The sequence below is a fragment of the Eschrichtius robustus genome, chromosome 2, assembly GCF_028021215.1.
Source record: "Eschrichtius robustus isolate mEscRob2 chromosome 2, mEscRob2.pri, whole genome shotgun sequence".
NCBI classification, from domain to species: Eukaryota; Metazoa; Chordata; class Mammalia; order Artiodactyla; family Eschrichtiidae; genus Eschrichtius; species Eschrichtius robustus.
In genome coordinates this window covers 162,602,197-162,673,458 of record NC_090825.1, presented here as the reverse complement: position 1 = coordinate 162,673,458, position 71,262 = coordinate 162,602,197, and the positions used below count along the sequence as shown (strand labels likewise).

General features: G+C 45.6%; 3 protein-coding genes across 6 annotated transcripts; 1 reads left to right on the top strand and 2 right to left on the bottom strand.

Annotated features, from left to right (window-relative positions):
- Positions 1-28,043: 28,043 nt before the first annotated feature.
- Positions 28,044-30,578, top strand: LOC137759006 (butyrophilin-like protein 10). The gene is made up of 3 exons (XM_068534936.1): positions 28,044-28,347; positions 29,058-29,339; positions 30,547-30,578. Exons 1-3 carry the CDS (start codon positions 28,044-28,046, stop codon positions 30,576-30,578), a joined length of 618 nt encoding a protein of 205 aa, XP_068391037.1.
- Positions 30,579-47,679: 17,101 nt separating this feature from the next.
- TRIM11 (tripartite motif containing 11) lies at positions 47,680-54,983 on the bottom strand. Of its 4 annotated transcripts, none has more exons than XM_068536560.1 (6): positions 54,315-54,983; positions 51,562-51,657; positions 51,002-51,232; positions 50,061-50,083; positions 49,874-49,974; positions 47,680-49,302 (listed from the first exon to the last, which is right to left on the bottom strand). In XM_068536560.1, exons 1-6 carry the CDS (start codon positions 54,720-54,722, stop codon positions 48,755-48,757), a joined length of 1,407 nt encoding a protein of 468 aa, XP_068392661.1. In that variant the 5' UTR covers positions 54,723-54,983; the 3' UTR covers positions 47,680-48,754. The 4 variants fall into 4 exon arrangements, with proteins under 4 accessions (XP_068392661.1, XP_068392662.1, XP_068392663.1 ...); XM_068536561.1 differs by having other exon boundaries at positions 51,002-51,229; XM_068536562.1 differs by lacking the exon at positions 51,562-51,657.
- A 1,133-nt stretch (positions 54,984-56,116) lies between these two features.
- TRIM17 (tripartite motif containing 17) lies at positions 56,117-61,043 on the bottom strand. The gene is given in 8 exon segments (XM_068534682.1): positions 56,117-56,301; positions 56,304-56,660; positions 56,989-57,089; positions 57,181-57,203; positions 58,586-58,655; positions 58,657-58,814; positions 59,331-59,426; positions 60,615-61,043. Coding segments are annotated over 8 exon segments (1,419 nt in total).
- Positions 61,044-71,262: the final 10,219 nt, after the last annotated feature.

Below are 71,262 nucleotides of genomic sequence, written 5' to 3'. Positions count from 1 at the left end.
ACCAGTGTTGCTAGGGCTAAGGGTGAAGCACATGACCACTCTCAGTAAACAGATAACCCAGATCAAGTCCATTCTCATTATATTGGCTTTAACCTTAGGCTAATCTCAATATTATGAGCCCCAAATTATACACATAATCATAGATATTGCTGGGGGAAAGAATGGTATTGAATGGACAAGGAACAAAAGCTTAACCGTAAATCTGAGCCTAGATCAGACATTTGGATTAAAGAGGAGCGTAATGAAATGAAGAAGGCTTTCACAAGAAGCCAAGTGCTACCTTGCACAAGATGAATGTATTCTTTTGAAGAAAGTGAAGTTTAATAAAATATTTTCCTTATTTTTATAATAATGTGAAATTGTTAGAGTATTTTATTTAATAAATGATATATATATTTATATAAGATCCTCGTACTTACTCTGGTGTATTTAAGTATGTATTCTATATGATAAAATAACATTCTGCTATTGTTTTACTAGTATTACGTTAGTGAAAGTGTCATTTTCCTCATCAGACTTCCCATAATCTATGAATGTTTTAAAAATATCTATGACTGGACATCGACAGGTTAAAGCGATCATGAGAATTTCAGGTGACAAGAGGAGGGAGGTTCAGTTGGGTTCAGTGGCAATAATTAGTAACATGAAAAACAAAGCTGGCAATGTCATTAATGGAAAATCCCTTTCTCACCATGATTTGTACATAAGACCTTTATGAAGAGTCAAATTCCAAAAAATTCATAAGATAAATATCAGATGCCACTGAATAAGTAAAATGCAACTGCTATTGCATGGCAATTGAGCTTAGTGTCAGGTGCACTTGGAAGCACAAAGATATTTATAATTTTAAGGTATTAATTCTCAGCTCTCTTAGGGAAAATCATAGAAAGGGAAAGTATCACTGCAAAAGAGACAGGAAAACACTGGAAGGTCTTGATCACAAATCAAGACAAATTTGGTAAACCCTAAAAGTCCTATCAGGCAGTGGTTTTTTTTTTTTTTCAGACAGTAACATCTCGTTTTATGACATCATGATTTTTAAAAGTTGTAAATATTATAAGTAGACTAAAGTATCTACAAACAAAAGAACAAAGACATGTGACTAAATCATTCTGAATTTGTCTAGATAACTTATATTTCAAAGGTAAAAATTCACCTAAGTACATACAGTAAGTAAAATTGAGAAAAATTAGAAATATTTTGAAAAATCAAATGCAGTTCCAATTAAAACACAATGTCACAAAATTGTAAAGCTACTTTCAAAAATCTATGAATTTAATGCCTGATAAGATTCATGAAATTGATCTTTTCATTTGGAAAAAATCCATTATATTTATTTATGATTAACTAAGATATGAGACTGAAATTACGAGAAGAGAATTCTTCTGACACTTCATTTGGTAAATCCTGTCTCATCCCACCACTCACCTGAGTCTTGAGCTCTCTCGGTAAATAAACCTGAGAAAAAGACACCAAGCAGAGTCTTTGGAGTGAGTCCATGTGTGAGAAGAGGCACCCAAGGTCTGATTATAAGGAAGGGAAGTCTTCAGTTCATCTCCCCACAGGCTCATAACTGTCATGTCACCTGTAGAAGCTGGAAAGCCCTGATCTTGGGATTGTTAGACATGGAAGCCACCAAAGGGAAAACTGAACGTACCTTATTGCTGGAAAACAACAGAAAAGAAGCAGCTGGGTTCCAAATGTTTCCCTGTGTGAGCTCATTTTCCTAGGTCACCTTGCCCTAATGAATTGTAGTGTCTCAGTTCTTGTCAACACAAAAGCCTAACAATAGCTCTAAATTCAAAACAAGTAGAACACTTATGTCAGAGCCCCCAACATACCTCTGTGGGTTCAAGTGATTTCTGCTGGTCTTCACCAGTATTCTCCTTTGGTCTCTATTTTAGGTCATAACTAAACTAGAAGCTCCTTTGTGAGAATTAGGAAAATGTCCTCTCAGCCTGACCTACAAGGTGAAGAATTTGTCCTCCAGAGAACACAGCTCTCGGCAAGAGCACCTGGGAAGGGGAGAAGAAGGCAGGATGCTTTTCACTCCCCCACGTACTTTTCCAGGTGCATTCAGAGAGGATGGAAAGGACACTGCCATTCTAAAAGCACTGAAGTTTGGGATGTACAATGTCTGTCCTCAGATATCTTGCTTTGCTGTGAAGTGTCAGGTTCTCCTGGGGGTGTGTTCTGTCTCAGTCTACTCTGCTGCTTGTACTCACAGGGCTGTTTTATTTCACATGCTCAATATTAGGGCACCACCCTTTAGCAACAGGTAATACTTTTTCTGTAGCACCATCCTTGTTGTAACTAACCTTGCTACATTTTTGGCCCTCTTTCTTAATCAAGCTTCATTTTATACTAATTTGGTGACTTTCATTCCTCTGAAATTATGAATACTAGCACAGGGCGCCAGTTCTCAGCCTGTTTGAATTCAACCTGGTCTATTTCTCACAAATCATTTTTGCTTCTCTAATAAACAAGTTCGTCATTTGGCTTCAGTCAGGAACGCCTACCCCACAGGCTTCTACAGTCTAAAATTACACTTATTCCTGCCATCAACAACCTAGGCCCATCTGTCGTTAGCCACCATCACTATGACTTTTTTGTTCAACTCACATGGATGTTTTAGGTCTGGAATTGTTGCCATCTTTGAAGCTTTTTAGCTTCTTCTTCTTAAACTTTTGTGTAATACTAAGGAAAAAACTTTCAACCAAGTAACCTGTACCCTGAAAACTATGAAAAATAAAGGCAAAGACGTTCCAGATAAACAAAAACTGAGCTAATTTGTTGTTAGCCATCTTACATACTAAAGAAAGTTCTTCAGTCTGAAAGCCAGTGACCCCAGATAGAATGCACAAAAAAGACAGAGTACCAGTAAAGGTACTTTTGTAATTATAAGAGACAATATGAATGCATATTTTTGTCCTTTCTTATTTTAATTAATTTTTAAATCAACTGTATAGAATGTGTATATAATTGCACTGTTGGCCCTATAAGTATAGAAATGCAATGTGTTTCCCAGCAAATGCAAAAAGAGGTGGATGGGAACAAAGCTTTTCGGGGCTCAGAAAATTGCTCTAGATTATAACTTGAATCCATAGGAAAAAAAATGAAGGGAATATGTTATGGGAAATAATGTTAATATAAAAAACTGTAAATATATGTTGCTACATGTAAGTTTCATGGTAATCCCAAAGCAAAAACATATAGTAGCAACACAAAAGTGAAAGAGAAAGCAATCCAAGCATACCACTAAAAACATCATCAAATCAAAAAATTCAATTTTTTCTGGGTGTAGTATTTCTGGTTAGCCATTTTTTTTCTTTCAGTATTTTGAATATTTCATCCCACTTCTTTCTGGCCTGCAATGTTTCTGCTAAGAAATCCACCAATATTCTTATGGGGATTCCCTTGTATGTGACATATCCCTTTTCTCTTGTGCTTCCCAAATTGTCTGTCTTGAACTTCTGAAGATTTGATTATAATGCATCTTTGTAGATTTCCTTGCGTTTATCTTATTAGAACCTGTTGGGAATCCTGGATCTGGATGTCTATTCCCTTTGCCAATTTTTGGCCATGACTTCTTTAAGTATGCTTGCTGCCCTTTTCTCTTTTTGTTTTTTTCTGGGACCCTCATAATGTCTGGTTTTTTGGAATCTAAGTCACTTAAGCTTTTTTCACACTTTTTCATTCTTTTTGCTCCTCTGACAAGACAATCCCGTCAACCTCTCTTCCAGTTCCCTGATCATTTTATCTGCTTGATTTAGTCTACTCTTGAACCCTTTTACCCCTCTATTCTATTTTTCAGTTCAGTTATTGTATTCTTCAGCTTCATGGTTTCTGTTTGGTACATTTATAGTATATATTTGCTATCTCTTTATTGAAATTCTCATGTTGTTCATGCATTGTTTTCCTGACAACACTGAACATCTTTACGGAAATTAATTTCTCTGTCACGTAAATCATATATGTTTGCTTCATTAGAATTGGTCCCTGGAGATTTATCTTATTCCTTTGTTTAGAACATGTTTTCTTGCCTCTTCATTTTCCTTAACTCGGTGTGTCCTGCAATGTGTGTCCTTAACTCAGTGTGTCCTTAACTCAGGATATGTGCATTAGACAAAACAGCCGCCTCTCCCAGTCTTCACAAAATGCCCTCATACAGGAGAAGTCCCTCAACAATCATCCTTACCAGAGATTTTGGAAAACTCTCATCCTTTCTAGTCCAAACCACTGTCTTTTTTCTTAGCAGTCCCCAGTCATCTATGGTATGCTGAGTTCCATCAGCACTCTGAGATACGTAAAAGAGAATCCAGTTCCTTGGGCAGCCATGGGAAATTTTGGAAATTTGTACAAGTAGTCCCACTCTTTCCCTCCCAGGGAGAATTTGGGAACTGAGGGTTTTCTCAGGGTCAAGTGGTGCTACACCAGGACATCTTAGACTGTTCAGGCTGCTGTGACAAAATACCATGGACTAGGTGGCTTATAAGCAACAGAAATTTAGTTCTCACGGTTCTAGAGGTTGAAAAGTACAAGATAAAGGCATCAGGTGACTTGGTGTCTGATGAGCACTCACTTCTTGGTTCATGGATGGCTGTCTTTTTGCAGTGTCTTCATATGGTAGAAGGGGTAAAGGGTTTCTCTGGGGCCTCTTTTATCCTAGTCATGAGGGCTCAACCCTTATGATCTAATTATCGTCCAAACCCACCATGTCAAATACCAACACATTGGGAATTAGGCTTCAACATATGAATTTGTGGGAGAGACACATTCAGTCTATAGTATGGGGGTAGAGCTTGTCAGGAGAGGGTGTTTCCTTTTTCCTTACTGGCATTGATGTGACTGGTTCCACACTCAGCCAAGATGCAAAAGCCTCTTAACTATTTTCTGGATTTTTCATAAAGTAAATTGATTTGTGTATTGTTGACTTGGTGTGCTTGCGGGGAAAAAGATATTCTATTGATTCCTTTTCTGGTTTCTTGCTCACGTCACTAGACTACAAAATTTCTTAAATTCTTTATTTAAAGTTATCATGGAAAATTTTAAATCTTAACAATGATAAGGATAATTACATAATTAACCCTGTCAAAAGCACCCATTACAAGGCTTCAGCGATTCTCATTATTCTGCTTTTCATTTTCAACTATCAACTCTGATTATCCTGGTGGCATATTAAATATAAGATATAAAATGCTTTTGTTTGTAGGAAATTTAGTACTTTAGTACCTTTAGTATCTTGTGGATGAAGAGAAGAATTAATGAAAATATCATTATCACACATAATAAAATACTGTACACATATTTTACAACATCATATAAAACCCAGTTAGAGATTAACCAAGATGGCGGAGTAGAAGGACGTGCCCTCACTCCCTCTTGCGAGAGCACCAGAATCACAACTGGCTGCTGGACAGTCATTGACAGGAAGACACTGGAACTCACCAAGGAGGATACCCCACGTCCAAGGACAGAGGAGAAGCCACAGTGAGATGGTAGGAGGGGCGCAATCAGAGTAAAATCAAATCCCATAACTGCTGGGTGGGTGACTCACAGACTGGCGAACACTTATACCACAGAAGTCCACCCACTGGAGTGAAGGTTCTGAGCACCACGTCAGGCTTCCCAACCTGGGGGTCCGGCAAAGGGAGGAGGAATTCCTAGAGAATCAGACTTTGAAGCCTAGTGGGAATTGATTGCAGGACTTTGACAGGACTGGGGGAAACAGAGACCCCACTCTTGGAGGGCACACACAAAGTAATGTGTGCATCGGGACCCAGGGGAAGGAGCAGTGACCCTGGGGGAGACTGAACCAGACCTACCTGCTGGTGTTGGGGGGCCTCCTGCAGAGGCGAGTAGTGGCTCTGTTTCACCGTGGGGATAAGGACACTGGCAGCAGAGGTTCTGGGAAGTTCTCCTTGGCGTGAGCCCTCCCAGAGTCTGCCATTAACCCCACCAAAGAGCACGGGTAGGCTCCAGTGTTGGGTTGCCTCAGGCAAAACAACCAACAGGGAGGGAACCCAGCCCCACCCATCAACAGTCAAGTGGATTAAGGTTTTACTGAGCTCTGACCGCCACAGCAACAGTCAGCTCTACCCACCACCAGAGCCTCCCATCAAGCCTCTTAGATGGCCTCAACCACCAGAGGGCAGACAACAGAAGCAAGAAAAACTATAATCCTGCAGCCTGTGGACCAAAAACCACAGTTACAGAAAGATAGAGAAGATGAAAAGGCAGAGGGCTATGTACCAGATGAAGGAACAAGAAAAAACCCCAGAAAAACAACTAAATGAAGTGGAGATAGGCAACCTTCCAGAAAAAGAATTCAGAATAATGATAGTGAAGATGATCCAGGACCCCGGAATAAGAATGGAGGCAAAGATTGGGAAGATGCAAGAAATGATTAACAAAGACCTAGAAGAATTAAAGAACAAACAAACAGAGATGACCAATACAATAACTGAAATGAAAACTACACTAGAAGGAATCAATAGCAGAATAACTGAGGCAGAAGAACGGATAAGTGACCTGGAAGACAGAATGGTGGAATTCACTGCTGCGGAACAGACTAAAGAAAACAGAATGAAAAGAAATGAAGACAGCCTAAGAGACCTCTGGGACAACATTAAACGCAACAACATTCGCATTATAGGGGTCCCAGAAGGAGAAGAGAGAGAGAAAGGACCAGAGAAAATATTTGAAGAGATTATAGTCGAAAACTTCCCTAACATGGGAAAGGAAATAGCCACCCAAGTCCAGGAAGCGCAGAGAGTCCCATACAGGATAAACCCAAGGAGAAACACGCCGAGACACATAGTAATCAAAGTGGCAAAAATTAAAGACAAAGAAAAATTATTGAAAGCAGCAAGGGAAAAACGACAAATAACATACAAGGGAACTCCCATAAGGTTAACAGCTGATTTCTCAGCAGAAACTCTGCAAGCCAGAAGGGAGTGGCATGATATACTTAAAGTGATGAAAGGGAAGAACCTACAACCAAGATTACTCTACCCGGCAAGGATCTCATTTAGATTTGATGGAGAAATCAAAAGCTTTACAGACAAGCAAAAGCTAAGAGAATTCAGCACCACCAAACCAGCTCTACAACAAATGCTAAAGGAACTTCTCTAAGTGGGAAACACAAGAGAAGAAAATGACCTACAAAAACAAACCCAAAACGATTAAGAAAATGGTCATAGGAACATACATATCGATAATTACCTTAAACGTGAATGGATTAAATGCCCCAACCAAAAGACATAGACTGGCTGAATGGATACAAAAACAAGACCCATATATATGCTGTCTACAAGAGACCCACTTTAGACCTAGGGACACATACAGACTGAAAGTGAGGGGATGGAAAAAGATATTCCATGCAAATGGAAATCAAAAGAAAGCTGGAGTAGCTATACTCATATCAGATAAAATAGACTTTAAAATAAAGAATGTTACAAGAGACAAGGAAGGACACTACATAATGATTCCAGGGATCAATCCAAGAAGAAGATATAACAATTATAAATATGTATGCACCCAACATAGGAGCACCTCAATACATTAGGCAACTGCTAACAGCTATAAAAGAGGAAATCGACAGTAACACAATAATAGTGGGGGACTTTAGCACCTCACTTACACCAATGGACAGATCATCCAAAATGAAAATAAATAAGGGAACAGAAGCTTTAAATGACACAATAGACCAGATAGATTTAATTGATATATATAGGACATTCCATCCAAAAACAGCAGATTACACGTTCTTCTCAGGTGCGCACGGAACATTCTCCAGGATAGATGACATCTTGGGTCACAAATCAAGCCTCAGTAAATTTAAGAAAATTGAAATCATATCAAGCATCTTTTCTGACCACAACGCTATGAGATTAGAAATGAATTACAGGGAAAAAAACGTAAAAAGGACAAACACATGGAGGCTAAACAATACGTTACTAAATAACCAAGAGATCCCTGAAGAAATCAAAGAGGAAATAAAAAAATACCTAGAGACAAATGACAATGAAAACACGACGACCCAAAACCTATGGGATGCAGCAAAAGCGGTTCTAAGAGGGAAGTTTATAGCTATACAAGCCTACCTCAAGAAACAAGAAAAATCTCAAGGAAACAATCTAACCTTACACCTAAAGAAACTAGAGAAAGAAGAACAAACAAAACCCAAAGTTAGCAGAAGGAAAGAAATCATAAAGATCAGAGCAGAAATAAATGAAATAGAAACAAAGAAAACAATAGCAAAGATCAATAAAACTAAAAGTTGGTTCTTTGAGAAGATAAACAAAATTGATAAGCCATTAGCCAGACTCATCAAGAAAAAGAGGGAGAGGACTCAAATCAATAAAATCAGAAATGAAAAAGGAGAAGTTACAACAGACACCGCAGAAATACAAAGCATCCTAAGAGACTACTACAAGCAACTTTATGCCAATTAAATGGACAACCTGGAAGAAATGGACAAATTCTTAGAAAGGTATAACCTTCTAAGACTGAATCAGGAAGAAACAGAAAATATGAACAGACCAATCACAAGTAATGAAATTGAAACTGTGATTAAAAATCTTCCAACAAACAAAAGTCCAGGACCAGATGGCTTCACAGGTGAATTCGATCAAACATTTAGAGAAGAGCTAACACCCATCCTTCTCAAACTCTTCCAAAAAATTGCAGAGGAAGGAACACTCCCAAACTCATTCTATGAGGCCACCATCACCCTGATACCAAAACCAGACAAAGACACTACAAAAAAAGAAAATTACAGACCAATATCACTGATGAATATAGATGCAAAAATCCTCAACAAAATACTAGCAAACAGAATCCAACAACACGTTAAAAGGATCATACACCACGATCAAGTGGGATTTATCCCAGGGATGCAAGGATTCTTCAATATACGCAAATCAATCAATGTGATACACCATATTAACAAATTGAAGAATAAAAACCATATGATCATCTCAATAGATGCAGAAAAAGCTTTTGACAAAATTCAATACCCATTTCTGATAAAAACTCTCCAGAAAGTGGGCATAGAGGGAACCTACCTCAACATAATAAAGGCCATATATGACAAACCCACAGCAAACATCATTCTCAATGGTGAAAAACTGAAAGCATTTCCTCTAAGATCAGGAACGAGACAAGGATGTCCACTCTCACCACTATTATTCAACATAGTTCTGGAAGTCCTAGCCACGGCAATCAGAGAAGAAAAAGAAATAAAAGGAATACAAATCGGAAAAGAAGAAGTAAAACTGTCACTGTTTGCGGATGACATGATACTATACATAGAGAATCCTAAAACTGCCACCAGAAAACTGCTAGAGCTAATTAATGAATATGGTAAAGTTGCAGGATACAAAATCAATGCACAGAAATCTCTTGCATGCCTATACACTAATGATGAAAAATCTGAAAGAGAAATTATGGAAACACTCCCATTTACCATTGCAACAAAAAGAATAAAATACCTAGGAATAAACCTACTTAGGGAGACAAAAGACCTGTATGCAGAAAACTATAAGACACTGATGAAAGAAATTAAAGATGATACCAACAGATGGAGAGATATACCATGTTCTTGGATTGGAAGAATCAACATTGTGAAAATGAGTATACTACCCAAAGCAATCTACAGATTCAATGCAATCCCTATCAAATTACCAATGGCATTTTTTACGGAGCTGGAACAAATCATCTTAAAATTTGTATGGAGACACAAAAGACCCCGAATAGCCAAAGCAGTCTTGAGGCAAAAAAAATGGAGCCGGAGGAATCAGACTCCCTGACTTCAGACTATACTACAAAGCTACAGTAATCAAGACAATATGGTACTGGCACAAAAACAGAAACATAGATCAATGGAACAAGATAGAAAGCCCAGAGATTAACCCACGCACCTATGGTCAACTAATCTATGACAAAGGAGGCAAAGATATACGATGGAGAAAAGACAGTCTCTTCAATAAGTGGTGCTGGGAAAACTGGACAGCTACATGTAAAAGAATGAAATTAGAATACTCCCTAACACCATACACAAAAATAAACTCAAAATGGATTCGAGACCTAAATCTAAGACTGGACACTATAAAACTCTTAGAGGAAAACATAGGAAGAACACTCTTTTTTTTTTTTTTTTTTTTTTTTTTTTTTTTTTAGAACACTCTTTGACATAAATCACAGCAAGATCTTTTTTGATCCACCTCCTAGAGTAATGGAAATAAAAACAAAAATAAACAAGTGAGACCTAATGAAACTTCAAAGCTTTTGCACAGCAAAGGAAACCATAAACAAGACGAAAAGACAACCCTCAGAATGGGAGAAAATATCTTCAAACGAATCAACGGACAAAGGATTAATCTCCAAAATATATAAACAGCTCATTCAGCTCAATATCAAAGAAACAAACACCCCAATCCAAAAATGGGCAGAAGACCTAAATAGACATTTCTCCAAAGAAGACATACAGACGGCCACGAAGCACATGAAAAGATGCTCAACATCACTAATTATTAGAGAAATGCAAATCAAAACTACAATGAGGTATCACCTCACTCCTGTTAGAATGGGCATCATCAGAAAATCTACAAACAACAAATGCTGGAGAGGGTGTGGAGAAAAGGGAACCCTCTTGCACTGTTGGCGGGAATGTAAATTGATACAGCCACTATGGAGAACAATATGGAGGTTCCTTAAAAAACTAAAAATAGAATTACCATATGACCCAGCAATCCCACTACTGGGCATATACCCAGAGAAAACCGTAATTCAAAAAGACACATGCACCCGAATGTTCATTGCAGCACTATTTACAATAGCCAGGTCATGGAAGCAACCTAAATGCCCACCAGCAGACGAATGGATAAAGAAGTTGTGGTACATATATACAATGGAATATTACTCAGCCATAAAAAGGAACGAAATTGAGTCATTTGTTGAGACGTGGATGGATCTAGAGACTGTCACACAGAGTGAAGTAAGTCAGAAAGAGAAAAACAAATATCGTATATTAATGCATGTATGCGGAACCTAGAAAAATGGTACAGATGAGCCAGTTTGCAGGGCAGAAGTTGAGACACAGATGTAGAGACTGGACATATGGACACCAAGGGGGGAAAACTGCGGTGAGGTGGGGATGGTGGTGTGCTGAATTGGGCGATTGGGATTGACATGTATACACTGATGTGTATAAAACTGATGCCTAAAAAGAACCTGCAGTATAAAAAAACAAACAAAACAACTAATACTAAACTTTCATTGGGTTATTTGTATGGAAATACGTTAATATAAATGTTTCAGGCATTACATGAAATTTCTAAAAATCTTATATTTGTATCTGTATGGAAATATGTATGGAAATATGTTAATATAAATGTTTCAGACATTACATGAAATTTCTAAAAATCTTATATTTGTATTTGTATGGAAATATGTATGGAAATATGTTCATATAAATGTTTCAGACATTAAAAAAAAAAAAACCCAGTTAGATAGTGTTTTATGCTTGAAACTCTTGAGTTCTACAATAAACAGATATTTCACATGATATAACATTTTAGGTATAATATTTACCTGGAGAATCAAAAGTGACAATGAATGAATATATTTAATGATGTATAAATGGCCATAGACTAGGTTTGGTAGGGAAAATGTGAAATAAACTAGATATTCCCAACCCATTTATTGTGAAAACAAACACAAGGGAGGAAGAAAAGACATGCAATTTTAAGGGTAACTGATAAAAAGTCCAGATGAAAATAATATTCAGGGTTCACAGAAGAACAGAGCTTTCAGCATCTAATTAAAGTTTTCTGCCCATTGGACACGGCATAGCAAAGCTATAATGAGGGAGAGAGAAAGCCATATATGTAATGAGAGTCCTTTAGGCAGTGAAAACCTCAGATTTGAAAAATCTCAAGAAGCAGAAAATTGTACTCTAGGACTTGATGATTTACGTACACTTTTCATGTAACAAAGAATCCCCAGATTAATGAGAAGAAGAAGACACAACCTATTGGAAAATGGAGGGAAATAGTAATTTATAGAAACAAGATGACTCTTCATTTGGCTGAGCAGAAATTGGAACAAAACGTACATGGAATATTTAACTCCCATGAAAAGGTCCCCAAGATGCTTACCAAAACCCCACACTTTTGGTTTGAAATTGACCACTCTTAGCCCTGGAACCTCAAAGCATTCCACCCGTGGACCCTAATAAAGGCATGGGCCCCAGGTGCTGCCATGCTCTCCCTGCCTGCACCCTTCCTTAACCTCCCTGCATGTATCCTCAAGGTGAGCCACGTATTTCCACCAGGACCTGTGAGTAATAAACTTCACTATTTCAGTTCCCTAATGGTGTTTTCTTGAACCCTGCCTGGCCAGCTGACACCCTGGGGGCTCTAATTAACAAATGTTAATTTAACAAAGTCACAACACTTTGCTTCCAAATCTTCTATATAAAAAACCCTTCTCCCCTAGTTTTTGTTGGTAGAGTGCTCCAACCACTTCCAATTTAGCACAGCCCAATTGGGATGGATGTATTCTCAAAAAAACGCTTGAAAACTTTAACATGCCTCAGTTTGTCTTTTAACACACTCTATACTGAAATTTATTTAATTAGTTCCTTTTCATTGTGTCTTCAAATTTCGTCCATTTTTTTTTCTCACATAAAGAATCCTCTCGTGAAGACACAGACTCCCTATAATTGGGGACCTGGCACCTGTGGTCTGCCTTCCTGAGGTCAACCACCTGTCTAGCCGTCTTCCTGGTGCACGATTCAGACTTGCTGATTTAGCACACGGAAAAGGAAACAGAGCTGCTGATATGGAAGGCACCTGAGAGCTTAAACCCGGGATCCACATGCCTTCTTCAGTTTCTCTTTCTCCTGAACTCCCGGTTTACAGTATGGCAAATTTTCTTGTTTCTATTCACCCCCATTATTTTCTTAATTTGCTTTGAGAGACAGGGATCTCGTCCACTGGTAGCTCTAGATACACATTCTTAACTCTTCATAAACCACCCAAGCAATCCACAATCACTTTTCTTCTCAATCTACAGTTCTGCAACAGTTAGTGCAAGTCCTCTTTGTTCAGTTTGGAATCGCACATGTTCTTTGGACCAATTGCAGTGTCCAGGGGAAAGGGGGAACCCTTGTTGGCTGAGCCGGTGGACATCTTCGGGCGGGTTGCTCTGATTGGTTCCTCCAGGCAACCCTGTGATTTGTCTCAACTTCAGGTCAGGAAGAACCTGGGGCTAGATACAGTGTATTAATGAAAGAAAGAGGGCAAAGGGGCAGGGGAGGTAGGGGAAGGAAGGGAGGGAGGGAAGGAGAGAAAGGAAATTAATGAAATACAAGAAAGAATACACAAAATGCATCTCATAAGGTTAAAACTTTCAATATTTTGCTATTTTTTCTGCATGTTTGTATTTTTATGAATTGGCTTTGTTCATAATTTTAAAAGAAAGAATAGAAAAACCCATAAAAATGAACTCTATAAAGATGCACCTGCTGCAGGGAACATCTTTTTAAAGCACTCTTAGTAGAGCCACCTCAACCTTTTGGTTTATGATTGGTTGATGCCCTGTAGGAGGACTATCCAATCAGAGTGGATCCTTCCTTCTCGTCCAATCAGAACGAGGCTTTCAGGAGTCCTCATTTGAATATAGCAACTATAAATAGGCCACTCCTGCCCGGCTCTGCCACTCTCTCTTCCGCAGGGTTGGGCTTGTTTGCGTTTTCCTTTTGGCGTTCTGTTAGGTCCAAAAGATAGAGTGCCGCTCCAGCACTGAGGAGAGGAACAGGAGAAGCACAGTGGCAGCAGCAGGAAGGGCTGCCCCACAGGTGCATGAGGTGTTGGAGCAGGTTCCCCATGTTGAGAAGTTTCCTAGGTCCAAGTGTTTCCCCGTCTCCCGAGGTCTGGTGCCTTGGAAGTCCCCTTGTTAATGTCTGTGAACACGTGGCATGGGGGCCACAGGCAACCACAAACCCTGGACAGTGTCCTCTGGAAGGCAGGAAGAATACCTTGTGACATGTGTGTGTGTATTTTCCTTGAACTGCTGCTGGTTGTAAGGGTCCCTCTTGCAGGTGCTGTCTAGTTGTCTCAGCTAGTTCTGTTGGGGACAGGGGTCTCAGTCCTGGTTGAGAGGAAGGAGGTTTCACTGGCTCCTCGTTGTTCTAGGAGCACTAGATACATTCCCCTTGGATCCTGCTGGGCCTGGGAGCCACCTTGTTCTGTCAGAGGGTCTCTGGTCAATCTCGGGAGGAATGAGCCTATTTGGCTGCCTTGTGTTCATAGATTGTGGGAAACACCTGATGCGTCTCGTTTTGCAGTTAAGTGGGAGAGCTAAGGCACCCCGCTACTTTTCCTTTTCACTGCCTTTCAGAGTTCTGCTTTGAGTAGTTCTTATGTTATTTCCAGGGTTTGTAGTTGTGCTTGGTAGAGAGGAGCAAGGAAAACGTGTCCTACTCTGACTTGTCCAGACTGGAAGTTCCTACTCCCCGTCTTTTTTGTTGATTCAGGAGTCTTCTCACATCCTAAACTAAGTTATCTAAGTTGGATTTGAAGTTTCCTCCAACAAGGCAGTAATAAAATTTACTTCCGGGCTTCCCTGGTGGCACAGTGGTTGGGAGTCTGCCTGCCAATGCAGGGGACACGGGTTCGAGCCCTGGTCTGGGAAGATCCCACATGCTGTGGAGCAACTAGGCCCGTGAGCCACAAATTACTGAGCCTGCACGTCTGGAGCCTGTGCTCCTCAACAAGAGGGGCCGCGATAGTGAGAGGCCCGCGCACCGCGATGAAGAGTGGCCGCCGCTCGCCGCAACTAGAGAAAGCCCTCGCACAGAAACGAAGACCCAACACAGCCATAAATAAATAATTTTTTTAAAAAAACTTACTTCCTATAACTTTTGGTTGCATGATCCAACCAAACTCACCACCCTTGATCATTCACTGCTACATGACCCCCATGCAGCAAAATCACACAAGTTACAGGATGCTAGAAAAAACAGGCAAGCTGCTGCCTTCCATCCAAATAGAGTAACATTAGCACATCACTCACATGCCCCCATCACTTTTTATCTGACATAAAAATTAGGGCTCCTCAAATAGATCTCCACTCTCTTTGCTGCTACTTATGTACTATATAAAAAGTTGTATTCTCAATTCCCATCTTCTGATTCTCTTTCAGCCATTCAGATTTCTTGGCTTCTTGGTTGGAGCCTGGCTTCCTTCGTCAACAACTGTGTTCTCTCCACCTATTGTTCAACCTGATGGATTTTTTCCCACAACCTCTAACACTGTGATATGTATTATTTTCCCAACTTTCAACAAATGTTAGGAAATTTTTAAATATCACAACACTTAGTTTAACTTCCTAAATTTTTAGAAAGGACTGAAATTTAGGCCTGCATTATTGTTTTTACAGAAACCAATCTTAGAGAGATTTTAGATTATTAGAAAGGTATGAACGATGTAGGGAAACAGAAGGAGAAATAGAAAAAAAATAAAAATTAAAAACAAAAATTAAAAGTTGTTGCTATCAGTTTCTCTATACTGCTTGTCAGTCTGTGTCTGGATCTTGATTTCCATATCAGTCAGTAGGTAACCACTATCTGCTTCCTGGTGTTACATAGTAGATTGTATTTTCTCATCTATAGTGGTAGAAAGCAGGTCAGTGTTTTCCTGAAGACCAGCAGAAGGCACAGGAGAGAAATGACAAAGGGAGGCAAGGGAAATTGGGGGATGATAGATATATTCATTATGTTGACACTTTCACTGGTTATATGTATGTATAAAACCATTTTAAAGCCCCCAAACAAAACATATCAAGTAGTTTATTTAAAAAATGAAAACTACATAGGGACCTCAAATTTTCATATTATAATAAAGTAGAAGACCTCAATGACATCTTGATAAAATGTTTCCCAGGTATAGCTTCATATACAGTATGGAGTGAACAAGAAGAGACAAAAACCAAAACCAGCATTCTAAGGGCAGTCAGTGAAAGCCCGATCAGGAAAGACCACCAGGGCCAAAGTCAGATTTAGTGATTCCATGCAGTGAGGGAAGGCATCCAGACAAAAGGGGGAAGGGAATCATCATTTGTAAGTTGTACGTTCCCATTGACGGATTCTGAGGATGGTCCAGGGAAGCAAAGGACAGTTCTGGATTAATGGTGTGTCTGGGGTAAGATTAAGAGAAGCAGGAGTTAACCAAAAATTGGATGTGGTCATGAGGCAAGGGTGGTTTAGCAATTGTATATTCCAGGCATTGCATGGTATAGTAAAGGAGATCTGAAACATCAATGATATAAAACAGGAGTCATTAAAAGGTGGGGTGGGGGACTTCCCTGGGGGTGCAGTGGTTAAGAAACCACCTGCCAATGCAGGGGACACGGGTTCAATCCCTGGTCTGGGAAGATCCCACATGCCACGGAGCACCTAAGCCCGTGGGCCCAACTACTGAGCCCGCGCCACAACTACTGAATCCTGCACACCCTAGAGCCCATGCTCCGCAACAAGAGAAGACGCTGCAATGAGAAGCCCGCGCACCACAACGAAGAGTAGCACCCTCTCACCGCAACTAGAGAAAGCCCACGCACAGCAATGAAAACCCAAGGCAACCAAAAAAAAAAAAAAAAAAAAAGGCGGGGTGGGGGATATTTTGGCATTTCACAGCTGCTGCATGGCCTTGGGCTAAACAGTGTTACTCATTAACTTTGCGGCTAGACGTATCTGTATCTGTCCTCCCCATATGTTATCAGCAGAGATGACTTGTGTCTGTTTTTATTTTACAGTCCTTGTTGATTTATACACTTTTATGTCTGACACCAATGCAGCCTTAAGAGGAAGGCAAAGGGTCAGCTGATCAGGGAGGAAAGATGTGCTGTATTACGGTTTCAGGGAAAGTAGAGAAGGCATTGGGCTGGAGCAAGGCAGGATGTTGGAACTGAGAGTCTTGGATACAGCCAGAAACTTCAAGGGGCCATACAATCATTAAAATTATAGATTGGAGGGAAAAAAATGCCCATTCACTCAGGAGACAAAAAGATGGCTTACTTTGCCCTAGTTACTGCCTTGTGTCTCCCCAAAGATAACATTACACTGCACATATTTTGTTTTGTGGCTGAAATTAGCCTCACTCAGTTCCTCTGAGAAGTCACAGGACAGGACTGCTATCCCCCTTGTGCTGGTCCAGCCATAGAGGTTGCTTTGTGTCATAGAAGTCCCAGAAGGAGAGGAGATTGTGCCTTAGTAAAAAAATATATATATATTTCAACTAACAATCGCTGAAAACATCCCAAATGTGGCACTGTTTCCTGTGGTTATTTCTTTGCTTTGCATCTCCTTCTTAGAGAATTTTAGGCAAAATTTCTGGTCAACCTTAGGGAAATAGCATAAATTAAGAGGAAGAGAAAACAAGCCTGATTTAGGAGAAAAGGAAATTGCAAGTGTGACATGAGCAGCCTATTTATATAACCTGTATTCAAATTAGGACTCCTAGAACACTTAATTCTGATTAGATAAGAAGGGACTATCTCCTGAATGCCAACCTTGATTGAAAAATCTTCCTACCTGGCATCAGTCAATCAAAAAACAAAAGATTGTGCTGGCTCTACCTTGAGTACTTTGAAAAGCCTGTCTCTTACAGCACATACATTTCTGTAGAGTTCAGTTTTAGCTATTCAAAGTTTTTTTTTTTATCATGACTTAGAACAAGGCATAGAAATAGACGCATGCAGAAAAACAGTTGAGCAAAGTATGAAAACAGTATAAATCTTTTGAGATGTTATGAACTCAATTACTATTGCAAATCAGTCTACATATTTCAGTGGGTTCTTTTCTCTGAATGTTCTCCTATTTATTTATTTTTTCCTCTCTTCTGGCCTTTCTCTCTCCTTCTTTCCTTTTTTTTTAAACATATTTATTCAAGTATAATTGCTTTACAACATTGTGTTAGTTTCTGCTGTATAAGAAAGTGAATCATCTATATGTATACATATAACCCTATAACCCCTCCCTCTTGCGTCTCCCTCCCACCCTCCCTATCCCACCACTTTAGGTGGTCACAAAGAGTTTTTATCATGGATGATGTTGGATTATGAGAAATATTTTTCTTGGTATCTTGATGCATTTATTTTCTTTTTTCTTTTTTTCTACTTATATTGTGTGTTATATCAATTGGTTTGGGGATGTTAAACCAATCTCGTATTCCTGGGATAAACCCCACTTACATGTATACACACATACACCCATTACCCCACTCAAAATAAAGAACATTTCCATCACCCCAAATTTTCCCTCATGCCCCTTGAATCCTTACACCCCATGGACAAACACTGTTTTGATTTCTGCCACCAAGTTTAGTTTTGCCATTTCTTGAAATTCATATAAATGAAACCATACATTATGCCTTCCTTTGTATCTGGCTTCTTTAAGTCAACAGTGTTTTTTAGATCAATCTATGTTATTATTATGTGTATCAGTATTTTGTTTTTGTTGTTGCTGACAAATATTCTGTGGTAAAAACAAGTGACAAGACACTCATTTATTCTCCTGATTACAGACACCTGGTCTGTGTGCCATTTTAGCCTTCTATAAACATTCTTTCATAAGTGTTTTTCTCGACATATGCTGTAATTTCCTTTTTATAAAATTTTATTGGAGTATAGTTGATTTACAATGTTAGGTTAGTTTCAGGTGTACAGCAAAGTGGTTCAGTTATACAAATACATATATTCATTCTTTTTCAGATTCTTTTCTCATACAGGTTATCACAGAATATTGAGTAGAGTTCCCTGTGCTATAGAGTTGGTCCCTGTTGGTTATCTATCTTATTCAATATATATAGTAGTGTGTGTGTATTCATCCCAAGCTTCTGATTTATCCCTCTCCCCCACCATGTTTCCCCTTTGGCAACCATAAGTTTGTTTTCAATAACTGTAAGTCTGTTTCTATTTTGTAAATCAGTTCATTTGTTTCCTTTCTTTTTTAAATTAGATTCCACATATGAGTGATATCATATGATATTTGTCTTTCTCTGTCTCACTTACTTCACTTAGTATGATAATCTATATGTCAGTCCATGTTACTGTAAATGGCATTATTTCATTCTTTTTATGGCTAAGTAATATTCCATTGTATTTATATATGTACCACATCTTCTTTATCCATTTTTCTGTTGATGGACATTTAGGTTGCTTCCATGTCTTGGCTATTGTAAATAGTGCTGCAGTGAACATTGGGGTGCATGTATCCTTTCAAATTATGGTTTTCCCCGGGTATATGCCCAGGAGTGGGACTGCTGGATCATATGGTAGTTCTATTTTTAGTTTTTTAAGGAACCTCCATACTCTTCTCTATAGTGGTTGTACTAATTTACATTCCCACCAACAGTGTGGAAGAGTTCCCTTTCCTCAACACCCACTCCAGAATTTATTGTTTGTAGACTTTTTGATGATGTCCATTCTGACCAGTACGAGGTGGTACCTCATTGTAGTTTTGATTTGCATTTCTTTAATAATTAGTGATGCTGAGCATTTTTTCATCTGCTTTTTGGCCATCTGTATATCTTCTTTGGAGAAATGTCTAGTTAGATCTGCTTATTTTTTTATTGGGTTGTTTTCTTGACATAGAGCTGCATGAGCTGTTTGTAAATTTTGGAGATTAATCCTTTGTTGATCACTTTGTTTGCAAACATTTTCTCCATTCTGTGGGTTTTCTTTTTGTGTTGTTTATGGTTTCCTTTGCTGTGCAGAAGCTTTTAACTTTAATTAGGTCCCATTTGTTTATTTTTATTTTTAATTTCATTACTCTAGGAGGTGGATCAAAAAAAGATATTACTGTGATTTATGTCAAAGAGTGGTCTGCCTATGTTTTCCTCTAAGAGTTTTATAGTATCTGGTCTTACATTTAGGTCTTTGATTCATTTCGAGTTTATTTTTGTATTTTGTGTTAGAGAGTGTTCTAATTTCATTCTTTTACACATTGCTGTCTAGTTTTCCCAGCACCAATTATTAAAGAGACTGTCTTTTCTCCACTGTATATTCTTGCTTCTATGCTTGTAGATTAATTAACCATAGGTGCCTGAGTTTATTTCTGCACTTTCTATCCAGTTCCATTGATCTATATTTCTGTTTTTGTGCCAGTACCATACTGTTTTGATGACTCTAGCTTTGTAGTGTAGTCTGAAGTCAGGGAGCCTGATTCCTCCAGCTCCGTTTTTCTTTATCAAGATTGCTTTGGCACTTTGGGGTCTTTTGTGCTTCCATACCAATTGTATAATTTTTTGTTCCAGTTCTGTGGAAAATGCCAATGGTAATTTGATAGGGATTGCACTGAATCTGAAGATTGCTTTGGGTAGTATAGTCATTTTCAAAACATTGAATCTTCCAATCCAAGAACATGGTATATCTCTCCATCTGTTTGTGTCATCTTTGATTTCTTTCATCAGTACCTTATAATTTTTTGAGTACAGGTCTTTTGCCTCCTTAGATAGGCTTATTCCTAGATATTTTATTCTTTTTGATAAGATGGTAAGTGGGATTGTTTCCTTGACTTCTCTTTCTCATCTTTTGTTTTTAGTGTATAGGAATGCAAGAGATTTCTGTGTATTAATTTTGTATCCTGCAACTTTACCAAATTCATTGATGAACTCTAGTAGTTTTCTGGTAGCATCTTTAGGGTTTTCTAATTTGGATTCCTTTACTTCTTTTTACTTCTTTTACTTCTTTTCCAATTTGGATTCCTTTTATTTCTTTTTCTTCTCTGATTGCTGTGGCTAGGACTTCCAAAACTATGTTGAATAAAGGTAGTGAGAGTGGATATCTTTGTGTTGTTCCTCATCTTAGAGGAAATGTTTTCAGTTTTTCACCATTGAGAATGATGTTTGCTGTGGGTTTGTTGTATATTGCCTTTATTATGTTGAGGTAAGTTCCCTCTCAGCCCAGTTTAATGAGAGGTTTTTCTTTTATCATAAACGGGTGTTGAATTTTGTCAAAAACTTTTTCTGCATCTATTGACATTATCATATGGTTTTTATCCTTCAGTTTGTTAATATGGTGTATCGCATTGATTTATTTGAATATACTGAAGAATCCTTGTATTCCTGGGATAAACCCCACTTGATCATGGTGTATGATCCTTCTAATGTGCTGTTGGATTCTGTTTGCTAGTATTTTGTTGAGGATTTTTGCATCTATGTTCATCGGTATAATTATTTTTGATCTTCAATTGTATTCAGTGATTTTTTTTTCTATTTCCTTTTATTTTTCCACTAATAATTTAGAACATTTACATTTTTTTCTGTATATTAGTTAGTTCATTAAAATTTTTAATATACAGAAATACCTTTGCTTTCTCCTGGATGAATTTTAAATTAGTTCCTTGAATTTATCATCCAGTTCACAAATTCTCTCTTCATCATATTTAAATTCATTGCTTAAGCTTTCTATTAAGTTTTTAACTCAATGATAATAGTTTTCATTCCTTAAAGTTCTATTTCATATTCATATATTTGTTATATTTTTAAATTTAGAGTTTCAATATCTTGCTTCAATCACTTTATATTTGTTTTTCCCTTTAGTTTATTAGGTATTGTACTTTTCAGAGTGTATGTTATCAGTTCTGTTTTTGCCAGTTCTCTTTTTTTTTTTTTTTTTGCCAGTTCTCTTTTATGGTGGTTATTTTCCTAAATTTTCTCCTGTTTTATTGATATATACATTGACATGTACATTGTGTTGGCTTTAGTTGTGCAACATAATGATTTCATATATGTATACATTGTGAAATGATCACTAAAATAAATTTAGTTAACATGCATCACCACATGTAGTTACAATTTTTTTCTTGTGATGAGAACTTTTAACATCTATTCTTCAGCAAATTTCGATTATATGGTACCATATTGTTAACTATAGTCACCATGTTGTACATTACATCCACAGGATTTATTTATCTTAAAACTGAAAGTTTGTATCTTTTGAACACCTCACATCTTTTTAAATGAATCTTTAACAGGTCCTATTTCCCCTGCTCTGTCGAACTACCCTGAGTTCTGAATTGTGGTGTGTCCTTTCTAGAAGTTTTTGTTTGCTTGTGTTGGAGCCACTAACTTTTTCTTAGCGCAGGATTTTAGGTGATAGAGAGATATATATCAATAGATACATAGATAGATATATGGATAGATAGATAGATAACAGACAGATGGCATATATATATATATATATATGTATATATATATATATATATATATATGTATATATATATATATATATATATATACATATATATATATATGTATATTCAGAAAGAGAGAGAGAGATGTAGATAGAGGTAGACTATTGACATTTGATTCAGAACTTCTGGTGAGTATAAATTCTGAGCCTTTACCTATGGTTTTGGACACAACTGGGGTTTTTATTTCTCATGGGAGACTTTCTTATTTTCTACCCAAAGCTCCAAATTAATACCAAACTTCCTTCCTATGTCTCAAAGGAATAGGAAAACGTTTTTTCTGGTTACCTTTTCATAGGGTGAACAGTCCATTCATGGTCTAAGATTTATATAGGTTCCTATTTCCAGCTTTCTGCCTTTCATTCATTGTCCCCTATAAAGATTAAAATATATATATGTTAAATTGGCTTCATATTTTTTATTGTATCTGAGTCTGGATTAATGATAAGATCATTGTTTTTGTCTCTAAAAAAATCTGAAGTAAATTTTGTTTTCAAATATATAGGGCACATATCTTGACCGAAAGAAGCAAAAGTACTTGAAATTCAATTGGATTTGACCATTTGGTGACTCAGTTTGAGTTAAAAGTTGTCATAGTGTTTTATGTAAAGCTCTGTGTGAGACTGCAGGGATCTGCAATGTTAATGCTACTCACACCATGAGGGATTTACAGGGGCCCCATTGAATTAGACAAGTTATTTTGGGTGCATGCCAAATGGTTCTAATAAGAAGACCTAATGCAGAGTGGAGGAAAGAAGAAAGAAATTTACTTCTCTCTCCTCTGACAACCCAGCGTGAGTAACCCAGGCCTGGTACTCTCATTTCCAATATGTGACTACCTCTGGGTCCAAGGCAGCCACTCTGGTTCTTGGCATCTCATGGGGTAAGAGAGAAAATGTCAGGACTCATCAAAAACATCAGTGTAAGTCGAAAGACATTGGAAAAATACCTTCAATATGCTCAGAACAAAATAGTAGGAATGTGGCAGAGATTGGCTCGTTTTGTCTCCCACCTGGATATACAATCAGGCAACCTGCCTTGCCTTCAAAAGCGGGCTGTCTGAGGTCAGGCCAGCTGATGTGAGCTAAGGTTAGAATGCATGCTGCAAACATTCCTCAGACCTGGCCCTCAAAGTGTCCCACATAAGCAACAAGGCCCTACTGTATAGCACAGGGAACTATATTCAATATCCTGTAATAAACCATAATGGAAAAAAATATTAAAAAGCATATATATATATATGTGTATAGCTGAGTCATTTTGCTGTACAGCAGAAATTAACACAACACTGTAAATCAATTATACTACAATAAAAAAAAGTGTCCCACGTATGTCCCCTTCCTCTTCTGAAATTGACTGTCGCAATGGTTGTGCAGCAACTCCATGAATATATGAAAAACCGTTGAAGGGTATGCACTGAGTGAATTCTGTGGCATGTGAGCTGTATATCAATAAAGCTGTTAGGGGAAGGAGGAGGAGGGAGAGGAGGGGAAGGAGGAGGGAGAGGAGGGGAAGGAGGAGGAGGGAGAGGAGGGGAAGGAGTAGAAGAAGCATGGGAAGGAGGAGGAGGAAGAATGTAAGCTCCTGAGGAAAGAGGTGATTTATTCACTAGTGCATCTAAGGGAACCAAAGCCTGACACAAAGGTGTTTTCAATGACTAACTACTGGGTATGAAATGACCCAACCCCATTTATTTCACTGATTAAAGCTCTTTTTCTGCCCCAAACATGTCACTACCTCCTTCTCCTGTCATCCACAAAACACCTGGCCCGCATCTCCCTCTCCTGTTGAACTCCCCCTCATCCTAAAGGACCCAGGCTTGACAGATCTGGTTCTAAGGAGGACCTTCCATCTGCACTTACACAACACTTTACCCAATATCGAGAGAAAAGGACATCTTCCAGCAAAGAATGGGAGACTTGGGAGACTATGAGGAGGTGATCAATCCTGTAAGCCAGGGGTGCCCAACCCCCAGGCCGCGGACCGGTACCTGTCTCGGGCCTGTTAGGAACCAGGTTGCACAGCAGGAGGTGAGCAGCGGGCAAGCGAGCGAAGCTTCATCTGCCGCTCCCCATCGCTCGTATTACCGCCTGAACCATCCCACCCCACCCCCGTCTGTGGAAAAATTTTCTTCCACGAAACCGGCCCCTGGTGGCAAAAAGGTTGGGGACCGCTGCTGTAAGCTATCCCTTGCAGCCTGGACAGGGTGATATGGATATGAAAAGTGTAAAGCCTCAAGGAGTTAATTTGCGGTCAGAGAGTTGACCACATATCCCTGATTTTAGCAGACAACATTCTGAATGCTTAGAGGATTTGAAAACACTGTGAATAGTCCCAAGGGATGGGAAGCAGGAGGCTTGTTTGGGGAGGTAGGAGAGAGGGTGGAGAGATGGAAGAGAGAGTGATCTGTCCTCCAAGTTTCCCAGGGACTTGGTCCATCTGTAGGACAGAGAGCAGGGCTGTAGGAGACCCTTGCTGAGCTGTTTTCAGGAGGGCTTTGGGAGAAGAGAGCATAATCAAGCTTGCTCAGGGTCCAGGGGTGAAGCTGTAACCAGGCCCAGTGCAGATGGAGGTGGGAGAACCCAAGCCAGCTTGGTCCACACAGAAACTCTTTCCTGGTTTCAAAACCCCAGGAGAAACTGGGTAAAGGGCTGGTGGAGTGACACACACATTCCTGCAGGGGGCGACAAAAGGCCGGAAAATCCCACTTTTAATAAAATTGATGTGACTTCACTTCTACTTTTTTTAAACAATTCCATCTGCAAAGAGGTAGGCACAGCTCTCCTTTATTTTTCATTTTCTTATTTTTTTTCTTTTCTTTTTTCCTTTTCTTATTTCCTTTTTATCTTTCTTTTTTCATTTCTCTCTTTTTATCCCAATTAAGGTGAAACACATAAAATTAACCCTATTAAAGTGAACAATCCAATGACATTTAGTACATTCACAATGTTGTGTAACCACCACCTCTATCTCGTTCCAAAACGTTTTCATCACCCTAAAACGCAACCTCTAAACCAATAAAAGTTACACTCATTCCCTCCCCTTTCCCCAGTGCATGACAGCCACCAACCTGCTTTCTGTCTCTTTGGATTTACCTCCTCTGGACATTTTATATACAGGAAACCTACAATATGTGGCCTCTTGTGTCTGTTTCCCACGTCCCCCTCTCCCCACTTTCAGGGAGCCCATCCCAACCTCAATTTAAATGTTGCACCGGAGGTTGGGTGAACGCCTTTTGTCGTTCTTGCTACCTAGATTAAAGGCTCCAGGCCATGCAGGAGCCAATGCCCAGTAAAGACCACTCATCCAAGTGACAGCCTGTTGATCTAGAGGACAGATCACTCTCTCTGCTGGTGTGGAGCCCCACACCTCCTCCATGTCAACTTTCTAATCATGGTTAAAGGTTATTGCTCCTCAAAATCTCACAGCACTTTGTCCTTCTCCTAGGCAAGCACTACATCCTGCTTCTATCCTAGTTGGCTAATCTTAGGTGCTCTCTCTAGATGGTTAAAGCCACAGTCCTCCTTTCCAACTCATAAGTACACCAAGCTGAGTTTTAGGTGATGTCATTATCTGGTTAAAGCAATGCACAGGAAGATGAAAATGAGTAGCAGACATAATCCTTCATGTTTACATATAATACGAGGAAACACTTGCTTACCGAAAGCTCACTCCCAGTGGAGGAATGCACGGGAGGGTTTGGGGTTGGATTTTTGCCAGCATCAGCCTCTATGTGAGCACTGGATTAGCAAGGGAAGGACACAAACCTTCAGTCTGTTACATTCTGCCTCACCTCCAAGAAGGCCATGCAGCCCTTCTCTGTAGCTCTTTTCCCACCAAAACCCTTCGGGAAGATGTGTATACTTTTGACTCAACAAGAAAGAAGAATAGACGGGAACACAGTTGGGCCAAGCATCTTACTCAGGTATAGGGGAATCAAGTGAGTGTTCTGGGCCTGGCCCGAGTCAGGATCCCAGCGAGGACAGACTGCCATGACCACGGGGATGAAAAAGGGGTTGCCTGAGCTTCTGCACAGGAGTCTAGAGGGAAATGTCAGAATTTGGCAACTTTCAACCTGATCATAAAAAACTTTCACGAAGGAACCAGGCCCAGCTTGGGAGGACTGGTGGTCTTTTGATAATGGAGAAACTTTATCTGAATGCCCCAGCTTCTGCCCTTGGCCTGGATCCTAGCACTTCATTTCCACGTCTCCTCCTTGGGGTTCCTGGTGCTGGCCCCGACAGCCATCCTTCCATCGGCCATATCACTTGGTCTCCTTCTCTCCCCTTATCTCCTGCTACCAGGATCTTGCTCTTCAGCCCCCAATGTGGTCAGTTCTATTGACCACACCCATTAAGAAGCCCTTGAATTTGGGGTGTTTTTTCTATTGCAACTGCCAAAAAAGATAGTTGGTTATTTTTGCAAAATGTAATAGGAGGATTCTACAGGAACTGGGAAACTCAGCTGCTTACACCGGATTTCTAGGCACACTTCTCATATCACCACCTGCAGACGGAAGGGAAGTACCATAGGATGAGAGCATTTGACAACAAAACTCCGTATTTGTTCACAAAAATTCCAGTCCTGAGAGGCCAGCAGACATGTTTCAGAACACTTGCTCTCTAAACTGAGTTCACAATAAACAATGAAGCTTACAGGGCTTCCCTGGTGGCGCAGTGGTTGAGAATCTGCCTGCCACTGTGTTTCATGATAGAACATGACTAGAGATTGGGCAAAAATTTTACGTGAATAGTTGAGGAAAAGAAACCCATTCACACTGCAGGATGTCTCCTCAGAGTTCTGTAGATGGATGATAACAGAGAAACACTATTCACAAGTAGATGGACACAAGAGTAGATTGTAGTTCTTGTCTTCCTATCTCTAGGATTCAAAACTTATTAGGGAGTAGGAATGGCAGAGATGGTTAAAAATGACCTTTCTCTTCTGACGTCATTTTTCCTTTGCTCTTCTTAGCCTCCTGGTGGTGCCTTGTCTCTTACCAAGACAAAAAGAGAGAGACAGAGACAGAGAGATAATGAGGGAGATAGAGACAGATGGACAGAGAGACACATACAAAGAAATTAATTTGGTCCCCGCCTTGTATCCGATGTTCAGAGCATGGGTCTCTTTGTCCCCAGCAGGGACGGCAGAGACACGTGGTCAAGACACCTTCCTACCCAGCTGCCCCATCATCTTCGTTCTTCTGCAGTTCCTGTCCAGTGCCATCCCCGGAAATGGTATGAGAGCTTTCCCTTCACCATGTTAAAAAATGCCCAGTGTTGGGCTTCCCTGGTGGCGCAGTGGTTGAGAATCTGCCTGCCAATGCAGGGGACACGGGTTCGAGCCCTGGTCTGGGAAGATCCCACATGCCGCGGAGTGACTAGGCTCGTGAGCCACAACTACTGAGCCTGCACGTCTGGAGCCTGTGCTCCGCAACAAGAGAGGCCGCAATAGTGAGAGGCCCGCGCACCGCGATGAAGAGTGGCCCCCGCTTGCCGCAGCTAGAGAAAGCCCTCGCACAGAAACGAAGACCCAACACAGCCAAAAATAAATAAATAAATTTATATTAAAAAAAAATGCCCAGTGTAAGGAGAGGAACTCCAGAGGGGAGCAGAGCTGACGCCTTCCCACAGCAGCTCAGGATCCAAAGATTCCTCTAAGAGGAGCAGGGGTGCGGGTGGGAGAGCCATTGGTCTCCTTGCACTTGGCCTAACCAGTTCTATTGGATCTGTCCCTACAAGGGAAAGCTGATTTCAAGGTCTTTGGGCCTGGCAAGCCTGTTCAGGTCATGGTGGGGGAAGATGCGGAGCTACCATGCTACCTGTCTCCCGACATCAGTGCTGAGGACATGGAGCTGCGGTGGTACACGGACCAGCCCACTGAAGCTGTGCATGTGCATAGGAAAGGGGAGGACGTGCAGCAAGAGCACTTGGAGCTGTATCGGGGAAGGACAACCTTTGTGAGGGACCATATGGCCCAGAGCCAAGCAGCTGTGATAATACATAATGTCACGACTTTTGATAATGGGACATTCCACTGCCAGTTCAACAGCACCATGTCTGAGGAGGCTATGCTCTGGCTGAGGGTGGCAGGTAAGTTCAGCTGGTGGGGCCTCTGGTCTCCCTGGGAGCTTCATCCCCAAATTTAGTCCAGGCTCCAGCTCATCCCTCTTGTAACCCAAAGTTCCTAAGCCTGAGAACTTTCCACAACATGTGCTTTAAAGCAAACCCACTTTTCAGGTGCTTTGCACAAGGGCAGTTTCTCGGGAAACGTGATTCTGTTTTTGTGCTTTTGTTTCCTAATTTTCCTTCCCTTCCTTACCCTATTGACCTGGAAAAGTGGGGACAGAGGGAGGATGGGAGAGAGATAGAGAGCCAGACACAGAGAGAGACAGAGATACATAGAGATATCGAGAAACAGACAGAGAGACAGAGACAGAGAAACAGACAGAAAGATAGAGGCAGAAACAGACAGAAAGTTAGAGGCAAAAACAGAAAGAGGGAAAAAGAGACAGAGAGAGAGATTGAAAGAAAGAGACAGAAACAATGAGACACAGAGAGGGTCAGAGAGAGGGACAGACCAAAAGATAAAGAGGTGCTAATTTTTCAATATCTTCCTGAAAATTTTGGGTTTTTTTTTTTCTGGGAATATATTCCAACATTTTTGGAATATATCAATAAATATTACACAGGGTAGGTAGTCTGTGAAAAACTCCGAACACCTATTGGAAATTCTCAATATTTTAATTTTTCTAATGGAAGCAGCGGCAACTGCAGATTGGAGCCGATGTCTTTTCCCGAAGGGCTGGGCATGGAGCCCATAATTAGAGTGCAAGTTGACCAGGATGAAGGTGACTGGGCAGAGTGCACCTCGGCAGCCTGGTACGCAGAGCCACAGGTGGAGTGGAGAGACTTCAGGGGACATACTCTACCTTCTGTGATCAATCTCTCAGCCTCACCAACGACTGGCCTCTGGACTGTGGTGTCCAACGTGACTCTCCAGTATGGGGCTGTGAAGGGCCTCTCCTGCCCCATCTTTAACCCTCTCCTCCTGGAGAAGAAGGTGGACAAGATCGACCTGCCAGGTGAGTGTTCAGTTCTGGCCTTTAAAGTTCTGAGTGCAGGCCCTTATGGCCCCGGATGCCAGGACATTAGGAGGGAGCCTAGAGGCTTATAGCAAGAGTGGCTAGGGTAGCAGAGCTCTGTCCACGGCCTGATGGAGGTGGGAGGGGTGGGGTCAAGGGAGACACACAGTTTTGGGTGCTGAATACTGAAGCAGAACAAAGATGGGGTGCAAAGTGTGACCCCAGGTGAGCTCTGCCTCTAGAGGAAAGAGAAACATTCATTACATATAAACTTTCAAGTGTTTTTTAATAGCCTTTATCTTTAGAGAAGTTTTAGGTTCACAGCAAAATTGAGAGGGAAGATACAAAGAGTTCCCCATATACCCCCTGCCCCCATACATACACAGCCTCCCCCATTATCAACATCCCCCATCAGAATGGTACATTTGTTGTAACTGATGAACCTATATTGACACATCATCATCACCCAGAGTCCATCGTTTACATTAGGGTTCACTCTTGGTGTTGTGTCTTCTATGGGCTGGAACAAATGTATAATACGTGGATCCACCATCACAGTATCACACAGAAGAGTTTCACTGTCCTGAAAACCCTCTGTGTCCACCTATTATCCCCACCGACCAACTCCTGGCAACCAGGGATCATTTTTTGTCTACGTAGTTTTGCCTTTTCCAGAATGTCATACAGTTGGAATCATACAGTATGTAGCCTTTTGAATGGCTTCTTTCACTTAGTAATATGCATTTATGGTTTTTCCATATCTTTTCACAGCTTGAAAGCCCATTTCTTTTTAATGCTGAATAATATTCTATGGTCTGGATGTAGCACAGTTTATTTATCCAATCACCCACTGAAAGACATCTCAATGACTTTCAAGTTTGTGTGCATAATTTTTTTATTTCTAAGTAATTTCAAACTTACAGAAATTTGAAAGAATAATACACAGAATTCTGTGCACTCTTCACTCAGATTCACCAAATGTTTAACATTCTGCCACTTTTTTTTACCTTTCTCTCTGTCTTCTATCTCTCTTCTGTGCATCTGTCTAGCTCTATCTATATAAATGCACACATATGTTTCTCATAAGCATTTCAGAGTAGTTTGTAAACATCATGGCCCTAGACCCATGAACCCTGTAGCATCTATATCCTGAGAACAAAGAAGCTCTTTCACCCTGATATTCTTGACTCCCTGGAAACCCCTTCAGCTCCCCACGCAGAGTTCCAGACCATGGTGTAAAAAATAGCTGTGCCTCTGATCCTGGTTGCAGTGGGGCTTGCAACAGCTGGAATCATCTGTATCTTACGGCATCGACAAGGGGAAACGTATAGAGAGTGGCTGGAAGGAGAGGGGGCATGTGGGGCAGAGGTGCAGGGATGGTGAGCCAGGAAGAATGGGGACCCTCCATTCCACAGTGCGCAGGGACCCCCAGGGTGTGCAAACCAGGGACACTCACATGAAGCCCTGTGTTAAGGCTTTCCTTTGGGTGTCCTCAATTACAGTAGAAATGGAATGACCTGTGGCAGCCCCAGCTCTGGGATTGCCCAATTACTCTATGTACAGTGAAAACCCTCTGTCTCTGAGGGATTCCAGGTTATTCTTCACCAGGTGATTTTGGGAAGGTTGGTGGGTCTCCCTCAGGGAAACAGACGTATCTGAGCTTGAACATGACTGTCCATCAGTTGGGGGTGATGAAACCATTCTGAAAGCCTGATGGAGTGATCAAACGCAGCAGTGTGTCTGGCACATGGAGGGAGTTTGTGCTTATTGTTAGGATTATCATCAATATTGATTGTTCCACTCAACCGTTCACTCCATTCTCTGCCTCTTATGTCATTTCAGGAGCTGGGGACTTGCCTGTAGATGTCAGGCCCCTATTTTGGGAGCAGAGTAGAGACCATCCCTTGGCTGGTTGTAAAGCCTGCATTATGACTTAGAAGTTTGAAGGGAAGTCTTGGGTCAACAAGCTACGCTCTTACAGTTTTCCCTAGGAATAAGACGACCTCTGTTATTGTTTTATTGGGCACTAAAAAACGTGTATTTGTTCTTCTTTTACAGAGAGATGTTAAGAAGAGCTTGGTAAGTCCTGTTTTGACTTAGCTTCCCCTAACATGAGCTTTGGCCCCACTTGATAAGCTGAACCCCACAGTTTCACATCTTTTTGTTTTATTGCAAGCTATAGAGAGGACAACCTTATCTATGGCGAGGACCATTCTTGGAGCCTTTGAGCCTCTGCCCTCCAAGCCATCTCAAGTCCTATCCCTGACCCACTCACCAAAAGCAAAGGGAGCCAGAAGCACTAACCTGATTTAATGGAGGAAGGGTGAAAGGGCAGGGGTGCTTGTCTCGGGAAAATAGGAAAGGGCAGAAAGGGCCTTTCTTCAATGACATATGGATCCTGGCTTCTCTCTCACAAACACTTGTTTATGATGGAAATAAGTGTGGGAAGTTCAGAGTTACTCAAGAGCATGTTGAGAGGGGGTGAACAAAGGCTACCACGAGGCAAATCCAGATTGTTTCTGGCTTCAGCCTGCATCCTGATGCTCTTTCCTCTGTGTGTGTGCATGTATGTGCCTAATTGTGTGCATGTGTGTTCTTGTGTGTAGCGTGTATACATGCATGTGTATGCATGTCTGGATGCATGTGCGCATGAGCATAAGTGTGGGCATTTATGTGTATGTGTGTGCGTGCATGTTTGCCTGTGTGCACGTGCATGTATTTGTACCTGTGTTGTGTGCGCACATTTATGTTTGCGTGTATATGTGTGTATATGTGTATGCATATGTGTGTGCCCATGTGAGTGCATGTTGAATATTCATGTGTGTGTGCGTTCCTTTCTATTCCCAGGTGCAGAAATGCTACGTTAAATACTGGTGAGTGGCAACCACATTCTTGTAAAAGTCAAGTTTTAGCTGCCCCAAGAGCCCTTAGCTCCTTCTCTTTCATTTTCTGAGGCCCTGGGAGAGCTTATGGAAGTGAGAGTCCTGCCTGTGAGAGATGCCAGACACTCAGCTTTTCTGAGACAGGGCACCAGGGGAACACTGTTGCCATGGACAGTGGGGAAAACAGTGACTTTCCACCTCAGGAACTATCTCGTTAGGTGGGAGGCGTGGGGTGGAGAGGGGGGAGTCTGCCTGTGGAAAGGGAACCCCCAGGGCCAGGAAAGGGCAAGAGATGGAGCAAGTGAGAGGACTTGTGGAAAATGGGGAGACCTCATCCAAATACAGCCACCTGTCAAAGAAGGAAAAGACAGAGAGAACTCATTCATTTGTTCATTCATTCATTCATTCATTTAAAATAGTGACTGAGTACCTCATGTGCCAGCAACCAGGTATTTATTAGTGAGGAAAATGGTTTCCTCCCATCTTCCTAGGGTGTAGAATGTAGGTGGGCATGCAAGTGATAATCCAGTGAAGTTTTTGAGCTAAAACTAGAATAAACGGGGATAAATATTATAGAATTGAAGTGGATACAACAATGAAGTTGGCCACATAGGATCAGCAGACCCTGCTGGAGGATGGTGCCATCTAAACAGGGGGCTGGGTGATGGGGAGACTGCAGCCATGTGGGAAGTAGGAGCGGACCCTGCCCCACCGTGGGGAGAGGGGAGGGCTGTGATGAGTGAGAGCTGGGAGTGTGGGTGAGACGCCAGCAGAGCCGGGAAGGTGAGTGGCTCCCTATCATGCAGAGCCTGGAAGACCATTGTAGGGAGTCCAGATTTGTGTGAGGTGCAGTGCAAGATGACTGGGGGGTTTTAAGCAGGGGAGATACATTGATGGATGAAGCGCGTGAGAACAGACATAAGATGGGTCCTGGAGCTAAAAGAAGCAGAGTTGAGAAGGCGTAAGAAAAGGGAGGGATCAAGCTGATCCTCAGCTGTGTAAGTAACTGGGTCACAGCATCTCAATCTACTGAAAAGAGAGAGGCTTGGGGAGAAACAAGACAGATTTAGGCCAAAAAAGTGAAAACTGTCTTGGACATCTTAAGATGGAAATATTTTCAGACATCCAATTGGAGACGTCAAAATAAATCATGAGGTGTACTAGTCTAGAGTTCCCAGCAGAAATTTGGACTGAAGATAGGAATTGGAGTTCACTGCATATATCTGGTGTTTAAAATAATGAAAGTGAATAACATTTGGGAAGCCACCATGCCATCTACTCAATTTATCTTTTAAGCCTAAAAGCATTCTTCTTTAAAGAATGCCTACAAATTTCTTTTAAAAAGAAATAAGATTTAGGAAAGAAGAAAAAAAAGGAAATATACAGGACAAAGAAGATCCAGATCTAGTCTTGGAGAACCCCAATATTTTAAAGTCTGGATGAGCAGGATGACTCCCATCAGAGAAGAAAAAAACAAAAAGAAAAACAAAAAACAAAACAAAACAAAACAAACAAACAAACAAACAAAAAACCGAACAGAGTTGTGTGAGGGACCAGAAAATACTTCTCCACGAAAATCAAGAGATAAAATGCGTTGAGGGAATGGCCAGCTGAGAAGTAGAGTGACATGAGGACAGAGAAATGACCTTGAAAAAATTGGCAAGTGTGGTAAATGAAGGGAGATGCTGACCATAGAGACAACTGTGTAGAAATTTTTAACATTATTCCTATTAGGCTGAGCTAAAAATTGGAGAGTGGGAAATCAAGGAAAGTTTTTGTTTTGGTTTGGTTTGGTTTGAATTCAAGGCAAAAGGTAATAGGGCACATTTGTTGCCTAAAAGGAATGATCCACTGTGATGAGAGATGAAGGCTGCAGGGAAGAAGGAAATGAGCAAAGAGAACAATTTGCAGAGGAAATTGTCTACAGCTGTGGGTGGGTTGAGACACAGGTCTGAGCTGTGCAGAGAGGAATAAGAATAGTGTGAATAGTGTGAGATAGGAGTCTAGCGGGATTGCACATCCTCCTCTGTTAGATCCCCAGAGGCTCCTGCAGCTTTTGATTTTGTCCTAAAGGACATCACTGAGAATGGTTGCTAGAGAAGGGTTATAACGATCCATGAGCAAAGAACCTGCACCAACCAAGAAGAGAAGAAAAGTAAAAATGGTGGAGGGATGAACGGACGGATGTAAGATGCATTAGAGCTGGTGACATCGATGTCAGGAACTGGTAACCAGGGGATCAAAGGATTCGTCCTCAGGGATATTGACGTTGTCAAAGATGCTTGATGAGGATACAAAATGGCAACACTTTGGGGACGGTGTGGCAGTTAATCATAAATTTAAAAGTTCAGTTACCCCGGACCCATGACTTTAATTCCTAGGCATACAATAGAGAACATATGCCCACAGAAAGACCCGGACAAGAATGTTCTTAGCAGCCTTGTTCATAATTGCTAAAACTAAGCACAGTCCATTGTCCATCCAGTGTTGCCCATAAGAAGAACAGCGGAATGCTTTTTAGCAATTTAGAAATAATAACAATAGCAAACTAATCAGAAAAGGCCGAAAGGGGAAGAGTTGGCAAAATTTGAGTAGGATCTGGGATTGTGATGTGGTTATTGAATAGTTTTGTATGAATGTTAATTTTCTGGTTTGATCCTTTTACTGTGGTTATGAAAGATGTTGTCCTATGCATATTCTTTATGCTATTTTGCAACTTCTTTGTAAGTCTGGAACTATTTTTTAATGTGAATTTTTTTAATGATGAGAAGATTTGGAATAGTTGAGCTAGGCTAATTGGCCAGCCAGGGAGTCGTTGTTTGATCATAATGGAGATGCAAGGTGGGTGAGCTCCATCCCCATAGCCTGGACTCTACGGGGAAGGGGTTTGGGTGGAGGAGACCAGGGAGAATGTGCGAAGCAGAATTGAGAATTTTGAGGGAAAACAGACAAATAGACTTTGCTAGAAATCTAACAGGAACAGGGTATCACTTTAAGAAGGAGGAAAGGAGATGTTTGGGGAGAAATCTGGGGTTTTGATAGTAGAACATGGATTCTATCAAGCCGATGGGATGGGAGTTCAGGAAACATGAATTACTAAGAAATCCCAGTGGAGACCCAAGCAAACAACAGCATAGGGGCTTTAGAATGGACAGACAGGGCTGTGGCTCTAGTGCTGGTGCCAGGATGAAAACACGGCTTCCAGAACAGCTGGGCACTCAGCTGGTCCCCAAATGCCCTCCCCGCCTCTCTTAGGGAGCCCAGGTATAGACAGACCTTCCACCCAGTTTACCTACTGGGTGCCTGAGAGTGTAACTGAGCAGGACCATATGGGGTCTTTACGGGACAGATTCCCACCCCCCCACCACCCTGAGTCCCCTGCCTGTCTCTTGTTTGTAGAAAACCTTTAGCTTCCTAGGCCTTCCCTGAGTTCCAAAGAATAAATTTAATCAGAGAAGTGAGAAAATGCAGAAACAAAAGAAAATAGGCAAACAAGACAAAATAATCATAGTTTAGCCATTAAACAAAGTCAAGGACACTTAGTTCCCCCTCAAGGGTTATAAATAATATTCTGAGCCATATCCTTGGAATTGTTTTGCAAATACTGAAACCTCCACCAGGTAGAAGTTAACTCCATGATGACCAGACCATAGCCACCATATAATCCTCTCCATCTTGCACAGTTCCAAGAACTGGCCTCAGGAAATGGGAACAAACCGACCCTGGAGTTAAAGATTAACTATACTTAAAACAATCAAGGTGACACTGACCAGACCACCACATGACCAAATTCAAGATGATTGTTTGAGCTGACTGTGCTGTTCTCCACCCCCTTTGCATGTATACCCCTGAAATGTCCCCCTTCAAAATTCTTGCTCCCTGATTGACAGTGGAGAGTTCATTTTTTTGGGACATGAGACCACCTTCTCCCTCAGATTGTCAGCTTCCTCAATAAAGATATATTTCCTTTTACCCAACACTTGTCTCTCAGTATTGGATTCTTGAGCCATGAGCAGCTGAACCTGAGTTCGGTAACAAGAGCATCAAGAGGGACAGTGGGGCAGAGCTCCAGATGGGAGAGGAGTGGTCTGTTTGGGAAAATATTTGTCTCAGCACTGGGGGCTGTTAAGATCTCTCTCTGGGTTTCCCCAACAGGATTCCTTAATGTTTGATGCCACAGCTGTCCAACAGTACCTGCATCAGTGCACATGCGGTACCATCTGGTGTCCTCCCATATCTTCCTGTGTCTGCCCAAGTCATCCCGTGACCTCCCAGGTACACTTGTGTCCTCTCAGGTCCTCCAGTGTCTTCCTATGTCTCTGTCTCTCTCACTGTCGCTCTCTCCCTCTCTTTCTCTCTGTAGCTCTCTGAATCTGTATCTTTGTCTATCTCTGTGTCTCTCTCTGTCTCTCTATTACTGTCTCTTACTGTCACTCCCTCTCTCTCTCTCACACACACACACACACACACACTGGGAACTGGAACACTGGGCAATGAGCAGACCATGCAATGCACATGCCGTGTCTCCTCATTCCTAGGAATAAGACCCAAGCTCCCACCTGGAGTTGCCTTGCCTGCTCTGGGATGTGCTGTTTGCATGGGGTCCCTGGAAGAAAACAGAGACAGCAAAAAATATTCCCAGAGTGACTGTGGCTCCACCTACCCCAGAGAACCCCAGGTCCCCTCCGTGTGGAAGTGTGGGTCAGGGGTTCAAACCACTAAACCTGACCCTCTTCTCTTTCATTCCTGGACCCTGACACCACAAACTCACCCTGTCTGAGGATGGAAAGAGTACCACAGAGCTGCTCTTTGAGCAGGAACTGCCCAATAACCCCAGCAGATTTGACCAAGACCCTTGTATGCTGGACTGGGAGCAGTTCCCTTCCAGGAGATAGTACCGGGAGGTCCAGGTGGAGTGCAAGAAAGCCTGGAACGTGGGCATGTGTCTGAAGAGCTTAGGATGGAAGGGAATAGTCCCCAAGTTCCCCCAACATGGACTCTGGGCCTCAGAGTTGTATAAGAAGGTGTCCTGGGCCCTCATCTTCCTGAATGTTCACCTCTACCCTTCAGAGCTCCTGTGTCAGGTGGGCGATCTCCTGGACTGTGAGTTGGGCAAGATCTCCTTCCACAGAGTGGCTGGCACATTCCTCATCTGCATGTCCTCTGGACTCTTTCTCAGCCCCACTGTGGCTGCTTCTACTGGTCTGGACACAGGACCCCAGCCCCCTAACCATCTGATCAGGACACTGGTCCCAACAGGACTTGGACTCTCCCTGGGATCAAGGACAGCATGAGGACAGGAAGTCTCCTCTGAGGGGGCCCCCATTCTCCCCAGCCCAGCCCAGCTCTGTGGGAAACACATCCCATCTCCTAAATCCCAGCTGGGCCATGCACAAGGATGCAACTTTGTATATTATCCTTCTTATCTTCCTTTTTCTCCTCTGCAAAATGATGACAATATGTTATGAGCTGAATTTTGTCCCCTGCCAAAATTCATATGTTGGAGCCCTAACCTCCAGAACCTCAGAATGTGACTGTATTTAGAGAGAGAGACCTTAAAGTGGTTATTAAGGTAAAATGAAGTCCCCAGGGTGGGCACTAATCCAATGTGACCGAAGTCCTTAAAAGAAGAGGAGATTGGGACACAGACACACACAGAGGGATGGCCATGTGAGGACACAGGGAGAAGATGGCCATCTACACACCAAGCAGAGAGGCATCACAAGGAACCGACCCTGCTGACACCTTTATCTCACTTCCAGCTTCCAGAACTAAGAAAATAAAATTTTCTTGTTTAAGCCTCCCAGTCTGTGGTATTTGTTATAAAGCCTGAGCTGACTGATACATCATATTATTATACACCATTGGGTGATTTTGTGAAATGTGCTTGGGGACATATAGAAAACATTGAGCTCAGTGCCAGACATGTAGTAGTTGTTCAGTAAATGCCAGCCTTCCTCCTCTTGCTCCTCCACCTTCTCACAACCACCCAGACATCTGACCTACCTCTCTTCCTCCCTCACCATGACAGGCTAGCACAGGGCCAGGTGGGCCAAAGATTCCAGGGCTCCCAGTCTTGCCCTTTGCGTCAGTCAGGGTCCTGTTGGGGCAGAGACCACACCAGCAGTTTCAAGAGAGACTACACTGGAATTGAAGAGCTCAGAAGAGAAGGCGAGAACACGGAGATATGGCAGCGCTCATGCTGCCAGAAGCCACTTCCACCCCTGTGTCAGGGGTCAGAGGGGAGATGGGAGGAAGAGCATGGGAGCTTTAGAGGACACTGCTCAGAGGCCTGTGTGGCTGGTTCCACAGAGTGCTGAGAATATGCAAACTGGTGTCCAGAACTGTGAGGACAGGTGGTCCTGAGAGGACAGAATTGGGACTGTCCCCCAGTCTGTGTGCTTCCCCTTGCCTGATCTAATGGGAAGCAGTAGACAAGAGCTTTGTAGAGTCAGGGTCCCCACCCCAGAGTGGAGCACTGGGGGTCTTGTAGTAGTGCCCTGGGGCTGACCTAACAAAGTACCACCCACTGGAGGACTTAAAACTACAGGAATGTATTCTCTCACAGTTCTGGAGATCAGACATTATAAATCAAGATGGCAGCAGTGTCGGTTTCTTTTGGAGCCTCTGAGGGAGAATCCATTCCATGCCTCTCTCTTAGCTCCTGGTGCTCCAGGCCCTCCTGGGCTTGCAGCCACATCACACCAATCTCTTCCTCTGTCATCATGTGGTCAACTCCTTGTGTTCCCATGTCTCAAATCTGCCTCTCCTTTCTCTTACAAGGATACTGGATTCAGAGCCCACCCTAACCCAGGATGATGTCCTCTCAAGATCCTTAATTACATCTGCAAAACACTATTTGCAGAGAAGCTCCCACTCACAGGTGCAGGGGTTAGGACTTAAACACATCTCTTGGGAGCACCTGTTCAGCCCGCCACAGGGGGCATGGAGTTGGGACACAAGGGCTGAAGGACAAGCACACCTTCCTGCATGGCAGTGCCCTCTCTGAATAAGATGAACAGGGAATACAAGGACCCTATAGAAATCTATAAATGTTTTGCAGAGTCAAGTTCCTCATGCAAAGACGAGGTCAGTTTTATAAAAGTGCTCTCCGTATCCAGCACTTTGGAGTTCAGAATTGGGAGCATAAAGTAGTCAGTGAGTGGAGTGGCCAGGAAATGCCATGGAAATGCCTCTTTTATTAAGGTAAGAGTTACATGTGATGAAACAAATTATTTTTAAGGCAGGACAAGAAAAATTGAAACATAAAATTCTCTCTGCTGTGTGGGTCACTATCCCCTCCCCTTTAGCATACATTGTGCATCTGCATTATACATTAACCAGACTCCTTAGAAGATACAGGAATGCCTGATTGGTTGGAAAGAGCAATTTTCTCCTGGCACCAGCAAGGTAACTCCCTAGGGGATAACATTCCTTTCTCAATCCTGCGGGGGTCAAACCATCAATATGTCAATACGTCATTTGAGGTATAATCTTTTGCCTCAGAAACTATATAACTGTGCTTTGACCTGTACTTGGCAGAACAGTCCTCAGAGCTTTCCAAAAGATTGTCTCCCAGGCTATAATCCTCAGGTTGGTGCAAATAAAATTTTCTGTTTCTTTCTTAGATCGACTACTGATTAACTTTTTCATCCACAGACATTTTTGGGGGACACAATTCAACTATTACAGTATCTATTTATGACACTTTATTCCATGACCCATTCAATAAAGATTTAGGATGGCTAAAAATGTGCATTGTCAGGAAGAATTTTTCCTCTACCTGTCTAGGTTTTTCTCACTGGCCTAAGAATTAAATTGACAAGAGACAGATTAACAGGAGAAAATCAAACAAAAGTTTAATAACATGTATACATGGGAGAGACCCAGGAAAACTGAGTAACTCACCAAAATAGCTGAAACCCTCACCTTAAATACCATCTTCGGCTAAAGACAAAAGAGGATGTTGGTGGTGGTGGTTTGGGACTTCAAATGGGAGGAAGATAATTCACATGGAGATGGAAAAGCAAATGTTTGGTAAATAAATGTTTGCTGTGCCCCTGAAGAGACCATGGGACCCAGAGAGTAATTTAAAAAGCTGACTTTGCTAGGTTCCTCCCTGTCAACCACACCCAGTTCATGCTATAGTTATCTATGGTAATAGTTCCCTCCCCGTAATAGGCCCCCTACCAAAATTCTTCAGGCAGTTGGGGGAAGGTCAATGTTTCTTCCTGAGTCTCCTGGGCCTAGATTGGTTTCAACTCAAAATAATCCACATGCCGGAGAGACATTTTGGGGTGGAAAATTCTGTTCCCCTACAAAGGTCATCTCCAGGGCTTCCCTGGTGGTGCAGTGGTTGAGAATCCGCCTGGCAATGCAGGGGACACGGGTTCGAGCCCCGGTCTGGGAAGATCCCACATGCCGCGGAGCAACTGGGTCCGTGAGCCACAACTACTGAGCCTGCACGTCTGGAGCCTGTGTTTCCGCAACAAGAGAGGCCGCGATAGTGAGAGGCCCGCGCACCGCGATGAAGAGTGGCCCCCGCTTGCCGCAGCTAGAGAAAGCCCTCGCGCAGAAACGAAGACCCAACACAGCCAAAAATAAATAAATAAATAAATAAAATTTAAAAAAAAAAAAAAAAGGTCATCTCCATCTCCCAGGTGGGGTAGAGGAGACCATGCACGTCCAAGGGATGAGCAGCGAGCTCTCCATACGTCTGCAGTTATTATGTGGTTTAACAGAGGAATGAGATCCTGATTCATTGTTTCAGACTGCTTGCCTTGAAAACGCACCATCTTGCACCATCTTCTGTGTATCAGCAGGAAAGAAAAAGTGAAGTTGAGAATTCACCGTGCCACTTTTATTTTGATACTTATGGAAAGAGCATTTTTAGGCTTGGCATGGATTTGTATTATAAGGTGAAAGGCTAACTAATTTTCTGGCCAGTCCCACAACCCAGGCATGTTTGCTTCAGGAGCCATTTCCTTGAAATGTAGCGAGGAAGATAATGCCTGTAGGGAGGGGAAAAAGTCTTCCTCCACCTATCTTAGGCTCTCCTCCACCTGGGGCCCTGTAAATTCAACCAGAGACAGATTAACAAGGGACAAACAAACAGAAGTTGATTAACAGGTACATCATGGATATGGGAGCAAACACGGGAGAAGATTAGGGCTACTCTGGAGGGCATTTATGACACTTGAATTTTGGGAGGAGGCTCTGCTTTAGACAGATAAGGGATTTTGAAACCTCAAATGCCTTCATCTTGAAATAATTCTTATGCCAAAGAGGCATATTTTGTGATGTCCTGATCCCCTTCAGGCCCCATCTCCCCACATCCAGGGAGGAGACAGGGCTAACTTCAGCTGTTATCTGAATGCAAATTATAAACTCCACCTCCAGTCACAGAGAAAATTAGCATTTCATCTTGAAAACATGAATATAATGGCACAGAATTTATAAGAAATATATATTTGGTCATTCAGATCACCAAAATACATTTCTCATATATACTTGGTCTTTGTCCACAGTTCCTGGCCCACAGCTCCCAAAACCCTTGGAATTTCCTAAGCAATGAAAACAATGGGAACATGTTTTGTTATTAATATTTGGTCTCTCCTCCTGAAGAGCATTTCAGTTCCTGAAAATGCTTCAGAGCCACAAAGGTAAAGTGGATGTCTTGTTATTCCTAACAAGTCCCTTTCCACCACAACTGGGTGTATGTTAATGAAGTGACTTTTGGAAATCTCCTAAAGATGGGGGCTTGTTGACTGGGAAACCAACCTAGAATAAAGGGTTGGGACTTTCAATCCCATCTCCTGATTTCCAGGGAGGGGAGAGGGGCTAGAGGTTAAATCAATTACCAGGTGACAATAATTTAATCAATCACGCCTATGTCATGAAACCTGAAACCTCCATAAAACCCCCAAAGGACCAGTTTAGACAGAAGCTTCTTTGTTTGGGAATTCACCCTATGTATCTCTTCTTCTGGTTGTCAATTCATACCCTTTAACATCCTTTGTAATAAATTGGTAATCTAGTGAGTGTGTACAGGTTTCCTGAGATCTGTAAGCTGCTCTAGGAAATCAATCAAACCCAAGGGGGGGTGGGGGTGGGTCATGGGAACTTCTGATTTACATCCAGTTTGTCAGAAATACAGGTAATGATCTGGACTTTCAACTAGTGTCTGAAGCTCAGGGAGGGGGTCATGGGAACCTCTGATTTATTTTTGGTTGTTCAGAAGCACAGGTGACAACCTGGACTTGTGATTGCCATCTGAAGCAGGAGAGGGGAGCAGTCTTAAAGGACTGAGCCCTTATCTTGTGGAATCTGATGCTATCTTCAGGAAAATGGTGTCAGAATTGAGTTGAATTGTAGGACACTCAACAGGTGTCAGAACATTGCTTGGTGCTGTGGAGAAACCCCTTCAACACATTGAAAATTGGAGGCAGAACTTTAAATGAGTTTTGTCCACCCAGCTATATAAAAGGTCTGATGCTACTTCCAAGTAGATAGTGTAGGAATTGAGTTAATTGCTTGGTGGTGTTGGAAAACACACACATCGTAGGGGGTCTAAAGGGAGGGATGATGAAGGGGCAAGAAGAAACTTGAGAATGGTAAATACCTTCAGTATCTTAATTGTGGTGACAGTTTCACAGGTATATATGTATGTTGTCAGAAAGTGCATTTCATATGTGCAGTTTACTGTAGTCAGTCACACCTCAATAAAATGGTGACAACAGTAGTGAAAGCCCACATAACATATGAAAGGAGGTGAGTATGTGTACTGAGGCTCGGTGGAGGAGCCAGCTCACTGGAAGTGGGGAATAGAGAAAGCTTCAAATCAGACCTGGAATTCTCCAGCTTCTTGCTCTTGAGCTTGGGCAACTCAGGCAGTCTCCTTATGCCTCAGTTTCTCCATGCATAAAGCGTGCATGAAAATGAAGACTCACATCTTCTGGGTCAGCTGTGAGCATGAGGCAGTCAGAGCAGGCAAGGTGCTGGTCATCAGGCCTCTGATAAATGTTTGAAACAATTAATAGTGGAGGGATGGTAATGGCAAACACAAGACCGCCATTGCCAGTTTTGTACATCATACTCACATGCTCAACCCACCTACTCTGCTCTCAGATAAGAACTATCATGACTGCTGTGTCAGTCAGCTCAGGCTGCATAACAAATACCACAGACTGGGCAGTTTAAACAACAGACATTTATTCTCTCACAGTCCTGGAAACTAGAAGTCTAAGGTCAAGGTGTAGGCAGGGCTGGCTCTTCCTGAGGCCTCTCTCCTTGGCCTGTAGATGACCATCTTCTCTCTATGTCTTCATATGGTCAACATTTTTGTGTCCTAATCTCCTCTTCTTATAAAGACATCAGTCGTATAAGATCAAGGCTCACCCCAATGACCTTACTTAAACTTAATCACCTCTTTAAAGACCCTGTCTCCAAATAGAGTCACACTCTGAGGTCCTGGGGGTTGGAACTCCGACATATGAATTTGAGGGGTCACAATTCAGTCAATAACAACAGTCATGTTGTAGACGAGCAAACTCATGTCCAGACCTGTTGTAACTTGCAGGAGGCTTTACAGAAAGCAACCATCAGGCTGGAATTTGACTTGGGCAGATGCTGGTCAGGTGCTTGAGATGACCATGGCAGGGGCCATTCCTGGCCCCAGGTGGATAGCTTGGCATTCTCCCCCTCCTGGTAGTGTAGGGATTTGAGTCAAAAGGGGAGAATGGCAGACCTCCCCCCATGGAAGGAGTCAGGGAGGGGGGTTGGGTGGGTAGGCAGAGGCCAAAAGAAGCAAGCCCAGCTGGGCACTCCCCGGCAGGTCAGGTGCCAGGATGAAGGGTCCCACTTAAGCACCCAGACACTTCTCCAGGTTTGCACCTCCTCCCTTTCACCCCTGGGAACCCAGTTACTTGCAACTGGCATGGGATCCCCCAAGTGGGTCCTGTTGATAAAAAGAAACAATTGCAGCCAGTGGAGAGGCAAGGGTTGTGGTACACTTCCTTGAATTCAGCAGCAACTGAGATCTACAGCATCCATCACCACTCAGGCAGAATGTGGATGAAGACAGGGACAGACCTTTGTAAATACAAACACCACTTCTTTATCCATTCATCCATCGACAGACACTTATGTGGTCTCCATGTCTTGGCTATTGTAAATAAGGCTGTTATGAACATGGGGATACAAATCTCTCTCCAACATAGTGTTTTCATTTCATTTCCTTAGGATATATTCTCAGAAGTGGAATTTCTGGATGACATGGCAGTTCTATTTTTAATATTTTGAAGAACCTCTATACTGGTTTCCATACTAGCTGCACTAATTTATAACCCCACCAACAGTACACATGGGTTCGCTTTTCTTCACACCCTCACTAGCACTTGTTACCTCTTGTCTTTCTATGATAGTTATTCTAACAGGTGTGAGAGGATTCCTCATTGTGGTTTTGATTTGCATTTCTCTGATGATTAGCAATGCTGTATATCTTTTCATGTACCCTCAGAACCACCAGCTGGGATGTAGCTCTCAGGACTTTCGATACTGGGGTCACTGCTGCAGTAGGGCATGCACGGCTGAAGACAGGGGTGCAGGGCGCGAAGTCTCGCCCTGCAGGTCGCCGGCCAGGCTCCACTCTGGGAATGACTCCAACGTGCACCAAGAGTGACGGGGTGCACAGTGCACATTGCTCGACCAGGAAGTTAATGAAAATCACTGAATTGTACATTTACAAACCAGTGAGGTTGGGGGTATGAAAATTAGTCAGTAAAGTTATTTAAAATCCCAGTTCTGTTCCAGGAGACTTAGCCCTCCTCTCCTGTTGTCTCAGGTGTGAAATGGGATGTTACCACACAGACTTGCTATTAGATGAGTTAATGTGGAGGAAACAAGTGAAAAAGGACCCTTTGTCTTTTAACCCAATCTTGTGGATACATTACATGCCCAGGAGATGGGGAAGCAAGAGACTGACAGAGACTGACCACGGACATAGCCCCAGGACTGCTGCTTTTATTTTTCAAACATTCTTTTGAACACACTTACTAATGCCTTAAGTATTGTAGTAGCCACTCCCTCCTCCTTCTGAGGTCTCCGTCATGCCATCCTCAGTAATTGCTTTTTAAGCACTGATCAACCCAGAATGATTTTTATCTTCACAGCTTCTTTCCTGTCTCCCCGCTGGTCTGCTGGCTGAGTCATCTAGGGGAAGAGGTTCTGGGCATTTAAAAACTTGGTAGGCAATACTTATGGTTGTTCTGGAAGCCCCAGGAATGGCTGACCACATCCTGCACTGCCCTGGCTTACTCTACATCCATCCAGCTTTATTTTCCTCCAGAATGCTTATATCAACTACCCAAGTAGGAGTTCACCAACTGATAGCGTATGAGCTCAGCTACTGCTAGTGTAGGAGATCAACTGCTAGTGTAAATCATCTGTTGCTAGCATAGGGGTCACCAACTGCCAGCACTGACTGCCAACGCAAGAGCTCTCCTAGTGCCAGTGTAGGAGTTCACCTAATGCCAGTGTAGGAGATCATCTACTCCCAGTGTAGGGGCTCACCCACTGTAGGATAGATATGTCATAGATTGTTACCCGTCACTCACAAAGGTATCAGTGCACGTGCAGGAGCTTGCATGTTCATTGTGGTCTCTCTGAACCTAGAACACTGGGTGGTACCCTGGGGATGCAGAAGTCAGCAGGAGTAATATTTGTAAAGCTGAAAATCAGTCTATTTGCCAACAGGTATCACTGAAGCTCATTTTTTTTCTCTCGACTGGTGGACGGTAGCAGCATGTCACCCCGAAACATCTCATTTGGCATAAAGGTTATGTAACCAAGCAGGACCCTACGAGGCTTTCCTGGGACAGACCCTTCCCCCATATCCTCTGATATCTGATGCACATTTCCTGAGTGGTTTTACAAATGCTAAAACCACCACCAAATGGAAGAAATTAACTACTTGATGATCATGGGCCCCCAGACCTACTGGAGCCTAAAGTTGATAATGTTAACCACCCTGTTACCTCACCATCAACCAATCAGAGAATTGTGCAGGAGCTGATCACATACCCTGAGATTCCCCCCTCCCTCACCTGGCCTTTAAATATGCCTTGCTGAAACCCTTCAGGGGGAGTTTGGGGTTTTAAAGCCACATGTCCTCCTTGTATTGGCGCCTTTACAATAAATGCTGCATTTTCCTTCACCACAACCGGTGTTAGTGGATTGGATTTACTACGCATGGTCGAGCAGACCCAAGTTTGGTTTGGTAACAATTATTTTGAGCCGGAGGTGGTTGAGAAGCAAATACAAGCTCCCTGCCTTTCCCCACCTAACTAAAAGCAGGACACACATTTACAGAGGTAGTCCTGTCCGCTCTCCACAGGAAAGATTTGGAGACAATTCTAATCTTATCAGTTTGGAGATGGCATGGGGCTGGGGTGGGGGGGTGGTGGTGGGGTAGGATCTACATATAACAAACCTTACTAACTAGCATTAGGTACCATTAGTTTACCTGCTCACTTTACGACCTTGGAAGCCTAAAACTGCTTTCCCTGTCATTTCTCCATAAACATTGTTCCTTGTTGAAGATGCCATCTAAGCCAGAGATCTAAGCTGCTGCTCTGTTATTCATTTTCCTGGGGTTTCTCCTATGCATACCTGAGGTATACGTGTCAATAAACGTCTTTGTTTTTCTCTTGTTTAGCTTTATTACGGGGTCTCAGCCAAGAACTCAGAAGGGTTGAGGGAATATGATTTTTCCTCCCTTACATTCGTGTCCAGCTTTGTTCTAAAGCCACAGCCAGAGGCGTCTTGGTGTCCTCGGGGCAGTAGTGTGCTCATTTATTAAACCCACGAGGCTGTCCCACAGGCTACGTTTCCAGTGGCCATTGTGGAAGTCCCAAACCTTAAAGTCCAAATCTTGCTACAGGCAGCAAGCAAACACTACGCTCAGATTCTCAACAGGAAGTGAAGCAGTGGGCCCCGTTCCTTGGGAAATCATATGGAAATAATTCCCCAGCCAAAAACATGGCCAGACCCCTGACTCAATTGAGAAAATACTTCCCCCTGTGTACATAATTTGAAGGATCTGTTGTTCAAGATATTCAAAAGTGGTGTATACATAGTAACAATAACAAAAAAGCCCAAGAATGGGAGAATGAGTAAATAATCAAGTAAATGAAAAAGTACTGGCTATTGAACACAGTGGAACATGGGAAATGTTTATCAGGTTATCTGAAAAAAAGGAAAAAACTGCCCACAGTAGCTGCATGAAATGAACACACGTGTTGAGCCAAAGAACATGGAAACCATACCTGGGAGTTGCTGTGCTTGTGTGGGCAGCAGCTGCATCCCCGACTTTACCAGTGAGCATCTTGTTTCTGTATCCCCTCCCAGAGGGTGGGCCCTCTGGAGGATTTCCCCACCCCCCAACCTAAAAGATAAGGGGACTACAGACAACTGTTAGTTTATTTACTGTGAGAATGGTCCTTACAATTAATAAAAATCTAGGGGTGCAGAGACGCTGCATCACACCTTCTTGAGAAGGGTGAAGCAGCGTCAAAACTTAAAGCAAAAACGAACCCTGGACTTTGTAAGCCAGGGCTCTCTGTGGCCTCACCCCCTCCCCCAGGCAGGAGTGAGACTCTGGGTTCTGAGTTCAGGGACCACCCCACGGGCCACTGAAGAGGCATTTGAGAGGGCAACGCCAGCTTGCTGTTCTCAGTGCCGCTCAGATGGAAACAGTGAGGTGTCATTTCTGAGCCTCACACTCACCTCCAGGCCCTCGGCCCTCCCAGAACTGAACCTCTGCACTGGGAACCAGGGAAGGAGCTTTTTCCAGAAGCCCTGAGTGGGCCACGTTCAGGGGGATTTGAGGGCATCCGTGTGTCCTAGTTAATCAACCACTTTATTCAGTGACTTGCTCCCAGTTCCCTCCCTGTGGCCTTTCCCACATCACCTGTCACCTGAGGACTCTGCTGCACCCCAGTTAATCTGAGGCAACTACATCCAGACCCACCCTTCCCCCCCCACCAGTTTGGACCAGACCCCAAGACAGGCTGGTGGGCCTGGAGCCACCTCTTGGCCAGCAGTCTCACAAGACAGCAGCTTTCTCGAGGTGTGGCCCCAGGGTTTGGGGGGGTGCCCAGGCTGCAGCTGAGAGTTCTGCAGGCCCTGGTGTCTCACCCCAGACTGAGGCTGGGTGGGGCCGGCTGGTGAGGCTCCTGGAACCAGAGCTACCAGGGCCCTAGGCTCAGGGCTCTGCGAAGGACTGTGTGTGGTGCACTGGTGAACGGGGTCTCAGCACCTGATGACCTTGGAGAGTCCCCCGAAGGAGGACAGCCCAGCCTGCACACACTCACACATGGCTTCCTGGGAGTGGCAGTGACAGAGTTCAGTTTGCTACACGTATCCCAGTGGCATTACGAGTGTTTTCCATAGCTCAGAGGACAAGCACCCTCTTCTCAGGTTTTTCAAGTGTCTCGAAGACTCGGAAGGCGGGACAAGAGGCTATGAGAGGCCTGCTCACTGGGGAGCCAGCATGTCCCCAGGCCCACCTTTCGGCCTGCAGATGGTCATAGGGGTTGGGCTGCTGGACAGAGGTGAGAAGAGGGCCCGCAGGGTCCCCGAGAAGGGCGTCTCAGGAAAGGTATACAAGAGCGACCCATCGTTGGCACTGTAGAAGGACAGATGTCCAGCCTCGTAGTCCAGAAAGATGCCCACGCGCCGGGGTGGGTCTCGGAGAGGGGCAAAAGCCCGCTCGGAGGAGTTGTAGTAGCTCCCCAGGAACACCAGGATCCAGAACCCGTTACCAGCAAACAGCTCGCCCTTCTCCTTGCGGTTGGCGTTCTCTCTGCAGACGCCCAGGGCCCAGCTGGCCCGCTCCCCGACCTCCACCTCCCAGTAGTGGCGGCCCGAGGTCAAGGGCTCCCGGCCCAGCACACAAGGCCCGGGGTCGAACCGCTCAGGGCTGTCGGGCAGGGCCTGCCGCAGGTCCCCCCGCCGCACGCTCCTCCTGTCCTCTGACAGTACCAGCTCCGGGTTGGCGGTGTCAGGATCCAGGGTCATGTCCCCTGCAGACAGAACAGTGGTCAACCCTCGAAGCTGTCTGCCCCAGACCCATACAACCTTGCAGTCTGTGACTGCCCATAAACTGACCACGCCCCTTCTCACTCGAAGAGATTCCCTAACCACTTCTCGTTGTATCTTGGAACGTTCTAGAAAGCAGTCCATGCTTCCTTGTGATTCATGCCCCTTTAGAGCACAGAAGGAAACCCTGAGTGCTTTCCGTGTCCATTCTTTTAGTCCCCAGAGAGAAGTGTGTGTGTGTTCTAGGGCAGCTTTCATCCCAGACTCCACAAGCCTGGGGTCCACACGGGTGCTCTGGCACCTGAATGACCCTAGGAGGGTGGTCCCACCTCTATTTTTCCTAAATGCATCAGTGAAAAGCTTGGACCTGGCCTTCCCTTAGCTGCTATCTTCTGCCCAGTGGCCCTGATCCCTCCTAGTTTCTCATCCATGAACTGGGAGCCTGCGTGTTGTTCCTACCACAGACCCCAGCCCACCAGCAAAAGCTCAGGACTGGCACTTCCTCTGGACTGGAGACAGCGCGTGGGATCCCCCCGGCCTCTGCGCAACACTCACCTCGGAACCTCCGCAAGGCCTCCACCAGCCCTGGGACCCTGCACACCGTCCTCATCTCCATGGGCACCACCTCAGGAGGCTGTAGCTTCACGTCCTGGACTCTGGAGGGGCAGTGGAGGTGTCACCCCTGCAGTGGGCCCACCTTGAACCCTGCCCACCTTCCCTGGGGAGAGTCCGAAGCTCCTACCTGCGCAGGGTGTCCCTGATATCCTGTGGGAGAGACACACACTGCGTCAGCACGCATCCCCCAGGTGAAGGGCATGAAATGCAGCCAGGCCAGCTGAGACCACTCCCACACTGGGACATCTCAGCTGAGACCCCAAACTGCATTTTACATAATCCCGTGGTTCTTATCTCACTTCCTGGGCCAACCAGTCCTCCTTCTAGAACCTCTGCTTCCTGCAGCTTCTCCAGCAACATTCACTCATCCTTGAGGGCTGCCCCCTCTCACCTCCTAGCTGCCTGCCTAGCCCTCCCACCACTTTACTGAGCATAGCCCACTTCTGCTGACTTCCCTCAATCCCTGCCACACACTTGTCTGGGATTCTTCCTGCTTCCCAGGCTTAAGATCACCTGATGGCTCAGCAAAAGCCAAAGGACTAAATTTTAGCCCCAGGATGGCAACTGGGAGCCTCCTACTGGTCCCTGAAAGTCCACTCAGCTCTGAGGCCCCAAGGAGGGTCACCTCCCACAGGAAGCCCCCTGGGCTGCACATGCAGCGTCCTTGCTCCCACCTGCGGGCACAAATTGCAGGGGCCAGGAGCTGAGCAGATTCTCAGGGGTAGCACTGGGCCCATGCGGGAATCCCTATGGGAGACCTGTTGGCTTTTTCTCTCAGCCCAGTGGGCCCAAACCTTCAGAGAGCTGGGTGGTGACCCACTGGCCCGTCCCCATTAGGGCTCCAAGACAAGCGCTAACAGCAGTTGGTGCAGTTCAGCAGTGGTGTCCACTCCCTGTGTTTCACAGGAAGGAGACCAGCTGGTGAGGACCTGAGAGGTCCAGGCAAGCACCAGTCAGTCAGCCTGCTTTGCACAATGCTTCCTCCACTTTCCTGCTCTCCATTCCCATGCCTGGCCTTCCCTTGAGACCCCCCCACATGCCCACCCCCAGGAATGGGTGCCAGCTCACCTGCAGCAGCCCCAGTGCTGGTAGCTGGCAGCGCCCCTCCAGCTCAGTGATGAGCTCGGCCAGCTGGGCGCTCTGCTGTCCGAGCCGGGCCGCGCTCTCCCGCAAGGGGGGCAGCACCTCCAGCTCTTCCTCCTCCAGCCTCTGCAGCAGCCGCTGCTCCTCCTCCACAAGCAGACGGCGCAGCCTCTCAAACTCCGTCAGCACATTCTGCCGCTGGGTCTCCACCATCTTCTGTGGGGGTCAGGGAGGACAGCTGAGGGCCTAGGACCTGGAGCCACCCTAACCCCCAATCCGGGGTCCCCCACATCCATCCCTTCCTGACCCCAAACCCACCACTTGGGCCCTCATACCCATCCCTCCCTGATCCGCAAACCAATACACCCAGGGCCCCCCATGCCTGGTCCTCCCTGACCCCCACACCCACCCTGAGGTGGGTTATACATGGGGTCTGGGGCAGGGGTGCTGCCCAGAAGCACGAGGCTGAATGTGAACAGTGGCGTCCTGCGGTGGCGGCCCTCATGCCCCCTGCCCCCACCCACACTGGGTGCCTGGCCACCTGCCTGCCACAAGGAGCAGGTCTCCTCCGCCTGGGCCTGGAACAGCAGTGCATCCTCCATTTGCTTCCGCAGATGCTCCAGGGATTTCTCCAGCTTGCCCTACAGGGAGGTGAGCCCAGAGTGACCCCGGCCAGGCCAGGCCTCCAGGCTGGGCCTTATACCTGCTCCCACCTGCCCAACCCCAGCTAAGCCTGAACTCAGCTGGCAGGGACTAGTCGTGGAAAACTGGGCCTGGGACATGACAGGTGGAGCAAACTCAAATTTGCCAGGAGATGCCCTCTAACCGGCGTGGCCCTCCCACCACTGCCCTAACCAGCTACTTCCCCTCGCCTGAATATCCTTTCTTCTGTTGTTCCCACCCCTCCCTAATCTCAGGGCAACCTTCCCACAACGCAGCTTCCCACTGCATCACCACCTTCTTTCTTCCAACTGGAACGAGCCACAGGATGGGCACATTTGTATCCGGCTCCTTGGTCCTGATTTCAGGCCTATGCCTAACATTTACTTCAACGCACACTTCAACCCTGTTTACGACACACTTGGCACCTGGGAAAGCCAGGAGGCCCGAGATGCAGAAGGATCTGAAGGACCATCACAAGAATGACAGCAGTGCCGGTGGGGATTCCACTATTCTCTCCATCCATGTTCTAGATGCACCAGGGCCCTGGGAGGTTGCACTTTATAGAGCCAGCACTCCCAGGCTGTGCAAATCAGCCACAGCCCACTGATGGCAAGTAAGAGCAGTTTGCTGGGGCATTTCTCCAGTATTAAGACAAAGTAAGCACCAATACAGTGAAGGGTCATGCCATCTCAACACTTGCCACTATGGCATCAAGGTTATTTAGAGCTGAGGTGACTGAGAAACAGCAGATGCAGGAAGAGCTCTCTGCTCTCCTCCCTTCTCCCGAAACGCAGGGCATAAATTTTCCATGAGAAAGATTCCTACCCGGTACCAGGAAGGGGAACGCTCACCACCCAGAGAGAAGTTGTTGACACTGAGATGAGTCTATCTGAACAAACCTTACTCAAATAACCCCGATGTTCCATTAGTTCCCCTCAATATACTTCCTTGTTCCTTTCCCACAATTTATTGGCCCTAGAAGCCCAAATCCCCTTTCTAGTTGCTTGTCTAGTTGCTTTTCCACAATTTATCATCCTTTGTTAAAATGGACTATAAGCCCGAGTCTAACCACTTGAGTTTTTCACTTTTCTGTGAAACCCTTGTGCCATGTACAATTTAAAAGACTATTAAAAGTATATGTCCCTTCACCTGTTGATCTCTTTTGTCACTTTAACATGCCACCACTGCCCTAACCAGCTACTTCCCCTTGCCTGAATATCCTTTCTTCTGTTGTTCCCACCCCTCCCTAATCTCAGGGCAACCTTCCCACAACCCAACTTCCCACTGCATCACCACCTTCTTTCTTCCAACTGGAACGAGCCACAGGATGCGCACATTTGTATCAGATCCTTCTGTATCCAGTTACAGAACATGACACGGTAGAGGAAAACGCTTTTCCTCCCCTATGATAGACAGGATTAAGTGCTACCACATGAGACTTTATCAGGTCAGCTGGGAGAGGCCTCTAGAGAGCTGCTGGTCATTCTCTGCTCTTTTGGTCACCTTCCACATCCTGATCGGGGTACTCAGTGACAGAAGGGCAAATCTGCTAGACTGATGTAAGGAGGGGGTGTTCCTGTATACCTCAAAATGAGAAGAAAACCACAGGAATTGTGTCAGGACAAGCCCAGTGATGTGGATCAGGTATAGGTTTATTCTGTTGTCCCAGAGGCTTGCTCTATGATAGTGACAGAGTACTGATTCTAACGTTGACTAAAGCATGTACTTGATGCACCTCAATAGAGACACTACTGGCCATAAAGCAAAATGCAAACCACAGTCAAAAAGTTTGAAAGATGCCACCCATGTACCTAATATCTTGGGTTTCAGAAGCAAACCCACCTGCAGGAATGTAGTAGGCAGCTGGCCAGGTGAGCCAGGTAAGTGTTTGCCCTGAGGCTCTTAGCAGAGAGGGGAGTGCTGGTGTCCGTTTGGATTTTAAGGAAATGCATTTCCAGAACAGAGAAACAAGGCATCTCAGCCTGGGCTCAAAGCAGGGCTGAGCCCTGGCTTGTCAGCTGGCAGAGTATCCTACTGGGAAAGCCTGGTGGGCCCTGGCGTCCGCCTCCCAGGGCAATGGCTCTGTCCCCGCATTGATCCCTGCCTGGGGCTCTGCAGCGGCTTCCTGGCTGCCTTCCCATCTCTTCTCACCAGAACTTCAGCACTGGCGTCGGCCCCAAGGCCCTGGTCTGCCCTGCCCTGCCCACAACCCTCTGAGGGCTCAGAGTCCTCATCCGTGCACGTCCACCTGGGACCAGCCACCTCTGAGGTTCCCTTCCCACTTTCTCCTCTCCCGGCTCCATCCCTGCCAACGGTCAGTCAAACCTGCCCAGTCCCCGCCCCAGACAGCCCTCCCACCGGTTCTGTGGGACCTAGACTTCAGAAAGCACGCCCCCTCCCCACGACCTGGTCCCCAGGCCAGCGCCTCACTGGTGGGCGGTGCCCCAGTCCCTCTAGGGTGCCGGTTTGGAACAGGCTGCAGCCCCCTACACACCCCCGAGACCCGGACCAGGTTGGGACCCGAGCCCACAACCTGGGCCTGGCTGGGGCCCCCAACCCCCCAGGCCCAAGCCACGCCCCCCCCAACCCGCAGCGACCCCCTGCTAGGCCGTGCTCCGCCTGGACCTGCCCACACCTTGAGATCGTCGGCCGCGTCCTGCAGTGGACGCACTCGGTGCGCCCAGTGCTCCCCCGAGCGCTCGCAGGCCGCGCAGAGCAGGCGCAGCTCTTCGCCGCAGAAGGCGGCCAGTGGCTCGCGGTGCGCGGCGCACACGCCCTGTGGGACGGGAGACGGAGGGTGCAGGCGCCGCGCCATCTCGGCCATCTTGGCGAGCGGTCGGTTGGGTCGCAGGTTCCTCTGCGGGGACAGCTCGCGGCACTCGGGGCACGCGTACGGGCCCTCGGGCTGGCCCCAGCAGCGCCGGATGCACTCGCGGCAGAAGTTGTGGCCGCAGTCGGTCATCACCGGATCCGTAAAGTAGTCGAGGCAGATGGCGCAGGTGGCCTCCTCTTGGAGGTTGGTGGACAGGTCCGGGGCGGCCATGGCACCGGTGTAACGGAGGAGGGCAGTGTGGTCCGCCGGGTCGGGCGGTGGCCGGCCGCTGCCGGGACTATGGGGAGCGCGCAAGGACGCGGGGTCTCCGGGGACGCGAGTTGCAGGGCACCGGGGGACTCGGGGAGCTTCGGAGCGCAGGGGCTCCGGGGTCCAAGGCTGCGCGCCTCCTGGGCTGCGGAATATACTGCTCCGGGACTGCAGAGGCTCCGGGAACGTAGGGCCTAGGAATACCTTACGCGGGCAGGAAGAGGAGTCGAAGTGGGGGCGGAAGCAGGAAGCAGCTGGGTTTTTTTTTTTTGTTTTTCCCCCCCCCACCCCCCCCTTTGGAACAACCCACTTTAGCTCCGGATTGGCCGTGCCCTGTCACGCGGCCCGCGGGCCGGACAGAATTGGAGGCTGCTCACCCGGGGATCTTGCGTTGCCGCCGCCGCCTGCGCTGCTGCCTCTGGGCTGTTGCGGTGTTGCACCGCCTGGCCTCTCGGTCGGGCCTGGGGAAAGGTGGGGTGCAGGGGCCGGGGCCAGCGGGGTGCCCCGCACGGTCACTGGGCTCTCCGCGAAGCGCAGAGCCCGCGAGGACAAGGGGAAGCTGAGGCTGTGTCGTGGGCCCCAAATCGTTCCCCGTGCGCTCCTGGTTGTCTTCGCGCGTCCCCGGGCTGGGAACGGTCAGAACTTACTGGGTGAGGGGCTTGGCCCGCAGGGACTTTGGCCTTGTTGGGGTACGAGTACATTGACCAGAATTCTAGGTTTCTGGCAACTGTTACCTGGCTGTTAATGCGTCTGCAACGGCGGGGCTCAGGGGGAGGTGGTGGGGTGGGCGGTGGAGAGGGAGTGAAAAGAAAAGACCCTTTCTGATCCTCAGTCTTTGAATTTTGCCCCTGCAACTTCCCTGGGTAGAAGGGATGGAGGTGGGGAGCTCTGAGGCTTTTAGGATTTCAGCTTGAAAAATCTCTTCACTTTTTCATTTTCCCCGTGAAGGACCCAAATGTGGAATTTGTGGAGGACAAAGAAGGTAGATACTTGAGGCCTTGGCTCTACATATAAAAACCTGAACCATGGAGGAGCCAATGAATGGCAACATCTCAAGTGGAGATTGAGGGACGTGGCTAAAGAACACTGCACCACGCTGTGCCTGGTACATATGTTTTTAGAAACTGAACCACTATGGAAGTTTTCTTCTCTATGAAGCATCTGTAAATATAGCCTCTTAATGTTTAACTGCTTTAATCATGATTACATTTCCGCTTTGTGAAACCACCCTGCACAGCCAGTGGCTCTCAGATGCCTCATGCGAGATAAGCTGGGCAGGTGGGCCTTGCTGAGCTGGACCACATCACCTTCTGGAGAAACCAGGGCTGCCCAGGCTCCCCCTCCTTGCGCCGCTATCACTTCATCCATAGGGTCACTGTAGAGATGACCATCTGGCCCGATTTGGGGGCCCCAAGGCAGAAGAAGGGTTGCAGGGGGCCAGAGAAGGCGGGCTGGGAGTAGGTATGCAGGTGGGACCCATTGTTCACGTTGTAGAAGGACACCTCTCCGGCCTCGAAATCCAGGAAGATGCCCATGTGGCTGGCGGCTCAGTCAGCGTGACGGGGGTCAGGGCAGACGTGGCAGGTGCATACCTCTTTCCCTTGCATAGCTGCACCACCCAGAACCCATTTTCTGGGCACTTGGGGACCCTGCCGCTCCGGCTCACGTTGTCCCTGCACACGCCCAGGGCCCACAGTGCATCAGCAGTGAGGTTCATGCCCACCTCCCAGTAGTGCCTCCCTGAGGAGAAGGTCTCTTGGCCCACTGCACAGGGGTAGGCTAGGAACCTGTCCTTGCCACGGGGTGTGCCATCCATCGGGGTGCTCAGGTAGCGCCTCTGGTGGCTCTCATATAAGAGGAGGTAGGGGTATGCCGTGGAGGGATTGGGCACCACATTCTCTGGAGACAGGCCCGGGGTGGAGGGGAGAGGGGAAACTTTCAGGGTCAGGGTGGGGAGGGTGAGGCCCTAGCAGGGGCCAAATAGTCCCCCATTCATCCTAACCCCCACCCAGGCCTCCCTTTGGCTAAGTTCAGCTGTGAACCTGGAGTTGCTACATGATCCCATACCCCAACTGTGGATATTGGTGGTGCCAAGGAGATGGGGCTGGGGAACCATTTGGGCATTGGGCAGTGTGGTTGAGACCTCCCCCCCATTGGTGGCCCTTGTCTTGAGTGGCTAGGAGCAGGGTGGGGCACTGCCAAGAGCACCTGGGCCCCCACTACTTACCTTGGAAACTCTTGAGCACCTCTATCTGCCCCGGCACCCTACAGACGGTCTTCAGCATGGTGGGGGTAGCCTCTGGGTACTGCACACCCAGGCTGTTCTTCCTCCAGTGGACACAGGTCTCACTGTCCCCTCTGGCCCCACTCGCAGTCCTCCCTGCACCCATCACCTCCTCCACCGCAGGTGGCTACGTACCTGCCCAGGAGGTCCTTCACATCCTTCAAAAGGCACGGAAGGAGGAAGAGAGACTGGCAAGGTCTCATTAGAGATCTGTGGAGTTCCCGAACACCCTGTGTCGACATTTGGCCAGTAGGGCTAGAAGGGCTTTATAATGTTTTCCCATGGCCCTGTTTGCAGTTTCCAGAGTGTAACCCTGTCTTTTGGCTGTACACAGTAAGGTATCTGACTTACCCAAGCCTCCTGCTACCCATCACAATGAATGAGGACACAGGGAAGCTGTCCTGCTCATGATGGACCATGGAGGCATCGGAGACCAAATGGTGTTTTCACCCTGTGGGCCTTGGGCCTTGAGTGGGTCAGGAGTCAGTTTAGTGGGTTGCAAACAGCTTGCTCTTTGATAGAAGACAAAGTATTCCCCCAAAGGTAGAGCGAGTGTATAGTCTTGTCTACACCAGGACACTTATTGGGAACAAAACCCACAGGGTGCCAAGATAACAGGCATAAAACTGGATTGACCCAGGCACACTGGGAGATATAGATAACCTGCGTGTGGCATTTGCTTCACTTGTGTAAACACGTTCCTGTGAATGTGCGTATAATGGCTCACAGTGTGAAATGTATTTTTTTGCTATGGATTCCATCACTGCACACTTGATGAGCCAGTTACCCACTTTTTGGCCAACATAATTGCCCCTTCCAGGGCCTCGGTGTGCAGGCCTATCCCTGGCAGGCCAGCTGCACCTTCTCCCCACTTCCATAGCTGGCAGGTGTGATCATGTGACTTGCTCTTGCCTGAGAAGTCACGGGTGCCTGTCTGGGCCAGTGTGTCTGTGCCCTGCATCACTGTGGACAACAGCTGCCCTCAGGCCACATCCCTAGGCTATGAAGGGAATGAACACAGGTCTCTAGGATTGGAGCCTGTCATAGACTGAATTGGCCCCTCCCCCAAATTCATCTGTTGTGCAGCCCTAACCCCCAGTACCTCAGCATGTGACTGTATTTGGAGATAGGGTCTTAAAGATGTGACTAAGATAATATCAGGTCATTAAGGTGGGCTGTAATCCAATCTGATGATGTCCTTATAAGAAGAAGCTATCAGGGCACAGACACAGAGGGATGACCATGTGAGGACACAGGGAGAAGATGGCTCTCTATAAGCCAAGGAGAGAAGCCTCAGGAGAAACCGGCTCTGCCCACTTGAGCTCAGACTTCCAGCCTCCAGGAACATGAACAATAAATGTCTGTTGTTTAAACCACCCGGTCTGTGGTATTTGTTATGCAGCCTGAGCTGACTGAGACAGAGCCTTTCCCGTTGGCCTGAATCTGTTGCCACAGGTCAGCCCACCCTAACCACACCTGAGCCAGAGCTCATGCCCCCACCCCCCACCCCCAGCCAGGTGAACAGGTGTGCCCACCTCACCTGCAGCATCTGGAGTGGTGTGCGCTCATTCCTGTCCTCCAGCTGCTTTAGCAGCATCTTCAAGGAGTGACTGCTGGTCCAGTGAGGCCATGCTCTTCTGCAGCTTTGCCACTGTTTCCTCCTCCTCCTCCTTCAGGGCCTGGAGGAGGCGCTGCTTCTCCTCCATCAGGAGGAGGCCCATCTTCTCAAACTCAACCACGATGCGCTCACTCCGCTCCTTCACCTTCTCCTGTGGTGGTAGTGGTGGGGGTCCTAGGTGAGGTACCGCTCAGGGCCCCACCACCCCAAGTGCCTGCTTTCAGACCCCACCCACCAACCAAACCCACCAGCTTGGAAGCGCTGCTCTGGGGACGATGGCACATCTGAATCCCAGTGACCCACAGAAAACCAGCAAACCTGGCAGGGATAGAAGCCAGGGGCCACACAGAGGCCCCCTGCACTGTCACTGTAGCATAATTTTAATCTGAGCCCCAAGTGGCAACTTCCAAGCATCCGTGTGCCCTTGCTCCCTGCATCTCTGAAGTGGCCAGTCTGTGCTGAGGGCACTGTTCTCAGTCCTGGTTTGGCAGGAATTCTGTGACCTGGGAAATCATTGCCTTTCTGGGGTCCCATGTTCACATCCACACAGGACAGTGATTCCCACCTCAAGGGGTTCCACAGGTTCAGGAGACCCTGTGGGTGCTCTGGGGCCTGGCTGGGACTTCCCCACCCTGCTCAGCTGCTGAGCGTGGTCCCCAGCACCTACCTGCCATTCGGCCAAGGTCTGTTCCTACTTGGCTTGCAACTTCCCGGTCTTCATCATTTCCTCTCGCAGGTATCCCATGTTTTCCTCCAACTTCAACTGTGGGGCACCCAAACCATGGAATTTGGAGTCAGTGGGCCCCCTGCATGCCCCACATCTAGATGGTGCCCTCTGAAGATGCATCCACCCCAAAGACCATCCTAATGGGTGCAGGGGATGGAAATATGCCACCCCAAAATCTGCCCCTTTGGCATGAGGACTATTTTGAACAGGAGGCAACTGAGAATCAACAGATGCAGAAAGATGCCTTCCAGGGGCTCCCATTACCTGAGCAAAAGCACCTTGCTGGGGATGTTTTATGCCCATGAAGTAGATGGAAGGTTGGTGTTAAGATGGACCTGCACTAATAACCCTTATCTTCCTTTGGTTTCCCCCTATATATTTACTTTCTGCTATGCTCTGAATGTTTGTGTCCCTCCCCACCAAATTCATATATTGAAGCCTTAACCCACAATGTGATGGTAGATGTGGGGCCTTTGGGAGGTGATGAGGTCATGAGGGTGGAACCCACATGAATGAGATTAGTGCCATTATAAAAGTGACCCCAGAGAGCTCCCTCGCCCCTTCTTCCATGTGAGGACACAGTGAGAAGTTGACCATGTATGAACCAGGAAGGGGCTCTCACCTGACTGTGCTGGTGCCCTGATCTTGGGCTTCCAGCCTCCAACTGTGAGCAATAAATTTCTGCTTGTAAGCCACCCAGTCTGTGGTGTTCTGTTACAGCAGCCCAAGCAGACTGAGACACTTTCCCCATAGTCTGCCACCCTTGGGAGGCTGAAACCTTTGCCTTTGTCTTGTTGCTTTTCTCCAAGTGTATTATTCTTTGTTAAGATTCTAGATAAGCCCAAGTTCTAACTGACCCTTTTTTTACTGTCGCTGCAGTTTCTCCCAAGTGACTCGCATCACACACATGTGTTAGTAAACGGTTTGCCTTTCTCTTTGATTTGTCTTTGCTCAATCTAATTTATGGGCCCCCAGCCAAAGAGCCTCAGGTAGATGGAGGAGAAAGGCTCCCCTCCCCTTGCCTAACAGAGGGTTGCCTGGCCTCCCCACACAGATGGCTGCACAAGGACCAGGGAATGTGGACAGGCCCAGGTGGGGACTTTGTCATTCTGGACTCCTGCATAATCAGAGGTGACACCACGATGGCCTGGCCACCAGCCTGTTTTGTCGTGGGAGTGTGGGGACACTTGGGCCTCCCTGCCCTGGCCCCCAGCCCAGGCCCACCTTGTATTCCTGCACAACCTCCTCAATAGGGACCACCCTGTGGGGCCGGTGTTCCTGGGACTCCCTGCAGATGACGCAGATGGGACTCTGGTCGTCCTCACAAAAGAGTTTGAGCAGCTCCTGGTGCACCTGGCACAGGTCCCTGCTCTGTAGGCTGGGGTGCCGCCGCGCCATCTCGGCCACCTTGGTCAGCAGACAGTTGGGCCGCAGGTTCCTCTGGGGGGATAGCTTGCGGCACTCAGGGCAGGGAAAGGGGCCCTTACACTTTCTCCTCCTTTTCTGGCCTTTGGCCTTCTCCCAGGTCAGTCGGATGCACTCTCGGCAGAAATTGTGACCGCAGGTGGTCATCACGGGGTCTGTGAAGTAGTCGAGACAGATGGAGCAAGTGGCCTCCTCCTACAATTTTCTGGCAAGTTCCACAGCATCCATGGCTCCTGGGGAAGGAACGGAGTGTCCTGCCACATCCTCTGTCTGGAGCTCTGTCTGGGCTCTCCATAGTACTCTCTCAGCATCCTTTTGCAGATGGAGTCTGAACACGGGATTGTTAGGGTACCCTGACTTATCTTCAATAAGAGGCACAAATGCCTCCCTGGAAGCTGACAAAGACCCTCTCCTTCATCAAACCCCAGTCAGCTTCCCCTGAGCTGTAGGCCTGTCTTTAGCTGGCCCCACCCAGTTTTAGCGAGAATTTTACAGTACTCCCACCATAATATCTGATCTAGTTCCTCATTCCCACCTTTAATGAATACATGTCCTTGACCCTCCTTGAGTAAGAATCCTGTTAGGCCAGTTTAGCAAGAAGCCCCCTCCTCATGGCGCCTCTTAGTGATTTTCCATCACTGAACCCCATCACCCTGCTCCTTGGCTACAGATCCCCAGCTGTCTTGGCTACAACCAGAGATGACCCCCCATCTCCCTCTGCAATTGCAATAGTCTTAAATAACATCTTGCGTACCGTTTTAACAAGCATCATGTTTCCTTTAACAGAACACCCGCAGAACAAAGGAAAAAAGGAGTTTAAGAGGAACAACACTCTCTCTTCCATTAGGGAGCCGGGTTGACGAAAGTTCTCTCTTTAACCAAACTCTAGCTCAGCCTCCCTGAACTTTCCAATCAGGCCTTGGGCTTCCATGTTTGTCTCTGCATTGTTTGAGTTTAGGAAGAATCCCACTAGGTGGGTTTAACCAGACACACACCCCCACCCCCACTACTAAGATGTGTCCTCTTAGTAATTTCCCATAACTTACCCCCACCCTACTCCTTGACTATACATCCCCACTGGCCCATGCTGTATTCAGAACTGAGCTTCACATGGGGTTCTATATAGAATCCCAGGTTCTATGCTGATCTCTTTCTTTCAATTTCAATAGTCCTGAATAAAATCTGTTTCTACCCCTCTAAATACCATCCAACTCTGGTTTTCCTTGATGAGGTGCTGTGCAGAAAAGACAAAGGAGGGCTACTGCATGCACCCATGCACACAAACACACATACAGGCACACAAACACATACTGCACACAAACGCACATACACATGTATGCACACATGTTCACACACGAGCACACATACACAAAAGCACATGCAGAGGCACCTACACACATGTGCACACTTGAACACACAAACACACATACACACACACATTCTGGGGTTGGAATACCCATGACCTTATCCAGTGGAGATCCAAATCTTCCCCTGTGCACTTCACTGGGTAGTTGTTAGGGCTGAGTTAGAGACTGGATTTGAAAACATCATTTCTGAATTACAAGCACCATCCAGGTTCCCTTTTGTACAATCTGAAACGATGGCGGCTGGATGCCGCAGATTCACGAGTCCCTGACATTGGTTCACTTTGTCTGGAGCTGTCTCTGTGAAGAGCCTTTGGGGTCAATCTCTCCCTCTGCTCTCAGCTGCCCTTAGGCCCAACTGCTGCCCACCCAACAGAAGCTGGGTGAGAGTAGGGCAGTCTGGTGGGCTGGGGCTCCAGCTCCGGCTCAGGTTTTGGGGGAAGCTATCCAAGGGCTCTGGGTCAATGACGGTGGATGGGCCTCCTTTGACCCCAGAATGTTCCTCTGTAAATGTAGGTCTAAAATAGTTGGCTCCTCCCAAGTTACAACCACCTTGAAAGCTGGGAAGGCCAGTCTACTAAGGGCAGGGGGTGCACGGGGTCCCAACCTGAGCCTCAGCGCCCACAGGGTGACCACCTGCCTGCTCCCTCAAGGGGCTGGTACTCACGCTGCACCTCGCCTGGAGCCCCCAGCCACGCCTGCAAACGCGGCCCAGGAAAGCCTGCGTTTGCGCGATGGAGACCATCCCGGCGGGGATGCAAGGGCGCCAGGGCTGTGGGGCTTTGTGGCGTCAGCAGGAGCTGGGGGTCGAGGGGCGGGGCCCGTTATCAGGGTGCGGGGCGGGGAGGTTTACCTTGGCGAGAGGTTGTCAGCAGCCTGGGGATGGAGGCAGGATCCTCCTGATGCGCAAGGAGCCAGCACAGAGGTGGGGGTGGGGAGGGAGAGGGAGCAGGGCGGGGGGTTTGGTAGCCAAGAGGGGAGGGGAAGAGGTAGATGGGGATGGGAGCCTTGTCCGTGGTGGGGGCGAAGACCAGTGGGGAGGCAGGGGGCGGATCCCGTGTTGGCAGGGACGTGAGGATGGAAGAGGCAGCAGGGGTCAGGCACCCCTTTGGGGAAGATGAAGGGGGTCGCTGGTCCGTAGGAGGCCCCAGGTCTCCCACAGCTCCCGCAGCTCTGCTCTCCCCGCTCAGGCGTGGCTGGCTGAGGTGTGTTTCTTGTTTCTTTAACGTCTCTAGGATGGAGTCTGATGGTTCAAGGTTCTGCCCTGTGTGTGCCACGGCAGTGAATGGGGATGGGGGCCAGGCAGCTTGTTGAATGAGGGAATACTGGTTGCTAATTCGAATTCCCTGGAAGTTCCTGAACCTCCTCTGCATGTAAGGTGATTCTGGGCTGACGATTTCTTTCAATTTAGAAAATAGAATCACAGAATTTTTAAAACATTTCTTTCTCTGTCCTTTTCAAATGTGTGTAAATCTTTTTACGGGCTAAATAAGCCTCTTGGCCCATCTCACATATCAGGAATGATTCAAGGACCCGGGAGCATGTCTGAAATGTAATCATTTCCCAGAGGCCTGGGAGGAGATGGGCCTAACTTGCCATCTGACTTCAAATCACCTTTGATCATAATTGTAGGAGAAAATTAGCAACATTACTGTAAAGACATGAAAGTAATAGGTTGTATCCACTTAGCCATAGAAAAGGATGAGGTTCCCTTCCAGCTCTGAAGTCCCTTTAGCTGTTGCTTGTGATCAGCATCATGTTCTGCTTGAATGCTCATTCAATAACAAAAAAAAAATTTTTTTTTCTCTTCTCTCTTTATGGAGAGGTTTTCTGGGTTGGGAGCAGATTTTGGTGTGCACTATATTTCCCCAACATTAACGTGCAGCAAAAGTAGAGAACTAACGGTGATCAGATTCAGACTCACGTCTTTGCCGAGAATATCGGGTACAGGTGTGGGTGTGGGCGCAGGTACTGCAGAAGCAAAGTTTTGAAGAACTGGAAAGACTGTTAAACCTGCAACAGGGCTGGAGACCCTTGGGTCACTGTTGAGAATCTGAGGCAGAGAGAGTGTGGACTATGGTCCAGCATCATCTGTGCAGCTTGTTGGAGGCCCAGCGGGGAGGCTGCTGGTCCCTTATGAGCTTCTACTACTGGCTGCGACACCATGCCACTTGCTCGGAAGGACACATGGACCCAAATGGTCCAGGTTACAGCACAGAGCATGCATCCTCCCAGAGGCAGCTTCTTCCCCACAACACCCCCTATTCTCTTTCCAACGTGGACGTCAGTGGAAACAACCCAAATGAGAGCAAGCAGAGGGTGTTTATTCACAGCTCTCGGCAGCAAGGGAGATGGCCACCATCCCTTGGCAGCAATTCAGAGACAATCAGTGGGGTGCGGGAACTTCCTTGTGGAAAAAGAGAAGGTTTCATCTGTGCCCTGATGGAGGTTGCGGGTCTGGGGAACTGGAGCAGCTGACTAGAAGTGGAGTGTCCTGGACTGTCGCTAGAGATAGCAGCCTGTTGTCCCACAAGTCTGACTGGCAGCAGGCTGGCTTCCTGGGCTGGTTAATGTAGAGGGTATTTTGGTTTCCTGGACAGGTTTACTATAGACTGAATGCGTGCCCCTAAAATTCACGTGCTGAAACCTAGCCCCTGCGAGGTGGGACCTTTGGAAGGTTGATTAGGTCAGGAGGGCGGAGCCCTCATCAATGGGATTAGTGCCTTTATAAGAGAGACCCCAGAGAGCTCCTTTGCCCCTTCTATCAGGTAAGGACACAGCAAGAAGATGATTGTCTGTAAACCAGGAAGCAGGCCCTCACCAGACACCAAATCTGTTGGTGCCTTGATCTTGGATTCCATCTTCCAGAACTGTGAGAAATAAAGGTCTGTGGCTTATTAGACGCCCTGTCACGGTATTTTCTTACAGCAGTCAGAGCAAATTAAGACAAGACTGCTGCACGTTGTGGGTCAGAGTTCTGTTTTTATATATCGTCTGACCGATGTTTGTATGTTCAGTCTCCCACTGGCATGAAGCTGCTGTTAGATCAGGGCTTGTCTGACCCGGGGAGAGCCCATCTTCTCAGCCCAGTGGTTTCCAGAGGAACATTTTGAGACCACACATGGGGCAGTGGTTTCCTGCCCACCCCGAAGCTGTCCTTGGTGGTCCCCTCACCCTTTCTGTGTGGAGAGCTCAGCCTGGCAGGAGAGCTAGCTGCAGAGAATCAGCTCAGGCTGTGGTGCCTGGAGACAGGAGAGGAAGGCCATGGATCTGAGCGGAAGTTGGATGGAAAACCAGTGGGTAACACTAAGGAGTACTTGTGTTAGGGAACCATTAACTGAAACCACCTGCCCTGGCCAGGCAGCATAATAACTGCTTGCATGAGTTATCTCACAACAGAAGGTCCCCAAAAGAAACACGGAACTGACAAGCTACTGCCAGCCAGAAGTATTCGGGAGGGGACAGAAGAAGGGAGGAGATACCAGCCCATAGCATGTCCTGCCAACCTCCCAGAAATCATGTTGGAATCCATCTTGGCTGAGAGATGTGTGTACCACCAGGAAGGACCCTGAGTCAGACCAAATATGGGCACAAGCAAGATGATTGGCCAGAGACAACCTGGAAAGCTAACTCCATTACCATAAAACCTGAGCCTGCGAGCCTCATGGCAGAGCAGTTCTCTTGTGTTCTCTTACCCTGACGCCCCTTCCCAATAAAGTCTCTTGCTTTGTCAGCACGTGTGTCTCCTTGGACAATTCATTTCTGAGTGTTAGACAAGAGCCTACCCTTGGGCCCTGGAAGGAGTCCCTCTTCCTGCAACACTTGGGTGCCTGAGCCTGTGGCCTTCAGAGCCTCACGTCACTTCATGCCTGATGACATGGACTTACAATTTCACTTCTAGCTCTTTTTTCTACTTAATTACTTTTGTAAAGTTTGAATCATTTTATTTTGGGTTTTTGTTTCCATCCATATTTGCCACTTTTAGCCAGAGGGACAGAAACCAAAAATTAAAAATCAAAGTCTTTTTTTTTTGGAAATATACAAAACTAAGTATAAAAGGAAATATAAACTTTCAAATGATGATTTTGGTGTATTTGTAGCATTTATTCTTCTGAGGTGTAGGGAAGGAAAATTGTTTCCTCTACCATCTTAGGGGTGTGTGAACTAAACTGATAAAAGACAGAATAATAAGAAAAGCATACACATTTTATTTGATGTTAATTGTTTTAAAATTTATGTGCATGGGGGCTTCACAGACAGGAACTGAACCTCCCCACCAAAAAAACAAAAACAAAAAACACCAGACTCAAGGGCTTATATTGTAGACTGAAAAAAAATCACAATGTGAGAGTTGTGAGTTAAGTTTTATTGGGGGCAAAATGAGGACTATAGCCTGGGAGACAGCGTCTCAGATAGATCTGAGGAACTGCTCCGAAGAAGTGGGGGTACGGGGAGTCAGTATATATGTGATTTTGGTGAAGGGGGATACATGCAATAAAGCACATATTTTGGCGGAAGGTTGCTGCTAGTCACGAGGAGCAGATGTCTCTGTTAATGATTTTAGTGCTTTTCTAGATATAAGATGCAAGAATTTGGGCTCATAATCTTCTCCTGAAAATATCTAACTGTCCAAAGGTCTGTTCTGCCAGTTTTTCCCAGAGCACAAAGTGCCTCATTCCTGATCTCCACCCTGAACTCCTCTCGGGGTGTGTTGAAGGTCAGCGAGTGCATTGGCAAGTGACAATCTTTGTAGAGGCAAATGGCAAGTGCCAATTTTTAGTTGGCAATATCAATTTTAACAAAGGAGATAAATTGTGGAGATGTAACAAGAAAAAAGAAGGAAGCTTGAGCTTCTTGGTGTGGTGTGGTGGGAAGGTAAATATATGGGGAAAGTAATGATAGGTAGGGCTTATTTAGCAAGTTTTGCTTCTGCAGACTCACCTCGGTGTTGAGGTGAGATCACTCTCTTTGGTGATCTCCTTTTTCTGGTACAGGGGTGGGGGGACACCTATGCAAGGGGGATGTATGCCCTGCTTTTAGGCAGACAGAGGGAGGGCAGAGAGCTCATTCTGTGTCTGTTTTATCTCAGTTGACTTCAGCTCAAAATAATCCTATGGCAAAGAAGCATTGTGGTGTAAGCTCTGACAGTTACCCTTTCTTTTTGCAATGTAAGTGCCTGATTTAAACTTTGATTGCTGAGGCGTCCACTTCAAAGGGGGCCTTCTAAAGGCTATCTCAGATAAATATACAGCCAGCTAAATGACTAGATAAAGAGCCAGGACTTGAGCGTGCACCTCCTAACTCCCGCCCCTGCCCCTCAAGAGGCTTCTTTATTTTAGCGATCCTGGTTGATTTAGTTAACTGGCCATTTGGGCTGCTTGGGTTTTATTTTTTTGGTTTTTTCTTTTTCTTTCTTTTTCTTCTTCCTGTGCCTAAATTCTTGCTCTTATGTTTTAACTTCATCAATAAAGAGTGAACTAATAAAACACTAGGCCCCTACCCTTGACCCCAATAAAAGCAGAACAAGGCCACCAGGCCATTCGTGTTCTCTCTCCAGCCACCCACCACATGCAATCTATGCTCCAAGAACTGTAAGTAAAAAATTCTTTTTTTCTTCAAAGTTTCCTAATACTTATTGCTGAAGAGCATCTTGCAAAATCATAATAAAACCCACAAGGATTGGTCCAGTTGTAACACTGGTTTGGAAGGGGCTCTGTGGGAACCTCACCAGGCTCAGGGAGTGCCCCCCGCCCCACCCCCCGGCATTTCTAGCCAATAGCATTACTATTGTCAGGCTGAGACTGGCACAAAACAGGCATATTTTGGATGACATATTCGAATCCATTTCAAAGGTTATTGTCAAAGATAAAGCCGGACACTAGTTAAAGGTGGTAAAGACAGATTTCATCCAGTACTATTGTAAGAGGGGAAAGAGACCTCAGTATAGAACTGACTTCAACTCTGAATACTGCAAAGACAGCTGGGATTTGTAGCCGGTGAGCGGACAGAAAATTACTAAGAGGAAACATCAGTGAGAAGGGGGTGTTGACAGAAATAAGCAATAAGCAATCTATAATAAGAATAGAAAAGAGCTTTATTTCAGCCAAACTGAAGACTATAACCTGGGAGATAGCCTCTCAGGTAGCTCTGAGGAACTGCTCTGGAGAAGGCTGTTTTGCAGTATAGTTTTATATCTTGTCAGAACAAAGAACATCAAACAGATAGAGGGTACATTCATTCAAGGTTTAAAAAATAAAACCAGATCAGCAGTGAGTCAGTAGGGCTTTGGTGCCTGGGAAGGGAGTCTTATCATTGAAGGAGTGCTTGTACTGGCGTCCTAAGGAAGACTAAAGATTAAATAATCTTTATCTTTTAAATGGACATTCTTTACTTCTGAGCAATGCACCTTTTTTTTTTTTAATGACTGAGGCAGTTGTACAATGTATGTTTGATAGACCGCAAACAGGGTGTTCTAGTTAGCATAAAATTCAAGTTAAATCATATATAAGCCAGAATGACTTCTCCATACATCAGTATGTGAAAATTCCATCCACCAGGGGGATTCTTGCTTAATTGGCTGTCTTAGTCTGTTCAGTGTGCGGTAATAGGATACCATAGATGGGGTGGCTTGTAAACAACAGACATTTATTTCTCACAGTTCTGGAGGCTGGAGGTCCAAGATCAAGGTGCTGACAGATTTGGTGTCTGGTGAGAACCTACCTCGTGGTTCATGGACTGGCCTTCTCACTGTGTCCACACATGGTTGTAGGGATGAGGGACCTCTCTTGGGTCTCTTTTATAAGGTCAGTAATCCCATTCATGAGAGCTCTACTCTCCTGACCTAAGCACCTCCCACAAAGGCCCCACCTCCTCATACCAGCACCTTGGGGGTTAGATTTCAATATACGAATTTTGGGAGGCCATCAAGTGGTCTACATCACTGGCCTAACAGGATTCTTGCTCAAGGCAGGACAAGGATGTATGTATACACCAAAGGTGGGGAATGAAGAACTAGATCAGACATCATGGGTTGGGGGGGTAGGGTATCTCTTACTAAACTGACTTAACATGATCCTTGCTAAGGGCACTGCCAGGATGAACACAGACGCCCAAGGTCCAGGCCTTGTTGAGAGGAGGGCTCAGAGGAGCTTGGCTGGAGTTTGGTCAAGGAGGAGAGTCTTTGTCATTAATAAAGCTTGAACTTGCTTTAAGAGTTTGGGGGCACTGCAAGTTGCCCTCTGGTTTGTGGGAGCTGAAGGGCATTTGCATACTTTGCAGTGATGTCCAAAATGACCGGGAGAACCATCAGCATCCCTGTAAACCTTAAAGTTGGTATTTTATGGAATATAATATAGGGGAAATTTTAAGTACATTCAATACCACTTTGGGGTGTCATTTCCACAGAGCTGTGGGATTTTGGTCTACTCGCCTTGCAAAAGTGGAATCCTTTATGCAATTATCCTCAAGACAGGTACCCACCTCCTAGTGAACAAGATGTGTGCCTATCCTCCTTCGGGAATCTGGTGGGAACGGGCTTAGGTCAAGTGTCTGCAGCCCTGCAACTTCCAGGCCTGGTTCCAGTTTTGCCTTTTGAAATAACAGAGTAATCCTCTCCTTATTCTGTCTCATGTAGCCAGCCCTTCAAATATCTGGAGGTATCCATTTTGTTATCCACCCCACACCTTCCCCACTGGCCCCTAACAAGTTGTCCATTCTTCAACCATACTACCTGCACTGCTGCCACCAATCTTACTTAGCCTGGTTTCCGGATATCTCACTAACATGATTGTTTTTCTCTGTAGTTACCACAGAGCCTGCCATATCTGTCAGGATTTTGTTATAATAACAAACTGCCCCATATTCTGAAGATACACCACAGCAAAGGTTATTTCTCACGTCCACTGCCTGTGCATCATGGGCCTTGTTGGGGAGGGGAAAAGAACATTCCCCCGGTCCTCTTATGTTTTCCTGAGGTCTATGAATTAAACTGACATCAGGCAGATTAATAGAAGAAAAAGCATACCAATTTTCTTATGTTTTTAATTACGTATGGGAGCTTCCTAGAAAGAACTGAAAACACAAATTGGTGGTTAGACCAATGGCCATTATTCCATTTTAACAAAGGACACTAAATTGTGGAGAAGCGACTAGACCAAGAAAAGGGGGTCTGGAATTCTGGGGGAGGGGGGTTGTGGGAAGGTAACTAAGGAAATGTATGGGAGGCACTAATGACAGATAAAGGTTGTTTGTGCAGACTCGTCTCAGTCCCATCTCAGGTGATGAGTCCCTCTCCATTTTTTGGTATAAGAGAGGGGGCACCTTTACACGTGGAAATTTTCTTTAAAAATGGGAAACTTCTGCCCTGCTTATAGGCAGAGAGAGGGAGGACAGAGAGCTCCTCCTGTGTCTGTTGTTTCTCAATTGCCTCCAGCTCAAAATCATCAATATGCCAAAGGAGCATATTTTGGGGTCGCACGTCCCAATTCCCTTCAGCTTCTTGGGGATTTCACTGCAATGTGTCCTCTCTCAGGAGGCCAGTTCATGGCCTCTACCGTCTGGAACATTGCCAACTGCCAGGATGGGGATCACCAGCTCTCAAAGCCAGTTATTCCAGAAAATGCCAGTAGGTCACCCTCTGGCTTAACAAAGCTCTCAATTATTTTGAGCCACTGGGACCCGAGACACAGGACTCCTTAGTGATGGCTGGCAGCACCTGTTGGGGCCTCAGCTACCTCAGGAAGTGGTGGCAACCCACTGGACATCCCAGCCAGGCAGGCTGAGAACACGGAGGATACCCCTTTGTGTCTATGGGCTCATTGCAACAGCGAACTCCCAGCAGAGGAGCTGTGCAGGGTCTCCCGGGCGAAAGGAAAAGACAGCAAGATGATACACGAACCTTCAGCCCATGATGGTCCAAAGTTGTTTTTATTAGACAACTAATGGATTTTCCTGTTTAGGGATCTGGTGTTACCCATTTCTGGAGGCTCTTCTTCACAGCCGAGAGCCACTGCGCCCCTCTGTTCAGTTTGCACTCTCTGTACCTGGTAAGTGATGAATGTGAGCCAGGGCTCCTTCCTCTGCTT

Bases quoted from the DNA above. Each gene is read 5' to 3' on its own strand.
- LOC137759006 (XM_068534936.1), top strand. From the start codon at position 28,044: ATGGTGGGGGAAGATGCGGAGCTACCATGCTACCTGTCTCCCGACATC. The intron at 28,348-29,057 runs GTAAGTTCAGCT...CTTTTCCCGAAG, and splicing joins GCTCTGGCTGAGGGTGGCAG to GGCTGGGCATGGAGCCCATA. The intron at 29,340-30,546 runs GTGAGTGTTCAG...AAACCCCTTCAG, and splicing joins GGACAAGATCGACCTGCCAG to CTCCCCACGCAGAGTTCCAG.
- TRIM11 (XM_068536560.1), bottom strand. From the start codon at position 54,722: ATGGCCGCCCCGGACCTGTCCACCAACCTCCAAGAGGAGGCCACCTGC. The intron at 51,233-51,561 runs GCAGGTGGCCAG...TGACCCCCACAG, and splicing joins AGACCTGCTCCTTGTGGCAG to AAGATGGTGGAGACCCAGCG. The intron at 49,303-49,873 runs GTGAGTGTTGCG...TTCTGTCTGCAG, and splicing joins GGCCTTGCGGAGGTTCCGAG to GGGACATGACCCTGGATCCT.